The sequence below is a fragment of the Calidris pugnax genome, unplaced genomic scaffold (genome assembly GCF_001431845.1).
Source record: "Calidris pugnax isolate Ruff unplaced genomic scaffold, ASM143184v1 scaffold8, whole genome shotgun sequence".
Classification (NCBI taxonomy): domain Eukaryota; kingdom Metazoa; phylum Chordata; class Aves; order Charadriiformes; family Scolopacidae; genus Calidris; species Calidris pugnax.
The window spans coordinates 2,537,735-2,607,743 of record NW_015090830.1 but is presented as its reverse complement, the minus strand read 5'-3'; the positions used below and the strand labels follow the sequence as shown (position 1 = coordinate 2,607,743).

General features: G+C 43.2%; 4 protein-coding genes across 5 annotated transcripts; all 4 read left to right on the top strand.

Moving 5' to 3' along the window:
• The first annotated feature begins 10,876 nt into the window (after positions 1-10,876).
• Positions 10,877-19,653, top strand: LOC106887363 (carboxymethylenebutenolidase homolog). The gene is made up of 6 exons (XM_014940824.1): positions 10,877-11,047; positions 14,382-14,595; positions 15,220-15,327; positions 16,946-17,088; positions 17,501-17,592; positions 19,255-19,653. Exons 2-6 carry the CDS (start codon positions 14,390-14,392, stop codon positions 19,432-19,434), a joined length of 729 nt encoding a protein of 242 aa, XP_014796310.1. The 5' UTR covers positions 10,877-11,047; positions 14,382-14,389; the 3' UTR covers positions 19,435-19,653.
• Positions 19,654-21,073: 1,420 nt separating this feature from the next.
• LOC106887358 (carboxymethylenebutenolidase homolog) lies at positions 21,074-34,405 on the top strand. 2 transcript variants are annotated; one of them, XM_014940822.1, is made up of 6 exons: positions 21,074-21,171; positions 26,897-27,116; positions 29,801-29,908; positions 32,342-32,484; positions 33,273-33,364; positions 34,127-34,405. In XM_014940822.1, the coding sequence occupies exons 2-6, from the start codon at positions 26,905-26,907 to the stop codon at positions 34,304-34,306; spliced, it is 735 nt and encodes a 244-aa protein (XP_014796308.1). In that variant the 5' UTR covers positions 21,074-21,171; positions 26,897-26,904; the 3' UTR covers positions 34,307-34,405. The 2 variants fall into 2 exon arrangements, with proteins under 2 accessions (XP_014796308.1, XP_014796307.1); XM_014940821.1 differs by lacking the exon at positions 21,074-21,171 and adding an exon at positions 21,252-21,317.
• A 2,885-nt stretch (positions 34,406-37,290) lies between these two features.
• On the top strand, positions 37,291-44,687 carry LOC106887349 (carboxymethylenebutenolidase homolog). The gene is made up of 6 exons (XM_014940808.1): positions 37,291-37,601; positions 40,028-40,250; positions 40,925-41,032; positions 41,979-42,121; positions 43,286-43,377; positions 44,408-44,687. Exons 2-6 carry the CDS (start codon positions 40,036-40,038, stop codon positions 44,585-44,587), a joined length of 738 nt encoding a protein of 245 aa, XP_014796294.1. The 5' UTR covers positions 37,291-37,601; positions 40,028-40,035; the 3' UTR covers positions 44,588-44,687.
• A 21,110-nt stretch (positions 44,688-65,797) lies between these two features.
• LOC106887369 (serine/threonine-protein kinase SBK2-like) lies at positions 65,798-67,999 on the top strand. The gene is made up of 3 exons (XM_014940831.1): positions 65,798-65,978; positions 66,734-66,936; positions 67,196-67,999. The coding sequence occupies exons 1-3, from the start codon at positions 65,798-65,800 to the stop codon at positions 67,763-67,765; spliced, it is 954 nt and encodes a 317-aa protein (XP_014796317.1). The 3' UTR covers positions 67,766-67,999.
• The last annotated feature ends 2,010 nt before the right edge of the window (positions 68,000-70,009 follow it).

Below are 70,009 nucleotides of genomic sequence, written 5' to 3'. Positions count from 1 at the left end.
AGTGCATGGTATTTCTTTCTCATGGCTTTGTCCTCAGAAGGTCTGAAGAGTATCTGAGTGACTCAGCTAGCATCCTGATTTATCTCTGAAGAATTAGCCTGTTTGGAATCTGTTCTTTTCAAAGGATAACATCTGGAAAAGTCCCTAGTGTCTAGTTTATCCCTATTTTAGAAGGATGAGTCTTCTGAGAGCCTGTATGTTCGGATTCATTATCAGCTGAGCCCTGAGAACACCAATTGCTGTCAGAAACCTGTGACAGATGGGGTTCTCTTTAGTTTTTCCCTGGATATTCAAGTTTTCTTGCTTTCCTCTCCTCTCTCAATGATTTTCTACCAGGAAAGAAAGCAGGGGTCTTCAGATGATTTATAGCCTCCTGAGGGGATGCATCATCTCTGCTTTTCTTACACACTCCTGGTCCCCTGAGAGGGTTCCTGATCCTGCTTGTATGGAAAAGAAGGGGAGAATTTACACAGTAAAGGGCAGAGAGTACTCTGAGAGGCCTGAATCTCACAGCCATTTTAAGGAAAGCAAAGGTTTATGGACAACTCTCTCTTTCTCCCTCAATCTCAGTCCCAGTGGGTATAAGCTGAAGCTGGGCAAATAAATGTTCTCCTTCTGTACCAGGGTCCTGCTGTGCAGGAGTGCAGGAAGAGCAGCCAGGAGCTGTACAGATGCAAAGCATGATAGAAAGGATTATGGTGAATCACATGGCCAAAATGAGTGTGACGAGTGGTGAGGGGAGGGGTGTGTTTCTACAGGTGACTAGAAGGAGAAGGACTAGGAGAGAGATTAGAAGTTGTCAAGAATTGGTAATAAGGGGGAGATCCTTGAAAACCTGGAAAAAGGCAAGTGTCACAGCCACCCTCAAGGCGAAGTAGGAGAACCCAGGGAACTACAGGTCAGTCAGCCTAATCTCAGTCCACAGGCAGATTACAGAAGGAAGTGAAAGAGCCTCATAGGCTCATGGCAGTTGAGACCAGGAGTAGCAGTAGGAGCAGGTCCAGAGAGGTGACAGAGCTTCATGGGTGCCACAAGAGGGCACCTCTGCTCCAGCCCCAGAAGATGGCTTGGTGGCTTTGGTGGCAGCTGAGCAAGTGAGTCACCAGGGGCTGCCAATCTGCTGTCCCGCCTCAGGCTGCCCAATCTTCCTGTATCTTCACTGGAATAACCTCCAGATCACATCCCACAACTGCCAAAATGCCTTCATCTGGGTCAGTCATTGCCTGTGCTCCAGCTGGTGGTGGCTGGGGACAAAGACCTGAGGACTTAGTATCATCCCCCAGGACCAACAGTGTGATGTGCCCATGGCTGCCTCTAGGCAGCTGCAAAAGAGCTACTCTCCTTGAGCCCCAGTGAGGACCAGTCCCAGCTCCTGCCCCAGGGACTGGCCCTGGTCGCTCTGTTCAGGGCGATGCAGGAAGAACATGCAGGGAGTTTCTAACCTTGCCTTATTGATGAGAGCCCAGGTAGGCGCCACTGTCACCCTGATGCCATTCAGTGAACTTTTGCTTCAAATCTAGGAAATTCCATGGAAAATGCTATTTGGTAAAACGCCCTGCCAGCAGTATCAAGCAGTCCAAAGTCAGGAGGAAGGAGAGGGGCTTTGGCTACCCACCAGGAAGGAGGTGGGGGGCACGGACAGGGGTGTGGGAGCGCTCCAACATCAGTGCACTGAATGGTCTCATGCAAGAAGCCTGTTGTGTGAGCCTGGCCCTAAAGGATTGGAGCCAGTCTGGCAGCACACCAGCACAGCCCTACTGACCAGCACGTGTGTGAATTGACGCGTTCTCACCAGCAGCCTTTATCTTGCAATGACAGGATGAAGTCCAAGTAAGTCAAGAGAGAAGGGATCCAGAGCCATCGTTTGTCAAAACAATGGGGATCAGTGAATGTAGGTGAATTGGAAAACTGTACAGCAAACAGATCTTGCACTTGGTTTTCTGCTTTAGATTGTCTTACTGCAGTCCAAAATTGGGTTTTGGAAATGTATGCATGCTTACGTTAAATATGTTCATATATTTATATTAAAATATCTTTCATGATTATATCTGAAATAAATGTTCTTGGACCTGCAATGTGCTTTGGATTGGCTTGTAGATTTTGGATGTAGGATCAATTCCAGATCAGCTATCATGACCAAAAAAGGGTTGAATTTAGATTGTCACTGAAAGACACATGAGAATAAAAACATTAAAGACCTGTTTCTGTTTTTGAAAACACGTATTTCTAATATGCAGAGCAACAAACCATTTACTAAACTGTAGTTACAGTTCAGTAACTTTTCCATCTGATTTTCCATCACACTTTCCCTACCTGCTATACTCTGGTTGCTATGTTGATCTCTCTCAACTTGTCAAAGGTATTTACTAGTGTTCTGCACTTAAATATCACATATAATCACAGGCACTCAGTAAGATTCTTTGCCTACTTATTTTCAGTTATTTCATATGACCATACTTTAATAAAAGTTCAAAGCTGAAAGATACAAATTTTCATTCACCTGGATGTCTATCCTAAATCCATTGTACTTACAAAATTGCCGTATGTATTCAGGTTGTGCTCCATGGGCAAATCAAAGTCTCTCTTGGAACCCAGGGAATAAAGTGAATGGGGCCTTGGGAAAGTGGTGTGCATTGTAGGGCTGGCTTGGCTTGAGCTTGGCTTCTTCTTCAGCATCTCAGTCAAGCTGCAAAAAAAACATATTTCTTGTTTTCAGAAAAAACAAACTCAGAAAAAAATACTTTCTTCTTTGTAAAATTTGCACTTAAGATAAATGGAGAGCCATTTAGTACAAGAGAAAAAAAGTTACAAGTGTGACAAGGAGGTTATAATTGTTGGCTTTCAGCTGCTGTTGGGAGATCACAGAAAGAAGAGTTCCTCAAAAAGATACCATATCTAAAGAATACGAAGAATTCCTAACCAACTTTGAAGTCTGCAGATTGTCTGGGAGGTTTCCAGAAGCAAGCAACACAGCTGCCAGCAGTTCAGCTGCCTGAAATATGAACATAAACACATCAAAAACTGCTCTGAACTGTACCCAGGTGAAACGTGCAAAATTTAGTTTGCATTTAGGGAAACCAGTTGTTTCCCAAACTTCATAAAACATTTTTATCCCATCAAAGCAGAAAACATAAAACAGGCCTTTTAACAAACTTATATTACAGAAGCTTCTTGTGTGGTAATGAACAGCCTTAATTACAAATGCCAAGGTATGAGTATAGCGTTTAATTTCTGACTTCCTATTTGCATAATTTGCAAGTTCACTGCAGAATGTGCAGTTTCATTGCTGTTCTTCTGAGTCATACCATGACTGCTGTTTGCTGTCAACTCACATAATACGTGTTTGTCCCTGGGAATTCATTTAGCTCTCAGAGCTTTAAGTTTGAAAATATTGGCATTTATATCTTTTTGCACAGGAAAGAATTTATCATGATTGTTGCACAATAGACAGAAATGGTTGTGTTCAGCTAAGCCATGGGTTTTAGCTCTGAGGAACTGAAATGAGCAGTTTGTGATATTTTTAAGGGTAAATACATATCATCAGAAAAATCCACATGATTGCAATTCAGTTTTGGTGCCACTTTTGAAGAAATTTCAGAGGAAGAAATCAGAAGTAGGCACCGATTTCTGCTTAAAACCAGAGAGAGAGTGTTGGAATAGCTAATAGTATACTAGTATCTAGCTGGAATGAGAGGAATAAGGCTTCTGGTTCCTGCTTACATGAAAACAGAGGTGGCTGTACAAAGGCAGGGTCTCCCAAAGAAGACAGAGGGTAAGAAGTAGCCTTGTGGGCATGGCAGTCTCCGCTCGAATGGGCATGGTAGAGATCATGAACGTGATCTCTGACCAGCATATTTATGTTAAATCTTCAAGGCCACACTGAAGGCATATATCTTGGATAGAAAGTCCTGGGTCCTTCTTTCAGGACCAGCCTATCCAAGACTTCCTCCCACAGTGTTATTTCTATCTGCTTTATATCCAAGGGGTTTTTTTTGTGTATGAACATTCAGACAAATGCTAACCCATTAATGTCAATCTATCACTCTCTCATGAGAAAGAGTATGTGAAGGTAGAGACGCTCTGTGAATTTCTTCTGTGGAAAAGATGGTTAATTTCCCTTTTTGCCCTCCCCCTGTTTTATCCAGATAACAAGCCCGAAGATTATTCACACTCTGGAGAACTTGTTCACTGTTTGTACCTGGGGTTACAAGAAGGTTTGCCCAAGGAGGAAAGGAAATCCACTGGGGTCTGGCTTGGTAGAAGCAAACAGTGATTTCACTCAAACAAATGGATCTTGGCTCCCCCAGAAAACCTAGGAGCAAGCTGGGAGATCTGAGAAAGCTAAAAAATTGTGGTGCAGACTGTTGGTGTCTCTGAAGAGAGGCATGTGACTGGGGATTTGATTCCAGCTTGCTGGGGAAGGGTTTCAGGTTTGGGTTGGTTTTTCCTCCTGAACCAGGAGAACAGGCTGTGATGAACAGCCAAGCTTGGCCTGAGGTCTGAGCTGCACCTCAAGGCAGAGCTCTGGAAGGGGCCTGCCTTATGGTGGCTGTTGTGTCAAGTACAGACAGGCTCTATAGCTTTCTTGGAAAAAAAGAAAATCGAAGCACCTGAAAGGAGCCTTACAAAGGATTGCATAAGGTGGCCTGAAGCTTTTTGCTTCATGTTGCCCCCTCCTTGTAGGTCTATCAGGCACCTCAGGTCAATTTGTTTCAGACCAGAAGGAAGAAGTATGCTGGAAATTGTCTTGACTGGAGGTTGTAATATCAGCCCTATAAGAGCAAATCTGGTAAGCCTTGAAATTTCCTGCCTAATATCATGCATTTATCCTTGCTGAAACCTCAAGTTTGAAACTCGCTAGCTCACAAACGAGCTACGGAAGAACGAGCTTGGGAGTTCACTCTTTGCTGGCAAAGCTGCTTCAGCACAAATAGCCCTTACAAATGCTGTAACTGTCCAGTGGGCAGGGGGAGACAGACGACGTCCAGGTGGGCAGGGGGAGGTAACCTCTTCCACATGTTGCCACCTGCAGCAGACGTTCTCTCTGAACCAGAGAGGGTGGGCAGTGACTGTTTGGCCTCCCCGGCCCAAGCGTTCCCTGTCACACGTAATGCAGGTTGTCCTTGCGGCTGCCTGTGCCTGGCCTGGCTAGTGCAGGGGCAGGAGGTGCCCCTTCTCTGGCCTGGACCCTTCTCCTGAGATCCTCCCTTATGCCTTTGCTCCAGGATGTGCTCAGGGGCTCTCAGAAACTGATTTTGTTAAACTGGCACAGACTGGGGGGTAGGTATGCTCGCTCCCAGCACCGATTCATCCATTTGCAGGATTACACAGAAATGTCATTTTCTTCTGCTAGGCCAAAGTTCATTATCTTGCTTCAGAAAAAGTGTAAGAACAGGTGCTCTCTGCAAACATATTTAATAAAGTACCTTGACTGCTCTGAATTGATTTATGTATGATAATTACCTTGTAATATAATTAGAAGCTCTTATATTTACTTTCCTTAAACTTGCTGCTTTGATGTTGTGCTTGGGCGTCTGTATTGCTTTGTGGGACACAGTCCAGAGCTGCCTGGACCCAGTCCAAGATTACTAATATGTGGACATGTTCGCAAAACAGGACTTTTAAAATAGAGCAAACATAGGAAGAAGAGGTTTGTTTTTTGTTCTGGCACTCTGTTTAAAATTTGGGAATTTAAAACCCTGATTTAGTACAGTCATTTTTGCCAGAATTGTAGCAAACATCTCCCCCTTTTCCAACTAGGAAAACTCCCCTAAATATTCATCTAGAAGATGTTCATCTAGAACATATCAAAATGGAAATGTTGGGCTTCTCTTGGCTTTTAATAGGATCTCTTGGAAAACCTCTCAGACAAATCAGACTGTTCAGCTGCACACTGGGAGTTACAGTGGAGAAGCCAGATTTCTACCCATGAAAATTACCTCTTCTGAAAGTGGGGTAAATTCTACTGGCACATGGTGCAGCTTCTTGTCCAAGGCAACTTAGTTGTACTGACGAATGAAATTGTGTTTATATTTTAGTGCAAACACAGCCTTAATTAAAAGCAAACAAAATGACCCACTTCCAGCTGATTAACCCCAGCAAGTTCCTGAAATATAAAATAATCATTAAATGAGTTTTGTTTAATGAGACAACTCATACCAAGAAAAGTGACAAAAAATATACTTGTGCTCAGGAACAACCCAAATATATGCATTTCTAAATCAACGTTTATGGAGAAAATTCTACTTACAAAATTCAGCTTTCATAAATATGTGGAAGTAATTCATTTTTGAAGGTAATACTCTGAAAGGTAGATAACTGCAAAGAAAAGTACTTTATAGTCATTTCTAGATCCCAATTTTTTGTAGGTTTAGAGAAGATGACAAAATATTTGGTAATAAAAAATAATACACATATTAACTCATGCAAAAATAGATGTTCAGGTTTTTAGATTAGGAAATCAAACCTTAATCCATGCAATTATCCAAGTAATCTTAATTCTAGCATCTTGCTTATGTATCTATTTATAGTGTTCAGTGCAATAATGATGCCGCCTCTGATCTTGGGTACCTATTCTTGAGTCAATCCTCCAAAATTTACTATTTTCCCTATTGCTTGCTATTCATATTTGTTAATATTTGTAATATTTGAAATCATTTGCCTTGTAATAAAATTCCAATAAAAGTGGTTTTTTATAAATTATGAGATACTGAATAACCTAGAAATACCTGGACAGTGTTAGGTAACTTTAACGTGCCTCTTTGCATGTCATCCACAATACTAAAGTAGTTTTCCTGTTATCACTTTGGCATAGTTAAAGTTATACTCCACACTTTTTCTACAAAGTTCACAAAACACACCCTCTGAAATCTCACAAGCTCTTTCAGGAAAACATAGGAAAACTAAGACTAATATTTTAGGTAAAAATTAATCCAAACCAGGCAGGAGAAACCCAGAAACTGTTGAGTCAACCAGTTCTACATGCCAAGAGGCAAATTAGCAACACACCTATTTAAAACAATTTTTTGCAGATCATCCTTTTGTCCCTGGGTCAGAGCCATACTTGCGATTTTAGGAAGAAAAGGAGTTGTGTGCTCTGAGACCCAACCCTGGCTCACCTCAAAGAAAAGCGTGATGCGCAGAGGGACATTAAAAGTGACAACCAGAAAGCAGTTGACACTGGTGGCTTCGAATAACTTACAGAAGTGGAGTAGAGTGGAAAGCCAGGAAAGGGGGCGGATGCAAAGGGGAGAAGGCCAAAAGGCACAGACGACAACAGATGCGGTTTACTATTTTTTAGCAGCAAATAAAAATGCAGGGGAGAGATGGTGGTGAGAGATGCAAAGATAAATAGCAAAGAAGCAGCTATCACCCTGGCCTGGGTCCTGGTGCCCCATGAGGAACGGTGGGTGCTCTGCTGGGAGCAGGGAATGCGGCCGTGTCTGCCAGTGCTGTACCAGATGAAGCAGATAAGGTCACTCCCACAAAGGAGAGACTTCAGAGCCTTTCTTCTTAGACACACGGGAAAGCATGGGAAAGAGCAGGATACAGCTCACTACTAAACAAATCAGAGAATTCCTGGAGAATTTCTTTAATGCTCCAGGCAAAGGCAGCCATGAACTCCAGACTACCACACCAGGTAAAGAACAAAATCATAAGTGTGAGACTAGTTTTCACTGATGACACTGAAAATATCTGTACATGAAAGACTTCTGTCAAGCCTTGATTTGTATTAATAAGAGCTGGCCCAATTTCCAAGGATCTTTATTCAAACACTGACTAGAGACCAAAGCCAGAAACCTGGAAAATGAAATAAAACTGGTTAAACTGTATTTCTTCACTCCCAAGTGATGACTCAGTAGGTAAGTTTATGTGTGCAGCCTTTTACTGGTTTGAGGGAAACGAACCGGAATAACATACAGAAACAAAAGCTACAAACCCAGCTCCAAATTACAAGCCCAGGAATTAGGCTTTACAGTGAAGTTGTGTGAAAGTGACTAGCTATGCTCCCCTCCTGGAGCCACTCAGGTCCCAAATGCCTCTTGCTGTAAGGGCAGGTGCTGGGTACGGAGCCCTCACTGGCATTACAGCTGGCCCTGCAGGGCTGAGCTGTTCTGACCTGATCTCACCACGCCTCTCCACTAACCCTTCCTGAGAGCCTCTCCACCAGTTCCTCACAAGGTGCCTTCAGCGGTGGTAACCCCTCAACAAGGCTGCTATTGCCAGCAGGACCCACACCAGAGGTGAAGGGAGCCTCGCCATCCCTCTTGCCTCATCTGCAGCTTCTGGGCTGCAAGCAGAGCATCACTCATCTCAGGCGCTTTGAACAGGTTTTTCACAACATAAATACATTTGTAATGATTTCAACTTTCTGACAAGTCTGTTGCTAACAGCAGCACTCCACATACTGTACCAGCTGATGGTACACGGGGCGTGTTTAAGCCTGTCCAGTGGTCCCTCTGCTGGGCTCTTTCACTTCTGCACTAGATGCCAGCAGAGTGCTTGGCTTTCTGGGGTTTTATCTATCAATAGTTGTCTGGGAGAAAATACCTTTCTATTTTGCCTCGGGACAGCAGGCTTGCATGTCCTAGGATCTTGCTCCTTATGTTAACATACAGCTGAAAATGCAGCCAAAAGCGGAGGATTTACTTTGGGGTTTTATCCCACGCCCATTTCTGTAAAACCAGGAAGAGCAATTGGAGGAGTATTGGTGCAGACCTTCAGGGAAAAAAAAACAACCAACCAAACGAAAACCAGCTGTGTGTTTCAGGTGAAGCAGAAATTTGACCACTGTGTGTTTGAACAAATGAATCTGTTGTGCTCATTCCAATACTTGTCTGTCTTCTTCCTTTTTTTTTTTTTTTTTTTTTTTTTTTTTTGTTAAACCCCCTAAAAGACAGAGTAGTTCACAGCAGGCTTAAAAAAATAAATGTAAAAAAATAAATGTATAAACTTCTTGAGACTGTAGGAAATGCAGGGGTGCAATGAACTCCATAATCCTGAGTCCACAAGTCCATTACAGATATGATTATATCTTATGAGGAAAGAGACAGTCTCTTCAAGTATGTGAGATCTAAATGATTTGGGGTTTGCAAGTCAAACATAACCACAATGTGGAGGCAAAGGTTGCATTACAGCAGAGCAAGCCCTTTGCTCCCCTTTCACCCTAACCACCCCCAATTAGAGATGCTGAGCATGAAGACAGGATATACAGTGTCAAGATGCGCGTGCATCAGATGTTTGTTCCTGCTGGCCCTGTTCCACAGGGGACCGCAGCTTGGACAGACCCAAGTTCTTGGGGGGACATGGTAGGAAGACAGTACTTTAGTCTTGTGGACCTGAATACAGCATGCCCACCCATCTGAGCTTGGACAAGCTCAACCGAGACATGATTAATATCAAAGCATAAACCAGATCTTTTCAGTGAGGACTCCCCACTCCCTCCCTTGCAACACAAGCAATCTTTTAATGGTTTCTTATACAATCCTGATGTGCAAAGCTACTGACAGGTATGACAGGACAAACGCATTCTGTCTGGTCGTGACAAACCTTAATTTTAAGTTGCGTGTAGCTCCCAGAGCACACAGAGGTGGGACTCATCTTGCCTGAGTGATGATGCACTCAAAGCAGCAATCTACACCTGCACTAGGTGGGTAGGCTGCCATTAAACTCCGTGATCAGCGCAACTGGTGGCATCTAGGGGACTATCCATTTCATTCTAAAGAAGACATTCACACAGCGTGAATCATACCCTAGATCTTGATGACAACTCTGGGAGTGTAGACACCTCGCCGACATGCAGGCATCCTCATCATAAATGTCTGAAGTTTTGTGAACTGAATCCAAGGACCATCTGTTTTACATAATCCTCAGATTGCACACTGGTCACTACCACACATCATACTGCTGAGGATCTACAGAGCAACTGCGGGACTTGTCTGCCATATACACTTAGGATCAACACTTCTTTATTGATCTTTGACTTGAAATGACATTGTCATTTTCTTTGGGCTCTTTTGTCCCTCTTGTTCCTGCCCCCCAACATGCACACACACACACACACACAAACCACATGCACACACAGAGAAAATTAAAGATACAGTAGACATCAGCCTGAGGGCTAAGCTAATGTTCCTTGCATACAAGGTCATTATGGAAATAGGAATGGAAAATTTCAATGAGCCACCATCAATAACAGCCAACTCAGACTCAAACGTTTCTAACTTGTTGAAAGCAAGTCTAATCAAAAATAACCTGGAACGCTTTTGGACTTGTTGGGAATACTTGTGGGTGTGGCTGTAATACATTTGATCTGTGTGCTAGGAAGACTTCTGTAATTTTTTTATGCTGCAAGTTTTCCAGGACAGAGTCATCTTAATTCAGCACAAATCCCACTAAAGACATTTATTATGGACAATAAAAGTGCATGAATATACTATAAGAAAATCCCCCTCTGAATTTGACAATGCAGCAGCAAACGCACCACTGATGCTGAACGTCTCAGCTATAAATGCTGAGGTGTAAAGATTCTGCATTGTCTTAAATGGCTACATCACACACATCATTTTGTGGTGTACAGGTCTGGAAGGGACATCTGCCCAGGAAGTGGAAGTGTGCTGATAATAAGACTCAGCAGCCTTGTTTCACCTTCTCTATACTATTTCATTAGAAATTACGCATATTTAGAGAGATTAAAAAAAATAAAAAGTGCAGTATAGTGTTTGGGTGCTTCTTGCTTTCTAAATCCTGAAATAATAAATAAAAAAAAGTAGAGTAAAAGGCAACTGATGCGGAGCCTGCTGCACCCTGCCTCTCCGCATGATCTGTCCCCACCCCTTCCGTTTGGGATGACTCCCGTGCTAAGCCTCTCCTCCTCACCTCCAAAGGCTGCAGAAGAGTTGAAGAGCACCTGGAAACTGGATGGGCAGCAGCAGAAGCAAAACTGTCAGCAGAACTGGTTTTCTTCTTTTTGTGTTTAGAGAAATCTAGCTGGTATCTCACTGAGCAGAAGAAGCGAACTGGGCTAAAACAGGATCCTATACTCCAGGTATGTGATGGCAAACTGGTCCACAAAGACTGAGTTGGCAGCAGAGAAAGGCTAACTACTTTTAACTATGCTGAAAGGGAGAAATCTGAAATGGCTAAGCAATTAGATACAGCTCTTTGAAAAAGCATGAAACATTCATCAAAAACCAGTCTTTTAAAGAGTGACTTTTATTTTGGTTTCAGTAAAAAAAAATGCACAAAGAAAGTATTAGGGAGCAGATAAGGTGAAGATAAAGGATGTCAACTTTGTGAAAAACTGGATTTCATTTTGAGTCTTTGCTGTGGCACAGCAACAGTTCTGAGGACACTGGTAACCATTGTATGTCCATCAGTAGCAAGATCGCATTATAGGACCATAATAATTCCTTTTGCTCTTACGGTAATGAATTCCCATTCTGTTCCTTGTTTGGTCCATTGGAGCACTTACCAGTGAAATTAATTATTGCTGGAGTTTAAAATGTTATCACTGGAACCAGGAAAAGAGCAGAGATGTCACACCTTGGCATCATTAGTCTCCAAGGTGCTGCCAAAGAGCACAGCGGTTTGAGATCACGTGCTCATACTCACTTTCTGAGAAGTGGGGATTATCCATAGGACTATCTTTGCCCCTGTTTCACCTAATTGTTTTTAAAAGTTTTTAGCCTCACCTTCCAACAAGGCATTTGGTTTTTGCTATTGAAAACTAAGACTCAGCAAGTTTTAACCATGTAATTTGTTGCACCCTAAAAATATAGTAGTTCAGGTCTGTCCTACCACACAAGGGAGCCCACCTTTGCCTTGTGATAATAGTAAATAACTCAGTTTCTGCATTATTTGTACGAAAGCTGAATAGTATCAAGACATCCAAGGAGAAGTAGTATAACTGGTGAGAAGGCCTTCTCTTCACGAGCAGAAGGGTGACAGCAGACTCACAGATATCAGTCTTTTTTCCCTGCTGGCAGCAGTCAGTTTTCCCCCCCACCAGGCCCCGTGTCTTCTCAGTGCTGGAGCTCAGCGATGAGGAGCGGGGCACAAAGGCAAGATGCTGCTTGCTTGGAACCGTGCCACGGGGAAAGCGGGAAAAGGAAAAGTGTAATGGCTGAAGTTGGTGGGAAGAGGGAATGAGGTGAGACAGGACAGGTAGGAAATATCCTATCTTGTTCCTGCGCCACACCATGTTGCGTGGGACAAAGCAGGCGGGAACAAATAAAGCTTCTGACTGAACAGGATCTCATCAAAGACTTCTAAGCAGTTCAGGTGTGGCTGACTATTTACTAGGTCTCCTCTCTGCAGCCTGGTGCCTGGAGGAGAGCCAGCTGGCTAGGCATCAATCAAGATAGGCCAAAGAAATGATTTATGGGAAGCAACCAACAGTTAGGGAGTAGGCTGTTTCACAACTATTGCAAAGCTTAATGCCTCCTAAACACTACTTCCTTGAAGGGGACACCACAGGTTGTGCCGGGCTGAAAAAGAAGACCTTAGTGGAGTAAGATAGTGGCTACCATCTCAGAAGCCAATGGTGTTAGCTATCTTTGGGAGTGCCTGTGAATTCTCCAGGCAGTCTCCTGTACTTCAACAAGCTCACTCATCCTTTGCATGAATAGACACCTCTCAAGCATTTTCAGGCCTATTATGGGGGGCTTAAACAAGGAGATACTCTCCCATGCATGTTACAACTTCCACTTTCATATGATGCCAAACCAATAGAGAATTTAGTCGTGAAGATCAGGCTACTTTATGCTTCCTAGCACTAACCCTGTCATTCAGATGTTGAGAAAGGTGGGAGAGCAATTAACAAATGTTATCAGCTCTCAGATCACTCACAATGTGAGATCATCCACCTCATGACTATTTCTGAAGCAGCTTGAATCTAGCCGTAAAGCCACATTTGCCCAGTTTCTATATCTCTACACCGCACTCTATCAGCCAGGGGTTACGGCTGTAATCAAGCATATTTACTCGAACTCAGTGCTGCCAGATCTGGTGACAGCAGCCTCAGGGTTGGGAGAGGACGAGGAAGAACAGTGTCTCTGTGCTGTATGTTGGGAAGGCTGATTATCTTGAGTATAAGGCAGTCTAAGTGCATATAAAGTCTGAATGCTGTTATTGAGCCTGTGTAAATCATGCAAGCTGAGAAGTGTGTAAAGCATTAGCAAGCAGTGAGTCTCTGTGGCACCAACTCTCTGTTCTCCAGTCTGCCTGCACCCTGGTTGCAAGTGTGTCTGCATTGCCCAGGCAAAATTTCCCATTACTCAGTGAAACCTAGCTCTCCGCTGCTGTGGTTAATGGGGAGCTGAGGAAGGTATACATTTTCACCAGAACTTGATGCACTTCCACGAAGAGTAGATAGTTTTCTGAAGTACGTGTTACAACGTGAACAGAAACAATAGGGTCATGCAGAAATGATGAAACAGAGACAGTCATAATGTATATGCGTCCCCAAGGACAGTTTCAAAGTCAGTACATGGAAATGCTACTACTAGCACTGCCCTTGCAGAGTTAATTGGATTGCTTGTATAGATGCATTATAACACTACTTTTAATTACAGGATCACATTTTACTTTTTGCACGGAGTCCATTCCAAGCTCCTGAGACATAGAATCAGAACAACTTTTGACTTTAATCTCTCTAGTACAGCTACTGGCTCATTGTCTGTAATTGATGTTTTTGAAGAAAGGACAAGAGGACAAAGGACACTCTCACATATTTTGAATGAGATTTTGCATATCTGTTTGTTTTCTTGCAATCCCTTTCAAGGGCATATGGGCCTAGGGCATTGGAATCTAATTTACAAATCCATACTGCAGTCCTTCACCAACTGCGCCCAGCGCATCGGCTCCCAGAACAGCTGTGATGCTGCTACCGAAAGCACGGGTTACCCAGCAGGTGCCAGCACTGACAGAAGCACTGAACTATAGCAGTTGAGTGCTGTGGTCCTCACCAGTCACATAATTCAGAGAAACCAGCATGGGATTCCCCATGAAGACACATGTGATGGCCCCATTCCTGGGGACAGAGTGACATCTAAAGCCATACTTCTCCACACCAGTGCTGACAAAGTGGTATGGGAACAAAACAAATGTCATGTGAGAGTCAGAAGCTACATAAGCAGGTTTTTTTTTTTTATAATTTTATAACTTTGCTTTTGGTACTTCTCTTTATTTTCAACTTAATAACATATAATGGGTAAAGAGCCATTCTGCACTGGAACTTTGCTTGTGCTTTTTTCTACTTTCTAGTTTCAGGCAAGGATGTCAATATTATTTACAGAAGTTATGAACTACTTTCTGCAGGTCATATATACCTTTATTTGCCCTTAATAATCTGTGTTTATTTTCTTGCTCTCTATTTTTAGGTTTCCAAATGGCTGATCCTTTTCTATATGATACTGGAGAAAGATCTCGATATGGGTGCCTTGGCCATGAAGTACAAATTGAGCACATCAAGGCATATGTTTGCAGACCATCTTTTTTCACAGACAAAGCTGTGATTGTGATTCATGATATATTTGGATGGCTGTTCCCAGACATTAGATACATAGTCGATTTGATTGCAGGTCATGGATACATGTAAGCAATTCTCTTTCCTGTCTTCCTCTTAAATGCAGAGAGATCACCAAGCCCAAAGCTATGTATATGGTTTCCCATACACATAGGGCAAAAATACCATTTCAGTCTGAGCAAATAAAACTGCAAAAGGACAAATTGTTCCCATGAGGCCACCAAAGCTACTAAAATGGACCCATCAAAAATGGCTACCTGAGCACAAAGCCACAAGGAGAGTCATGAAGTGCCAGTGTTTGTGTTTATGTGGCAGGCTGGGTGATTAAAAGATAACCACTGTTATCTATAAGTTGTACAAACTTTTCAGAACCAATCTTCTGAAGAGTTGCTTTAGCTCTTACTAGCAAAGAGATGTGTGTTTATAGAGCATCAGGAAGGTTGCTTAATCCCTTTGCTTTTATATTAAGTATGTCTAAGGAAACATTAAGTTTATTTGTGGGGTCTTTTTCCATAGAAAGACATGTATTTTTAGCTCTGCTGATTGCCAGAACAGGATGAGTAGAATATGACTCAGATAGTAACCATATAGATGTGTACTCTGGAGCAGAAAAGACATTAGGAGACATTTTGACATCTTTAGATTCTCCCTATCTGGACATGAAAGTTGACTTGATTCCTTGTCTCACACAGAACCATCTGCCCAGATTTCTTCAAGGGGACAGACCCCTGGAAAACTACTGATCACTGGGCTGACTTTGCTGACTGGATGAAAGCTCATGATCCTATGAAAGTGGACAAGTAAGTTACATATTTGTACTTTAATTTTAAAGAGCATCCAGCAAACACAGGAAATTTGTGTGAAATGTTAGAAGTGGCACCTCAAGCTGGCTGCATCTTTCTCCTGGGCCCTTTTCTAACTATGTTATATTGGCCACACAGGCCCATAGCCAGAGTTTCACAGGCTATGAAATACCCAGCACTCTCACCCACAAGTGCTGATTCTGCCTCTGGTCCCTCAAGGTAAGGAGGCAAACTCTTCCACGGCTGCTCACGCCACCTACTAGTTGTCACTTGCTCATCTTGCTTTCTGCATGTAGATAATGATAGGAGCAGATGACATTCTCCTGAGCAGCACTAGATCCAAATTTGCCAGAAGGCCCAAAACCTAAGATACATCTGATCAACTATACTGTTTTTCTCAATGTGAAAGAGAGGGCCTGCTACCTGTAGAGCCTACAATTGACTGTAACAGGGCTTCCCTGAATTATGGAAAGCATCATTGTGTCTTCAGCATCTATCACCACATCTCTCAGCAAAGCTTTTGACCATATCGTTGCAGAAGCTGTGACCAAATTTTTTGAAAAGACAAATAACTAGCACATGTAAAAAAATCCTACTTCAAAGAGTAAGCAGACATGTGGGCACTGTGTTAAACAATTAAGACCTCAAGGACAGGGCTGTGCTGTCTTTTGAGGGTTCCCCTGTAGCTGACCTCAAGGTCGGATCCATTGCTCTTTCAGCACACAAGGAATCCAACGTACCCATGACTGACTTAGTCTCCTTCCAAACAAACTGAATCTGAGAAAGCCCATCCATTCACAGTGCATCCCCTGGCTACAGGCCAAGGACGCAATTACCTCCTCATGTCACTCTTGTACTAGTTTTTTGTCAGCCTAACCAAACCTGCGAGGACCGCACTAATACAACAAATACTTGAAAATATAGCTATTAGTGTATGCAGTCTGTATTTAAAATTCATTTGAAATTCTGTCGATAATGAAAAAAATAAAACTATTAAGACCTAAAAAGTTAGCAATTAAAACCAATTTTCATATTTTTTGCATTATACCTCATGCAATACCTGTTTTTTTAAACATTATAGTTACTGACAACTTAATTTTGAATAATTGCTACTTTAGTGTAGTATTATTACATGTGGGCTTGGTAGGGTATTTTAATATTAACTCATGCAACAGGAATGACACAGTCAAGATAAATCTTTATCTAACTAGGTGGACTCTATAGAGATAGCACACTGAAGCTTATCTATTCTTGCAATCCATAATGCAAGATGTTGTTCTACTTGCAGATATGTCTTGTCTTTAGTTGTCCTGTCCTAGACAAAGTGATTCAATTAAAAATTTGCTTATTTTGAAAACAAAGGAGCAGGTCACAATTCAGGTAAGTATTTAAGTACCTACACCTGTACTTTCCTAAACTAGGATCAGAGATGTTAACTTCCATTTAAGAAGAGAAGTCACTGCTCTGGGCTGAAATGTGTTTTTAAAGTATTCTGTTTTAAACAATTGGGGGTGCAGATGCAGAAAAATACATGTATCCTTTAATTTATTTCTTAAATTGTTAAGTACTGATTCTGCAATAGATTCCTTAGTTTACTTTTGTTTATATGTCTTAGGGAAGCTGATGTTGTCTTGAAGTATCTAAAGGAACAATGCGGTGCAAAGAAGATTGGTATCGTTGGGTTTTCCTGGGGTGGAATGGCAGTACATCACTTGATGCTGAAAAATCCTGAATTAACCGCTGGGGTGTCCCTCTATGGTAGTGTAGAACACATGCAAACTTATATGGGCTCACACAACTATGCATAGTTTGTAAGTCTAGTTATTGCTTTGTAACAATTTCTGTAAATACTCAACTCAAAGGTGAGTTGTAGATTTTACTTATGATTATTTCAGCAATATGCTGTCTCGGTATCAAAATTTAAGAATGGTGTAAACCAGAAAAAAAAATCGTTTCCTTCTGCACAGAAATTTTCTAATCTTTTTTTAGCACTTGGAGAGTGGGGAAACATATTTTCTAACTGCTTTTTTCTCCATCAGAATAGAAACTGTCCTGATCTAAAAGAAGTATTTATTAAGTAATCTTAAATAGAAATTTTGTCTTTTAATTTGTCATTTGTTTTGCAAGATTGTTAACCTCACTAACAGATTGTTTCTCAAATACATTACAGGAATAATTAGGGACTCCGAAGAAAGATACAATTTACTAAATCCCACATTTTTCATTTTTGGTGAGAAAGACCACACTATTTCTTATGATCAGGTAAGTTGCACTGGAAATAATTTTCTTTTTCCCATAGTTCTTTTATCCTACACAGAAATCCTAGTTTGTTAGAAACCATTTTCAGATACGAAAAATCAGACAGGCTGGACGGTTTTGCTTATATTTCAACTTCCCCTGTATCTTGCTTAGGTTATTCAAAGCTTTTTTTTTGAGGTGAGAAATGCAGTAAAGACCAGTCATCAGTCTCTGAGTGGCTGGACAAGCAGAGTGTGAAACTGGGCAGGAAGATCCAACTGGTAGGAGCCAAACAACTCAAAAACTTGGATATTGCTGCTATGGTTGAGACAACAGGTAGTTAAACCACTGAATTGTTTCAATTTGAATGGAAAAAAAAAATCAGCCTAGTAACTGAACTTTTTGATGATGTGGAACAATGACTAACTGCTTTCGGTACAGGAAGACAAAACGAACTGTGTCAGAAGAGTGGGCGTGAATTTTAAGTATGACAATGACAACTTGTGGCCTCTGTTTTGACTCCTGGCTGCCTTCTATATTCTGATATAACCTCTATTGTAAGCGTTATATGAGAGGGTGGAAAAATATATGGGTAGGAAACTGGTGCCCTCTTCTGAGTGTAAATTCTTTCTCTTTGGTGACAAGGGTAGCTTACCGCCTCTAGAGTAGTTTGCTGTGTAGGAGTAGGGTTTAACTGGGGAACTGGCAGTACACTCTGGGAATGCAGAAGCCAATTGATATTTACCTCTGTGTTATTCAGCACGTTGATCTCTACCTCAAAATATGTGTCTACTCTGCACAGGAAAACAACTCCTGCGCTCCCTGTCCCCTTCTTATGGTGAAGGTGTCCTTTTCCCAGGGGCACAATTTTCATAAATAATTTTTTTCCATGATGCATTACACATTAAAACCATATCTTTCCTCCTGAAGCTTTCTCTCTGTGCAGATTGTGTAAGAAAAATTCCTGCGCTAAAAAAAAAAAATAAATCTTCAAATACACTGTTTTCTGCACTGAGCAATCCAGGGCTCTGGAAAAAAAAAAGTGAACATGAAATAACTTACAGTACTGTCTCTAACCTGCACAGTGGGTAGAAATAAGCTTGCAGGGGCAAAATAAGTGCTCATTCTCCTATGTTCTTAATTTTTAATGGAAATGAGCATAAAAATGTGTCTACACATGTATACAGGTACATAATCATATTATTAGTACTGTGTGTGTAAGCATGTGTGTACTTCCGAAAAGATGGTGCAGGAGTGGTGTCTTTTTTGTCATACAGTAAACTAAAAAAAAACCAACCCTTTGGTTTCTTAAACTCTGTTACTAAGCCTATAAAAATATTTTGGATTGAGAGTCACTGAGGGAATATGTTCTCTCAAGATCAGAGCTTAAAATTAGGTTACCAAACTAAGTGTCTGAATAGAAATGCACCCGCTCCTTTATGGCAATGAGATTTACCAAACCATCTTTGCAGTAAATCTTGAGGTTCTTAGACTGACCCATACTTTTAAAAAATGTTTCAGTCTTGTATTCCAAAAAGAAGTTTTCTCATCTGTTGAGCCACAGAACCTGCTTCAAGTGTGACAGTTGAGAAAAGACCAAGATGTAGCAGTATGAGAAAAGGTGTTTGGCAAACTTAAGAAAAAACACAAATCCGCAACATAATGAAAAAAATCTCTCTTTTACAGATTACCTTATTGGAGGAGAAGTTGAAACAGTACTGTAAAGTGGCATATAAAATTAAAGTTTATCCTGGACAAGTTCATGGGTTTGCACAATTGAAGCCAGAAGATATGAAACCTGAGGATAAACCTTATATTGAAGAAGCTAGAAAAGATATGATTGACTGGATCAAAATGTTTATTTGACAAAGCATGAAGTAACAGTAGGCTTCAAGATCAGTGTTTGATTTCATTTGAAAGAAGAAAACAGCCAAGGGAAAACTATCTGGTTTTGAAAATTGTCACAAAGAAAAATAGGGACATTTTAATTTATAGTTCTTAATTATTTTTTACAAGGTTTACACAAGATTGTGAAATCAAAGTTGACTAAAGGACAATTAGGCATTAAAAAGTTATTTAAATTTATCTTGATTTGTATTTGCTTCATTATTCTGCATTATGACATCAATAGTAATGATATTGTTTACCCATTTGTCTATGCTAGTGAGTATGACTTCATCTTGACTTTACCCGAGTAGTTTCAGGCTTTATTTTGGAATGATGATTGGTGGTCATAGCTGTTAACACGGAAATACTGAGCAGAATTTCCCGTATGTGAAATGAACATTTGGCTATGTTAAGCAGTTAGGAAGGAGCGATGTTGTTAGGTGGCAACCTCCAGGTATTCCCTTGGCAACGTTAAGAAAGGCACTTCTAGTATTACTTCATCAACATCCAGGAAAGGTATAACCAGTCCCTCCTAGCTGTGGAAGTAACCCAGGCACGAACACTGCAGAAACACTGCCTTTATTGTCCTGGTCCAAACTGTGGTGATCAGGCACAGGGCTCACAAACAGGTACCCCTACTCCGTCCTGATTATATTGTTTCCTTTACATTATATTCCTTGTTCCTCTCTCAAGCTTTTCCCCTTTAACGCCCTTATCTCCTCCCAAGTATACAATGTACAAACAATAGTAAACATTCCTCTTTCCTCTTACCAAACTGGCTCCAGTTTTGCTGAGCTGCTAATCTGTTTTGTTGTTGGGTTTTTTTTTTTCATTTCATTGCATTGGTAATGACTTGGCAACTTGTGTTTACTCAGAGATCCTCTAAGGGACCCACGTCTCTTTTCATTTTCTACAACATCTGTCAGTTTCTCATGCTTGTTGCCTTGTTAATGTAGCCATAAATCAAGGCTCGCTATCTGCACGGACATTACTTTCCCTTTGGTATCAGGAATACCTGACAGTTTCACACATTGCTATCCTATTAGTGTAACTATACTGGTTGTCTGCATACCTCAATAGACTGAGTATGTTAAACAACATTGCTGTGAGAAGTCCTGACGTTAGAGGCACTATGAGCTGCATGTTGCTCGGCTTCTGGTCTGCCAGCCAGAACCTGTGTGGCCTCTCAGCATGTCTGTCTGCGCCTTTGGAGCACCTGTGTAAGCATGGGTATGGCTATCGGTGTGGTGATGGAGGACGTTCAATAGTCAGAATGAAACTTTAAATGGAAAACATAAGCACTGTACTACAGGCAAGACAGATGCCCTGCTGTAAGCACATGGCTTATGTCTGGCGGCTCACCTTCTCCCTGGGGTGCCCTGCTTCTGCAAAGCTGGCAACAGCAGCTCTGTGCTCTGCAGCCCAGCAGCCTGCTCTGCCAAGTCAAATTCCCTCAGAAGAAAAATACATACATGTGCGAGGGGTTTTTTGAGTACCTCTCTGGAGGGGACATGCTTTGCAACACCAGGCTGGGTTTCGGGCACTACTGGGGGCCCTGGAGAAGTGCTACCCATCCCCACACTCGCCACTTTCCCCCGCAGGCCTCGGCCTGTCTCCTCAGCGCCCGCCGGCAGGCCGGCGGCGGTGAGCAGGCCCCCCACCGCCGCCAGGAACCCTCCGTCCCAGGAGCCCGAGGCCGCTTTGGGCCCGGCGGAGGTGAGGCGCCCGCGGTGGGGCACTGAGTGTTGCCCGGAGCCCTCCCCGCCCCGGATCCCCGCAGCCGGCGCCGCCCTTCGCAGGCCGGGCGCCGAGCGGGCGATAGGCCGCGGTCCCCACACGGCGACGGGCATCGGGCGCGACTGGTAACGGCTGCGCCCCCGAGGGCGGGGGAGCCGCCGGTGGAGGCGGCATCGGCCCGGGCTGCCCGCGGAGGGGCGCGGCGTGGGCCCCTGCGGGCGAGAGAGACGCTGGGCAGCGGGAGCGGGGCGGGCGGTGGCCGGTGGCTGAGGGCTGGGGGGACGAGGCCGGGCGAGGCCGAGGAGTCGGGGCGGACGGGGCGAGGGGCTGAGGAGAGTCCGGGCGGCTGCAGCCGCCTTCGCAGGGGCGATGGAGGGGGCCCTGTCAGAAGGACGAGGGGGAAGGCGAGGAGGCAGCAGGCTTTGGGGGAAGCGCTGGGCTCTGAGGCGGGGAGGGGGTTTCTCAACCCAGCTCTGGAGCAACCTGCCCAGAGAAGAGATGGCGTCTCCTTCTTCGGAGAGTTTCAAAACCCCTCAGGGTGAAGCCTTGAGCGGTGCAGTCTGGCTTAGAAACTGCCCTGGCCCGCGGTGGGAGACTGGACAAGGGAACTTCCATGGGCACCTTCAACCCCAAACCCCCTCTGACCCCTGAAATCCCTGTGCTGACCTGGTGCTTTCTGCATCATAAGCCGATTCTGTGTTAACCCATGTCCCCAGGTGGCCATGCCAGGTCGCTAGCTGTATCTGGCGTAGCCAAATGCCCAGGTCCTGGTCCTGCAGCATTCCCAAGGACTCCAAGGAGAGCTCCAGGTCCTTGTCCCTGTGTGCCTTCATGACCTTAGAAAAATCTTCCGAGAACTGTGGGTTTGTGAAGGCAGCGCCATACATAACATCATTTTTGTAGGAGATGAGTGCTGAGCATAACAAAGCTTTTGCCGATCAGGAAAATGTAAATTTGAGGGAGCTGGGAAAGCAGCGGCTGCTGTAGCTTGTCCTGAACTGAAAAATGCCAGTTGGGTTGTTGGTGTTAAAAACCTGTTTGAAACACGTGTTGCACGCACAGCAGCTTTCTCCTGTTTGTTTTCCCAAATACTGCACAGCTTCTTAGAAACAAGCATTCAGTAGGGAGCCTCCTTAGATGAGGCTACCGAGCCGGGTGTTGTAGCTGTGGGATAGTACGTGTAGGATGCAGCTGCAGGTTGTGTAAACAGCTTTTACAGAAGAGGTGTGAGAGCCTGCCTGTACTTTCCTCCAAATGTGCTGAGCCGTGGGTTGTCAATGCTGGCATAGGGTGTCTCCAGCCATGCTGGGTGGGGATCCAGGCTCTCCTGCCGTTCACAGGACTTAGCCACAGGTGCCGTAGCTTCTGAAGCCCCTGAGAAATTGTCCCCAGGCTTAGTTAGTTGATCTTGGTGGTGGTGGATGCCCTGACTTTGTCACTTGTTTGTTCCCCTCTGCCCTCATCCCCCTTCCTCAATTCACGTAAACTTTCCTCCAGGTCTTCAAAAGCTGTATGGAGGCAGGATTCCTCACACCTGCAGAAAGGGGAGGATGGTTTGGCTCTGGAGGAAGAAAGGAGGCGTTTTCTGAGCATAACCCTTAGCAGCTCAGCCCAGATATAACTCTACTTAGGCGAGATCTGATGCAGCTATCATAGCTAGCTTTTCAGCACTGCATTAAAAACACTGTGTTTAACAGCTTCGCAATCATCCTCGCTCCGGGAAGTGTCCACAAGATGGGGCCCCTCTCCTGGATTGTCATGAAGAAGGCTTTTAGGGGACTTGGCTCTAATTACAATAATCAACACTCTGAATGGTCCCTGTCAAATCCTGTGGTAATGGTACACCACTGTCAGGGGAAAAACTGGCTTCCTAGGAAGTGGGAAGTTGTAGTGAGCAAATCTGCTGAACGTTGTCTCTGTGTGCAGCGAGGCACTGTAGCCTGCTGGGTTATGGTAACAGGTGGAATGTCACCTTCTCCCTAGGACTTTTGAGCTCTTCAGAGGGAGCCCTTGTGATACAACACTGTCACACCCTGCATTTTATTTTGCACTACTGATTGTTTATCGGTTTATCGCCTGTGCATGGCAAAGTTGGATTGCCTTGGGATATGAGTAAAACTTGATAAGCCAATGAGTTGGAAGAAGCATGATTTGAATTGTACCCTGAGGGTGTTCTGTTTATGCTTGCTCATCATGAGGAAGATCTTTTTTCTCATACAAACAAATATAAATAGAGGTATGCTGAGCTGCTTAAGGGAATTTTAACCATGACAAACAGTATTAGTTCCCAAACGCCGAGTTAATCTCCTTACAATTCTCAGTTATTTAAACTTGATTGGCCAAATAGTGCAAAATCACATTGAAATGACTCAACCCGCTAAAACTCAATTGAGAGGGGATGTACATTAAGCAACTCAAGTATTTATCACGGAAGAAGTAGCATTCAAAGAATAGACTAGTAAATCTGAACTTCTACCATCCAAGCATCACCAGCTCTCATTAAAGGTAGGAGAAGCCTCTGTTACAGTACAGGCTCTCATAGAGCCCATTTTTTCCAGTTTTGTGTCTGGCACACCTAACACTTGAGGATCAGAGCTTGCTGGAAGAGAAGGAAGGGAGTTGCTACCTTGATGACATGCCATAGAGGAAGCAGGAAAAGGGCTGATGAGATGTTTCTGAGCAATGGGAAGAATAAATAAAGGAATGTACGATAAGTGTTTCAAACTAGGGCTGTTCTGAGTCTTGTTACCTATTTCTGTGTTGATGCTGTAGCCCCAGGCTCACCACTGTGGTTGGGAGAACAGGACGGGTGCTGTTGTGCTGTGGCCTCAATATTAGGAGTTCACAGATTGGACTCTCTGCCTAAACTGGGTCTTACCAAAATTGTTTTACTATTTGGTTTTATTTTATAGAGGGGGCTTATGTGATAGTCTAAATCTTGAAACTGGGAAGGGTAAATCAGGGCGATGGAAATGCCAGATCTGGGCTGTAAATATCCTGTGTGTGGGCTTGATAAAATATGACAAAGTGTCTAAAACTGTGAGACTGTGAAGTATAACGAGTAGTTTTTTGAAAAAAAAAAAAAAGGACAAGATGTGCAGTATTTTAAAGTCATAATGAAGTTCACACTTCATAAAGCTTTGAAAGAAAAGTCGAAAGAGATGGCAATGCAGCTGATTTCTTACGTGGAGATCAAACCCGAATAGCTGATATGATAAAAAGTCTTCATGTGTGTCAGCTGTAGACAAATCTGAACTGTATTTCATTTGAAGTTTCACAAATGCAAAGAGCTGATCTCACCTACAAGTGCAAAGAGCTGATCTAAACTGCAGATAGAATCAGATTCCTAAACTAACAACCTTCTGCTCATCAAATTTGTGGGGATTGAATAACATATAGGTGAAAATTAGAATTAAATTGATAAGCAACTTTAAATATTCTGCGTTCCTGCAGTTTTTATTTAAATGTATTTTAGCCGTACCAGCTAAATTCTATGGGGTGTGGGGAGAAAAAAGTGTTTTGTTCGTGGTCTGCTCAACATTCTGTTAAACCCTTCTGTGAACTATTCTCTTGTACTTTTAAAAATCTGTATCCATGTCGGTTTAATTAGTGTTTTTAACAGGTATTCACTCTGTTCAAAGAGAGGTTATGCTGTGAATTTTGGCATGTTTGTAGGGACAGCCTCAGCAGTACAACATGTTTTATGCCTTTCTGTGAATAACTCGTTAACACTCTTCAAGTTATTATGCTTTTAAAAAATACTTACTGATGCAGCGTGTTGTTTTTGTTTATTAAGCCTTGGCAATACTGTTATTTTTTGTTTAAACACAGCTTGTGTTTTAACATGTATTTTTAAACATTTATTTTAAAATAAACAAGTCTTTCACTTAAATAGAAATCAATTTTTGTCAACTTACTGCTCAGATGAACTGCTCATGAAGGAAAACATTCGGCAAGCACAATGGTTGGAGAGTTGTTGGAAGTCTGGTCAGTTGTACAGGGTGTGTTTGAAGTCACATGCCTTTGCTTTCTTTGCCTGAGATTTGGAAAAGGCACTTCTGCCTCATTGTAATGCTGGCAAAGCTGCACTCTGTATAACTGGCAAGTTAAACTCCAGCTGCATCTGTTGGAGATTTAGGTGGTGATTGACTGCAGAAGGTCAGGAGACGAGCTTTGTTCAAAAAAGGCACTGTTGGGAGACATCCTTAAAAGGGACCAGTTCTCAGTGCTGGGAGCTTCTCCATGGATTACCCCAAAGTGTGTTGTCCTGTGGAAAGAACATAACTGGTGTAAAGAGGCAGGATTTGGAGTAATTAATTTTGTTGTTCACTATGTTTTCTTGTTTTGTTTCTAATACCATTTACCATGTTCCACACATTAATAGAAGAGAAATTGAAGAGGGAAGGGAGTATTGGAAGTATATTAAAAGTCTTATTTGACATCTGCTTGAATTAGTTAGAAAATCCAGAAGTAGATAAATGGTTAAGGTATGTTCCTAACAAAAAATAGTTAGTCATTGAAGAGTGCATTTGATTTTTATTGCCAGCATGCTGCATTTCATTTTAGTAAGGGGACCAGCCAGACCAAGGTATATTGTTCCAGTGCGTGCACTGACACAGGAGGAGAGACTAGCTCTTGTTAATAAGCAAGCAGTGCCATTTGGATCAGTTAAGAGTGATGGCAGAGCTAGGCTAAGCAGCTTCAGACTAGGATAGAAAAAAGGCTCTATGTTTGACCACCTACTGCTTGGTGGATGACATCAAAAGTTAGTCATATGTTAAAAAGATGCTACAGTGGCCTATCTCCAGTTGAAAGGAACAAGAAATTAAACTGACCTTGAGGGATTCTTCTGAGAAGACCTCTTAAGTCATAAACTCTTAGGAAACCTTTCTTCACTTGAGGAGAAATGGAGTATTTTCCAGTTTGTCCTTTAAAATGTACACCTCTGGAGAAGTTGCGTATCAGTGATACATGAGGATAAGTTATTTGCACAACACTGGTGTGTGTCTGTATTCCTCTGACCACTCTTAGTTTGGATTACATAGTGTGTAACTCTCCGAGAAAACTCTCTGGTGTTTACCTTCTTCCAGTTGATTTATTAGAACTTTTAGAGGTGCCAGTTAATGATGTGTTCCTTGGGAAAGGGCTGCACACCACAGAGAATACAAGGGACCAGCAAAGTGCATGTAGGCAGCAGCAGCCTTGGATTCCCCGGGGAGGAAGGAAAAGGAGACGTGCACAATGAAAACCTGAAGGGAAAGAGTAGTCAGAAAAGCAGCATGCTGCCAGTGAAGTCTCACAGGAGTTACCAGCAAGAGGTTCCCAGGTGCCAGCCTGTGAGGAGGAGCTGTAAGACCACATGAGAGGAATGGTTATGAAGCACAGTGTGTGAGAATTCATCACATGCTGGATTGCTCCAGGCACAAAGCTGGGAATAGTGGAGTGATGTAAGACCTTCTTCTGCCTTACTGCACTCCTGGGTTATGCGACTGACCCGGAATCATGAATATTTATGTTAACCAGAGAGGGCTGGTGTCAAGAGCCTGATTACAATAAACACCTGGAGCTTTCACTTCTAACTTTGCAATGTCACATGGGTATTACTAGGTGTCTGGATGGGACTGTATAAAGATAATGACCCATAATAACAGCTGTTACTGCAAATAAATTATATTAACTGTTTCTCCTTTTTGATTTCCTGTAGATTCCTAGATGGCTAACGAATCGAGGCCCTGCCCGTGTGGTATTGGAGACAGATTTGACTACAGAGGCCGTGGGCAGGAAGTACAAGTTGAGCACATCAAGGCGTATGTTTGCAAACCTGCCAGCACAGACAGAGCTGTGATTGTGATTCATGATATATTTGGATGGCAACTCCCAAACACCAGATACATGGCTGATATGCTTGCAGCTAATGGATACATGTAAGAAATCTTTTTTCCTCCAAGAAATCCCACTCAATGATTTCTAGCCTTATGTTGGAACTGTTATTGCCATACATGAGAGGAAACTATTATGAGGGCAGTTTAAGTGATATAATTCCGTAACACAAAACCACAAAGGATCATTGCTGTGAAGTGTTGCAGAGTACAGCATGCTTCCTTTATACTTCGCTGTTTACAGAAGCGACTGCATAGATAGAATGTGTAGAATTATTGAAAATATGATAGTGATCCTGACAATTTTCCCAGCAATATTAAATGGCTTTAAAAAGTAGTGTGTTCTGAAACAGAAGTATAGGTTCTGTTTTCAGAAGTCTTTTTAAAATAAGCAGTCATTCAGGCTAAATTATGTGATGGGATTTAAAAAAAAATCATCATCAGAAGTAGGAATGAGTGTTGTATTTTGAATATGATATTGAATATGTACATATGAATAATTCATATGCACACATGGGGTATTAAATACAGTCCGCTTCTCCCCCTAAATCTTTTACACTTATTTTCACTGCCCTACAGCAGTTAAATTCCAAAATGCAGCAACATCTTGCAATAACTAGATAGGCTGCAACGTAGTCCATTTGTACTGTACATTACAAATATTTGTATAGGGTTGGGACTGGCCTGCAGTTCCAAGAAGGAAACCTCCAACTAGTTCTGTAGTGGTCTAGTTTTGAGAGAGGGTGCCTTTAATGCTCTCAGCCTGTGGAGCTGAGGGAAGTCAGATGTCAGCAGACAGTTGCCATGTGGATGAGATCCGTCTGTGGAGCTGAAAGGAGCTCTTATGTCTCTGTGAGAGAAAGATACTTTGTTGAGGATTAGGGTTTTCTGATACACTGGAAGAGTGAATTGGTTTATAGTCTGCTCTCGGCTGTTCTCTTTCCTGGGGACTTGACATCCCCTGTTCTGCTCCGTGACTGGAAGTATGTTTGTCTTGTGACCACATGCAGTTGTTCTCAGTGTGAAACTGCATGTACACCTTTTGTGCTGTGCAGGATACTGGCAAATTGCTAGTGTGACAGCGTGCTTCCTTATTGCAGTAAGAGTCCACTCTGTCAAAAGTACCCAGTGTCTGATGAATTGGTATTTCTCCACACTACCTTCCTTACTGTAATTTTTCCCTGTGATTCATGCCGTGTCATACTTCTTTTTGTAATACCTACTTTCCCTCCACCTGTACTGCTAATATTGCAATGGTCATGAGAAGAAGGCTGGTGTTTCTGTTGTTCTAAGCAGGAGGAGAGCTGAGAGTTTTCAGGCAGCAGTGTCTGAATGAAGAGAGCCCATGTGTATCTTCCCCGATTGCTTTAGGATGCTGAACTGGTGCACCAATGTTTATTGAGAGCAAAATAGCTGGATTTTTTCCAAGCGCATTATGGAATGAGGAGCTATGAGAGCTGTATTTCAGAGACCATGTTAAGACTGATGGCTTGTAGTGTCCTGAGTTTGAGTGGGGAAGAACCTGTTCTTCTATGTGGGCTTGGGAAGGTTCACTTTCAAAGCAATACATAGCCTTTTTGACGGGTTCTTATCCAAAGGCTGTGCAATTTTGCCTGTACCGTTCCAAACACAAGTATGCTGTGGATATCGCTGCTTTTTTAACAGAAATGGTCAAACACAGAAAAGAAAAAAAAATGCTTGCAACGTACTTTGGTCTGCTTTAGGCCAAAGTGATCCATTCGTTTCACTGCGATCATTGTGGTACATGCTGTGTGTCTGAGGAGGGAGAGAGACAAAGGCATTTAATAAGTGAAGGATGTTAGCAGTTTCCCAGAGATCCTATTACTTCCCTGTGAGCTGGGCTTGGGAGAACACACAGCAGCATCTGGGGGTGACCTAGTGATGGCAGCCTCCAGACTGCCTGCATGTTTCCTTCTGCATGTGGAGAATCCACTGTATTATCCACTGCACCATCACAGCTCTGCTGCTGGTCACACAACACATTTCAGCCGAGGTCATCCCAAGCCAAGCTTTGGGCACCCTCGTGATGCAGGAACTCTTTAGTACTGAGTGGACTCTTACTGTACTTCCCTTTTTCCTGTCACCAAATGACATCTGTGGTAAAACATTCTTCCTTTTTTCCCCACGTTTTCCCTTCACTTGTTCTTTCCTGACCTCAGTCCATCACGCATGTGTTTGGATTTTTTTTTCTAGTTCATAAGTAAGCCTCATGATGTGCTCTGTTGTAAATAACTGTTTTATATAATTGTCTTTGTCTAAATGGAACCCATTAACAATGGGTTTATGTTAAATGGTATTATGTTGTATGCAAAATCTAAAATTGTAAGCAGGACCTAGTTTGATCATCCTTTACAAGATAATCTATTGGTTTACTGTGTGTAGTTTCAAATTATGTACTCAAAACAGGTAAAATACTAGGGATAAAATATTTATAATTTCCAGATTTGTATCACAAATTGTATTATGTGGTTTAGTAATTTAAAAAATCTGTATAGATGCCTATAAATGTTTTATAAATCTTACAGCATTTCTGTAGAACAGTTAACAATGATCTTTAAATCAGTACTTTCTCAGGAAAAAAGAAATCAAACCAAAATTATGGCTGGGTAGAAACTTTGCATGCTACGAAGGGCATGGAAAAAATTTCAGTGTTTGATTAATTAATTCAATTTGGATTTTGTTTTTTGTGTGTGTATCTGTGTGTGCAGAGCCATCTGCCCAGATTTTTTTGCAGGAAAAGAACCTTGGAAGCCTTCTGATGACTTCAGCAAGTTTGATGATTGGCTGAAAACTCGAGATGCCAGGAAAATAAACAAGTAAGATGTCAGGGAGCCGGATACCACATTGCCTGCTGCTGTCAGATATTGCTTTCCCCCCTGCCCTTTTTTTACCTTTGAGATTGGATTCAGCTAATCTACCAGTGAAGGTGGACTTATTTAATCACTCCTTAAAAGTGAATGGAACCAGTGACCTTTTATTTTGCCTTGAGCAGAGTTCAAGGACAACTCTCTCAGTAGTGGCTGGGTGAAGAGTTTTGTCATCTGATGTTGATACAGACTGCTAATTGCTTCCCCTGCCTCAAAAAGCATGCTTTAAAAAATGACCAGTGACACAAACAGTGGAAAGGCATAATTCTTGTCTTGAGTCTCTCCGAGTGTAACAGACTGATACTTTGAGATGCGTGGAAAGAACAAAAGAGTTTTTGATTGCACTGTTGTACTTGCCCAACATGGTGTAACTGTCCCCAGGTAACTGGTGGCTGGATCATCTGTTGTCAGGGCCCAGTGAGGGCTGGCAGCTCCCTAGGGGACGGGGTACTGGGAGCCAAGACATGCAGACTATATGCTCCTGTAGTTAGTGGGATAAAGGGCATCTTCATTAGCTCCTAAAATGTTGTCCTGGCACCACTGCTGAAGAAACTCTGTTGGTTCCAGTTCTGTCTGGCTGTTGGTGTAACTCTAACTGTAACTGTAACCTTTTCCAGCATTTTAGGATAGCTGGCTGATAGCTGAGTTGTATTCAGCAGTGTTGGCATTTTCTTCATTGCTCAGATTTCCTGGATGCACATCAGCCCAATTATATTAGAACATCCTTTGGTTTCCTTAGCTCATAATTTCCTTCTAGTGATGGAGTCTATGATACCTGTTTTAGATTTCTGTTGCAGATTTTGAAACAGATTTCACTGGCGTCTTCCTGAACTATAGCAGTGTTTGCAGCACCTCTTGTTTTGCTCTTTTCTGAGAAAACCTAACAGTTAGCTTAGGGCTTCTTCCTCCATCTCAAAGGCAGACCATGTGGTCCAAATTATCATGTCTCCTCACAGCACAAATACAACATGTCTGGAGAGAAATGTGACTGCTTTCTTTAGCATGCTGAAGATGGGATCCCAAAGGAACTTTGGGATCCTTTTGTTATAGCCTGTGTGCCAGGCAGAGTGTTAGAAAACTCTGTGACTAGAAGAGCCGTTAGCAGACAGTTTCCCAAATTTGACGCAAAACCAGCCAGGATGAAAATTTTTAATTTAAGCTGTTGGTTAATTTTAACTTGTTAGCAAGTAAAGTCGCCTGTTGTTTTGGTCTTGCTCCTGAAGAGATCATGTCTTCCTCTCCCATGTGCAAGACTGCCTGAGCATTTATCAGGAAAGACCAGTCACTAGCAGAGTTGCTGTGCTGCCTTAGTAACACAGAAGGAAGCTGTTGGCAAGAAAATTTGGAGAAGGGCTCAATTAGAAATTAAACTAATTAACTTCCTGGGAAAGCAAAGATGTTTCTTGGACTGTTGGCAGTAGCTAGGTTGAAGGTTGCTAGGCTTAGGTATTTGGTGAGAAGGTTATGGGAGTCATAACTGAATCATTTCCAGAGAGCTTCTGTCTCGGAGAGTTCAGTTGTTGTGGAAACTTTTTAGCCTGGAATCTGTGCCCTCTCTGCTGCACTGGGAAGGACAGGTTGGGCTCTGCCTGACATTTCTTACAGGAGATTCATGTTTCAAGTGCCAGCTCCAGTGAAAAAATAATTTTTTCACACTTAATTTGTTTCTGTGTTTGTGTGTTGGAGAATAACATGGCATTTGTGAGGCTGATGTATCGATGGGATATATAGCTCGTGTGCCCCAGGCGGCAAGGAACTGGGCCTGAAAATATGATCTTGAGGTGACATAAAAGACTTAACTGCTACCTTTATCCCATCAATACTTTACTGCCTCTGCATGATGACACCTGCCGCAGGGGTAAGTGGGTGTTCTCAGAATACAGCATCTGGGCAAGGTGTATTTCAAGCTGCATTGCAAATTATGAAAATATCTACCACGTTTGTTACATTGAATTTCCGGCAGCAATTATTTCAGATGCTAACTTGCAGTTATTGTCAGCATTTTTCTGTCTAATGAATCATATTCTCTAGAGAGGTTTTTATTACCTTTTCTATCTACATTTACAAAGCAGAAATTCATGCAGCTTTTAAACTCTTAGGTAGGTGTTTAATCAATCCTCTACTTTCCATCCCTTTAGGTCTCCTTCAATGTACATTCATGTTGCGTTTTCATTTTATTCCATTCAGTTCTCTTTTTTACTCTTTCTGATGATTTCAGATTAGCAACTCCTAATACTTGTCTGAAATAATGATTTATTTAAAGTGTGTCAAAGTATCAGCATGATATGGGGACACTTATATGCATCTCTACATTTTCTTTTCATATTTTCAAATACTGGCTTTAGTATGGGTGCTTAATTTGCATTTGCTTGTGTGTTCCAGAGAAGCTGATGCTGTCCTGAAATATCTAAAGGAACAGTGTGGTGCAAAGAAATTAGGAGTCGTTGGTTTTTGCTGGGGTGGTGTTGCTGTGCATCACCTGATGATGACATACCCGGAATTGAAGGCTGGTGTATCTCTCTATGGTAGGTAAATATGAAGATGTAACATAAGCAGGTAATATAAGCTTAGGTACTTGATCTATTCCATTCTATTCTATTCTATTCTATTCTATTCTATTCTATTCTATTCTATTCTATTCTATTCTATTCTAATTTTCAGCAGAGTAGGAAGGCTTTTATGCAAAGAAGATGGTGGTGTGGATATTTGTCCCTAGATTCAGAATGGGTCATAGCAGTCATGTGTTTATTTCAGGTCTGGACAGACAGACATGTCCTTCAGTCATCTTCCGAATTTAGCTCACTTTTCCTGTTTACTACTGCTCTGCATGCTGCAGAGGTAGAACTTCACCCAGGAGCAGAGAGTGTTATTTTTGATCTGGCTACTCTGTAAATTTAGATTGTGGTTATTTTAGCAGCAGCTTTCCTTTTATGCTGTGCTGAAGAAGCTGGGATAGGTAAACTGCCCTTTGCTAATGTTCTCAGAATGTAAATTCCGGTTGACTTACAGAAGTGTTGGCTTTCCGAGTCAGTTCAAATGAACTCAAGCTTGTATACCAAGAAGGCATCTTTCAAGTCTTACTAGTTCAGATTTTCAGTCTTTATCTTCAGAAACTGCCTTAAATCAAGTTTTAATCTAGGAGGGTATTCTTCTAGGAGCCATGGTTACAGTAGCTTGAAAGTAAAAATGGTATTTATAGTTACAAATATCTTGAGACGTGAAAACTTTTCACTGCAGAAGCAGAGTGCTGTATTTAAATTTGGATTTCATATTAAAAGTCAATTGAAAAGGGTTTGTTTTTGTTTCTTTTTAGGACTAATCAAGGATTCTGATGATATAGCCAATCTCCTGAACCCCACTTTTTTCATTTTTGCTGAAAAAGATGATTTCATTCCCCTTCATCAAGTATGCTAATAACCTTTCATTTCTGCGTGTTTAAATTTCCATAGTGAATTGTGGTGAAAGATCAGTCTCATAATAGTGCTTGAAGGTCAAACAATAAGCCAAAAAATGGACCTAAACATAGAAGAGCTAATGTAACCTAGGGAAAGAATGAAAGCTAGATATATATTTCTTTCTAAAGTTTCTCTCTTTTGTAAAAGCACGGCTACTAGCCCAATTAACAGAGTTTTATCAAAATCACAGTGCTGTTTTGGAGTGCTGTACTCTGGGACCTATCGTTTACTCTGTTTTCTATCAGTCTGAGGAACCCACAAACCATGTAGGATACAGCAAATTCTATCTAGAGGTTAGAACCTTTTTGTTCAGTTGTAGTGTATTTGGCATTGTTATATATTTCACATGTAGGAAATACTTTTATTATATCCATGTCTTTGTGCATGTTGAGCTTGCCTTTATATTTACAAATTTTCTAGGCCCTGCAAAGGTGTTTTTTCTTTATATATATATAAAACAAGAAATATATATTTATATTTTTATAAATATATATTTATATGTATAAATAAATATAGTAAGTATATATATAAATATTTTGTATTTATATATATTTCTTTATATAATTTTACTTTTTGGTTTGCCCATATGGAGCTTGGTTATTAATGTCTACCCTGAATGCTAAATTAGGGAGTTGAATTCTGAATAAGATGGGGAGTGGCAGCATGGAATATGGCTACATTAATGTAGCTACTACTATGCTCTATTTTACAGGTCACCCTGCTGGAGGAGAAGCTAAAGAGGGATTGTAAAGTCGATTATAAAGTTAAAATTTATCCTGGACAAACTCATGGTTTTGTACATCGCAAAAGAGAAGATATCAATCCTCAGGATAAGCCTTACATTGAGGAGGGAAGAAAGGATATGATCAACTGGCTGAATAAATACATTTAATAGAAGAGCAAGCAACTTAATTTGTAACACAATTATGTAATACACTGGAGGTTTTTGATAACACATTTTAGAAGATTAAAGCAAAAAGCAAACAGAATATCTCAGATGTTTTTGTCAGTAGATTCTAATTGATACCTTCATATTATGTTCTTTTGAAGTATTCTCAGATTTCGCTTAGCAGGGTCATGTTTTAGTATACAGTGAAACTTCTCCAGTTCCTCAAGGTTTATCTTAATGCTTGAAATAAGTTAGACTAATGGTAAATTAATCTATTTGTGCATTATGGCCATTGTTCATCTTAGCTCGCATAAATCACAAGCCTAAAATTTAGAGATACAAATACATTTTTGGTGAAGCTCATTTGGAGAGATTAGGCTGTTTTTGACCCGTACCTGTGTGGCAGATGTGGCGTTAAGTGGGCACATCTTGTTTCAAAATATGTGGCTAAGGTTACTCAGATGGAGTACTACTTTCTCAAATTACCTGTGAAATTCTGTAGATGATTTTCTGGTCAGTTTAGGAATTCAAAACTACAGTGCAGTCTGCAGACGGGGCATTTTAATGCGTGGCTTCCAAACCCTGGTTGCTGCTTAAGGAAGAAATGTTACATGTTTTTGCATAATGTATCTTGTTGCGTAATTGATAATACAACACAAATCTTGGTGTTGCATCAGCTCAGGATTGCATCCACCTCGGCGCTGAACCTCCAGCAGTGGCTGCGTGGGGAATTTCCCCTCTCACTCCCCAACCTGGCAGCCAGCAGTTGAGGGGATTCCTGGGCTGCATGTTGCCACTGGAGAGTGTGTTGAATGGCCACTGGTGGACCTAGTCCCTGTGGATTTGCCAGTACCTTTTTGACCCTGCTTGTAAATGCCGACCTCTAGTGCACCCTGTGACAGTGACTTCCACAGTTTAATTATGCCTCATGGGGAGAAAGGCTTGTTGTGTTCGTTAGTCTGCTGCCTCGTATCTTCACTGGGTGCTGGTGCACCAGTTAGAAGGAAAAGTGCACCAGTTATAAGGAAAAGAAAAAAATATATGTCCCTTTTCACCTTCTCAGTGCTACTGGTAATGACTGCTATGTCATTTAATGGGAAGAAAATGTAATTTTGGAAAGCCTTAATTTTACTAATGGCAATCTATCAAATTAAACTGATAGACTGTCAGAGAAATATAAGTTGTGGTGTGTCATTTAAAAATAGTCAACAATATGTGTTAATTGTCTCTCTCTCAATGGGATTTTAATTTCTTTTGCTTTTTCCCATCCATGTTTTCCTCCTTTACATACTGCTAATGGCCCTTTGGCTTTCCCATCGGGAGGTCTTCAGAGAATTCTGGCCTGCGACTGCTGATTAATTGTTGCTTTTCATATGATGCCATCTATGTGTAATGCATTAATCCAGCTGTTACCTGGGTGAGTAAGCTCTCATAACACATTTTTCCAGGAGAAGAAGGTGGAGGTCTGGAAGTTTATTGTATCTTAATTACCCCAATGTAAAACCTGGATAACTCCAGGTTAATGGAGTTCCATTAGCATGAGAAGGTCGGCGAACGTGCAAGAGGACAATCAGGTCATGTATTTAGAGACCAGCAGTCAGTCACAAGTACTGCAATGGTATGTGCTGTAACACTAACACCGTGACTAAGCAAAAAGGAAAAAAAGCCAAACAAATGGAGATGCATCATTTGTTTGAAGCTGACAGGGTAGCGACGAGTTACTGCAAGTACAGCCAAATCTTCACCCTAAATCTGCAGGTCACGGAGTGAGAGCTGGAAACGCGAGATGCAAAAGAGGTGTGTGCTCACCGTACAAAGTGCTGCCAGCTGCACATACAGACATCACAGGTGTGTTGAATTAAGTTTTGACTTCCAAGTAAAAAAAACTGCATGGATTGCCTAGCAAGGAACATGGAAACAAGAGGAAATCAATTAAAAACCCATTTAAATTCTAAAGTTTAGTGTTATTATTAAGGTGAAGGGGAATAGTCTTATGTATAAAGAAGAATTTCTGGAACCACATTACTGTGACTAAGGGAGTGGAAATGTGGTTAAGCAACTCCAGTGCGGAGAAGGTTCTGCAAGCATTGCTGTCACTTCTCTGTTCTAGGAATGATTTAAGATGCCAATTTTTCTCGCATTTATTTTACTGCTGTTCTTTGAAATTGCTGTGGAGTATCTAAGCTCCCTGTTGTTTGTTGTTTGTGAGAAAAAACGAAAAACTGAACCAAAACAAAATGATATGGTTTCGAACCTTATGACTTCACTTTGGAAGTCATTGGTGGGATTTTTTTTTTCATTTGTTTGACTTTATTTTAGGAAAAGTAAAGAAATAGCATTGACAAAGTTATTCAGAATATGGGAAAACAGCCTGTATGTGAGGAGTAAGTTGTAAGGGCAGTCACTTTCGCAAGGCAAAAGTGTGGTAGACTGGCATGTACATTTAGTGTGACTTTTTAGATGTGCCTTGGGGGAAACAGTGGATTTTGGATTGCTAATATTCTTAGATAAAGCTCCTTAAAGAATAATCCTAATAATCTAATAAAATCAGGAGACTAGGGGGGGATACACGGATTAGGCAATCACTTTAATTTTAAAGGGAAAAAAAAAGTATAAAATGTCCTGGGATAGCATAAAAATGTATCAACACTTATTGCAATGGTATGTATGGCAATCTAGAAATTGTTGCCTTTTTACATGTTAATTATTTTCATTCTGAAAGAGAAAATATTTTTCCTATACTCTATAAGCTTTGCTATGTATATAGCTTTGAAATTATGTCTATTTCACTACCTCACCCACTACTGACTTTAGATATGTGTTTTACCTACGGGTGAATAATATAAGGAAGTAATAATGCCAACGTAATGTTTAAAAGTGATACTACCCCTTTAAAAACAAGGAAACAGGCTTTAAAAAAAAAAAAAAAAAGTTTTGTCTAAATGAATTGCTCAGCAAAGCAGAAAAGAGAAGAGCTCCAGTGCTTACTGGTGTTTTGTGTGAGTGGAAGGGCAGGGTTGGAGCTGGGCTGCAGCAGCACCCACTCCCTGCAGCAGCACCCTGCCTGCCCGGGCAATACAAATAACGGCTTGGAAAGAGGCTTTTAAAACTCTGTGAGTCTGCGCTACCCAAAGATAAAGGCAGTAACTGACGGAGCTCTTATTTGAAGAAACCTGATCCCTGCTCTCGCCCCTTTCACTTTGAGTTGGCACTTTTCTTTGGGAGTACACTGGGGGTGACCCTCACCCTGAGCTCCCCTCACCTGCCTCCGCGCCCTCCCACACCTGCTCTGCTACAGGTATGTCTGTGGATTGTTCTCTTTGGGTTTTTTTAAAACTTCTATGGCTTTTCCTGCTGAGAAATGTGAAACAAATGCACGCTGAGGTCTGACTCAGCATATTTGGGGCACTTTCATTTCATCTGTGTACTCTTTTAAAGTGCGCTTTCTCATTTAAATGCCATCAAGGTGCTGCTTTCTTCCCTAATTGTTGGAGATGATGGTTCAGAAGCCTCTTAGTTTCCCTCCTGAGGTGAGGAAGACCACTCAGGAGAGTCTGTTGAAAGTGAGAGAGCCACACAGCAATATCTTTATGTTTTCCTGGTTGTACGTTCAAGTTTCTGAAACCCAAAGTTACTGTTTGGTCTTCAAATGCTCAAGTGCTTGCAGGTGGAGGTGGTGGAACAGCAAGGCTGTGAGTTTACAGATCCTCCTAAAACAGTATCTTCATTGGATATAAGAGCGGGGGAGTGTTTCTTAAGGAATGTTTCAGTAGCATTTCAGAAATGGAAGAAGATGCTATTTGCATACAATGCATACTAAGGTAAATGTTTAGATTATGCTACAAAGGCTGCAGTTCTATAAGGGTTATAAACGGTACGAGCCAACACTACCCCTCACAGGCTTGTGTCTGGAGCTGTCTTCCTCAGCTTCTAGAGCTGCATCTTTAAATATTTCATGTTTTACATTTTACTGTATCAGATAATGTGAAATCTTTGCAATTAAAGCCTTTAAGAATATACTCACTGGCAATGGCATTGCCTTTGCATTTCTGAAGTTCTGAAATACATGTTTCTATAATATTCAGCTGCTGGTTTTGTTATATTTTAGTCTAATCCAAAGGAAGTATTTTGTGGATGGAAAATTAGTTATCAGCTCTTTCCTATTATATATTTAAACTGCATTTTTCTTACGTGCTCATCTATTAATTCTTTTTTTTTTTCCTGGTAGACATTTTAAATTAGGAGTCCTATATGTGAGACTACATGGGGGGGAAAAAACACCTATGGGTGGGTGTGGCTTATTAACAGATAAAAAGGTGACGATAGTACAAATGTGTGCCCAGAGTTAATACAGCTTTCAAATAAGGTACAGCTTGTCTTGAATTGATCTGTGAAAATGAAATCTCCCACGATCTGCAACCCTAGCCCTGCTAATACTGCTTGGGATATTCTCAATTTTAAAATCTGCAAATCCAGAACATCTTGGTCCCTGGTAATCTGTGCAAATCTCCTGGCTGTAGGGCTGTTTCCTTGTTTGTTTTCCTGAAGCTGTCCCTGTGGTGCCTCAGATACGGAAGTCACACGAGTTCAGGCACTGTTCAGTAACCTGCTTTTCCCCATTTCTCCCTGGGATTATATTTGGCGTAATCAAGTTTGAACATCTTTGTTTCTGTACTAGCAAAATTTTCTGAGTACACACAATTGATCTGTAGAGAGTTTACCGTTATCTAAATTCTCCCCATATTCTTTGGACGTATTTTGTGCATATTCAAATACATTATTTGAGTCATTTTGCAGCAATATGCAGCCAGTTCACCCAGCTGGTTAACCTACAGTGAGTGGCATAAAACCATTAACTTGAGACCAAGGAATTACATAAATCTGCGTTGGATTCAGCCGGCGTTTTTTGACCTTTGTGCATTGCTTGTTTATTTTTGTTTAAGCAATAATTTGTAAAAAATTAACCATGCCCTACTGTCACCTAGTTCATAAAACATTTGGCTCAACCTAAGGATTTTTTCCTTCTGTTCAGTTTTCTTCTTTCCTGTCTTGGGGTTTTAATGCATTCCTTATTTAATATTTGATAAATGTGATTTTCTACTCTGGGTTTCACTGGTGTATTTTTATTGGCCCCTTCCTTAAGTATCTTCCTTCAAAAGTCTGCAATAGCTGATGCTAAAGCTGGTTTAGAAAAATAATTTCTTGACAGTGAAAAAGCCGTCTATGGAATATTTTAAGTCTTTGGAGGAAAATACCACATTTAATATAAGTGTAATTGTAACTTTCTACACAGTGGCTGTGGGGGATTTACTGTTTTTTTTCTCCTTCAAATGCTAATGTATTAAGCCTTTACAGTCTACAGTAAAGAAAGTTCTGCATTCCTGACAAGGACATACACATGAAGAAGAGTGAAAGAACTGGCTTTACCACTATTTAAATAATTTGTGACGGTTGCCTGGCTGGTTGGAGGGAATGGAAGCCCTAGTTAAGTACTGGGTCCCCACTGAAGAGTTCGTAACATAAACAGAAAGATTATTATGTATAAAAAAACCAACCCAATGGGCTTTTTGACCAATTTTGCATTTTAGATGTAACAGTAATCACAATGTTCACAATACTGCTGTAATGACTCAAAGATTCGATAGCCTATGATGCCGCTGTATTTTGATCTTTTTCAGTATGGTTTGCCGGGGTATTCACAACGGAGTATTTTTTGTTCTTTAGTGTTACACATGGCTAACGAATCGAGGCCCTGCCCCTGTGATATCGGAGACAGGTTTGACTACGGAGGCCGTGGGCAGGAGGTACAAGTTGAGCACATCAAGGCGTATGTTTGCAAACCACCTGCCAGCACAGACAGAGCTGTGATTGTCATTCATGATATATTTGGATGGCAACTCCCAAACACCAGATACATAGCTGATATGCTAACGACTAATGGATACATGTAAGAAATACTACTGTTTTCAAAGTGTCTTTTTAATAAGAAAGTTTGTATTTCCTTTTTGTATATAAACTGTGTGAACACAAATAATTCCATAGACTTCACTTACATGTTTCTCTAAGGAGTTTCCTGTTTGTTAAAACAGTGTAAGAAGTCTAACATAGTTGAGTAGTCGTACCGTAACGAGGTAGTAGATAAGGACAGAAGGAGAGAGGGGAAATAGCATAAAAATTTTATTCTTCATAAGGAGGGAGGAGCCTGCTTCCTCCCTCCCAACAGAGTGTCTGTGAAACTTTGCTGTTACAGTAAAAATTCCAGAGAAGCTGCAAGTCATTGTGTGAAGGTACAGTGTACCAGCTTACGCCAAAGAAAGAAACCAGTTCTCAAATATATGAAAAACATATTGGGTATCCTCTTCTCTGTGTTACAGGGTTAGCATTACTTCTAGCCCAAATGTATGCACCATGTAAATTGTAGTTTGGTGGGGTTTTTTATTCAATAGGAAACCAGTAAGGATTTCCAATTGCAGTTAACAATTTGTCAAATTAATCAATGAACTTTAACAGCGCAACAGTGTATTCAACTAAATGAATTTGTTGTGTAGTTTACACAGACTTGCCTTCAACCCTTTCTCAGTATTATTTCACTGGCATAAAATGTTTTCATTTTTCTTGCAGAGCCATCTGCCCCGATTTTTTTGTGGGACAAGAAGCTTGGAAACCTTCTAACGACTGGGCGACTTTCGATGACTGGCTGAAAACCCGAAATGCCGGCAAAATAGACAAGTACAACCGTTGTTCCTTGTCCAGCAAGTGGACATCCTGCTTTCATAGGAATTTTTGCCTCAGTGAAGATGCAGGATTAGATCCTAAATTATTAACGGGGCAAATACAGCTGGATGTTCACAAACAGAAATTTCATGCAGCTCGTGCGTCAAATTCATAGTTTTGTGAGGGGTGCTTTTTGGAGAAAAGTAGAACTTTGAACAAGAATAAAAGTGCCCACCATTTCCCTGTGCAGAGAGTAGAAGTGAGATGAAAAGAAAGGAACCAGCAAAGGCCAGAAAGTGCAGCTTAGTCCTTCCACTTCAGTTTGATTGAGTTCCCGCAGGCAGGCACAACTTCTGTGATTTCAGAGAGGGTGGAAATGTAGTCACTAGACACTATTTAACTAAATAACATTGGTCCTGCTCCCCATCAGATCCCAGCTAAATCAAAGCATACTACTTTCCCATTCTTCCACCTATATTTTTCCCCAGTTTTATTTGACACGTAGCTTGATTGCATGTTACTGCTGATTTTGAAGCAAATATTTCAAATGTACTGTTTATAAAATCACCTTAGGTTCCAGTAACAGCGATCTAGGAAGACTGATTTTCCCCTGTGTCTTCTCCTCTGGAGTTTCTCTTGTATTTCAGAAATGAATAATAGTAAAGTAGTGTTGTGGGTTATGCCCAAGCAGCAGCCAAGCACCTGTACCGCTGCTCACTCACTCCCCCCAAGATGGACAGGGGAGAGAATGGAAGGACCAAAAGCAAGGAAACTCATGGGTTGACATAAAGATAGTTTGATAAGTGAAGGAAAGAGAACAAAAAGGGGTGATGCAAAGACATTCGCTCAACGCTTCCTACAAGCAGACCAATGCTCAGGCAGTCTCTGAGCAGCAACCACCTTGGAGGCCAGGGGAATAGAGCCAGCAGAGCCTTAATTCACTTTCATTTACATGTCTCAGAGAAGTTGATGTCATCCTGAAGTATCTAAGTGAACAATGTGGTGCAAAGAAGATCGGTGTCATTGGGTTTTGCTGGGGTGGAGCAGCAGTACAACACCTGATGCTGAAAAATCCTCACTTAAAGACGGGGGTGTCCCTCTATGGTAGGTCTCAAATGCCTATTATGTAGACATGACTGGTGCAGGAGCTTACTCTGTAACAAAATTCAGCGTGACATCTTATGGAAGAGGGTGATTTTATTATACAAAATCTTTAAGCAATTTGATTTTGCATACTCACATTTTTGCACTTAATGATAACCAGCAAGATCTATGTGTTCAAGTGGCATGACCAGGATCGCTTCTGTGGCGCACAGTGTACAAGGGACACGAAATGCTGAGGCCTCACTATGGCTCAGGTTCCTCTTGGCTGGCCATGACAGAATGGTTTCTGGGCATATCTTTTATATCTTTTAGGAGTCAGCAGTTACTACGGAGTGAATCTTGGCCACGGTATCTTGCTTACCTCAGTCTGCAGAAGTCCTAGGACAGGCTGCTGCCTGCTGCCTGGCTTTCATTGTTTGGAAAACCTGTCTGACACACATGACACACTCCATTCTCCTGTTGGGCTGACAGGGAAAGACAGGGCAGCGGTGTTACACTGCAACCTCTTTCCTGTCCTTCTGTTAGACTGCAAGGTCTTCTGCCAATGAGTCGTGTGGGCTGGGGACTGCACAGGCTACAGACCTTCAAGTCAGGAGGTGAACCATATTATTCCTGGCAGTGGTCCCTTGTTACTAATATGAACCATTTTTTAACTCTCAGCGTGGCCAGGGTGGTAACCAGTTAGTTTTACTGTTACTTAAATTCAAATGTATTTGAACAGTCAAAATTGCAATATCAATTTATATCAACATAAATATATGTACACTGAAGTCCTAAGGCCGTATCTGGAATGATGAATATTTACAATGATCTTAAAAACCAGGCTAGAGGCAAGCAGCTCTGAAGTGTCAGTCTTCTACAGGAGCCTGTCTCTGACAGCGGCCAGAAGCAGGTGCCCAAAGAAAATCACAAGAATGGGGCAAATCTAACAATTCTTCCCTGACTTTTTCAGGCAGAGCTGGTCTTTCTATCTTAAATGACATACCAAAACATAGGAAATTCTTACAACAAAAGGGAATTTTAAGGAAAGTGGGTTTAATTCCATTAAAAGCTGATCAGCTCTAACTGATCAGAATGTCTTTTATTTTGATGGTATAGCTTTGGTAGTGATTTAGCCACTTTAAGTAGCATGACTCCTTATACAGGCCTCTCCTTCTTCCCTAGGAGTGATCAAGTTCTTTGAGAACAAATCTAGTTTGCTTCATCCCACCTTCTTCATTTTTGGTGAAAAGGATGACCACATCCCATTGGAGCAGGTGAGTTTCCTATCAGAAATATTTGTCTTTTTAATGCCTTTCATGCTTGTTTTCTAATTTGATATTTAATTAAGAGAAAGTAGAAGACTAATTTGCCCTTTTCTCCCTCTTTCACTACCTCTTACGGTAGTCTTACAAAAATTTATGTTGTTTATCCCCAAATCAAAAAGTTTTACAGTGACCCTAAAAAATGTTTTCTGTTTCTGTTGCAAAATATGGATGATTTATATATGAGAGTTCCTAAGATGAAAAGGGTAAGAATCCAAAGCAAGACTTCTGTCAAGATAGGAGACCCTCTTTAATCATACTGATGGTGCATAAAATCAGCAGAAAGTTCCCACCTGTACCAGTGGAATCACTAGTTGCAGGAGAACAAAAAAATCCTGTAGGGATTTTTTAGTATAGCCTTTTTCCTTCTCCTACTGTCCTGCAGAGCTTCTCCTTTCTGGTACTCTGTCAACAGCCTTCCTGGGGAGCATGGGTGGAGAATGACCGGAGAAAGATAATTATCCACCAAGGGGATCAAAGAAGAAGATACACTTTCATTGAGTGCTGTTGGCTTTAATTTCCCTTCCAAAAGTGTCGGTAGCTTTGAACAGCTGACTTTGTGCCTCTCCTCCTTCAATTTCAAATTAATTCAAAATCTTGCCTCCCCCTCCCTCCTCCTTTTTTTTTTTTTCAATGAGGTCTATCAGCAGTAACTTGTAAAGTGATCACTACATGTTAACCTTCTCATGACACTGAGCAATAGGTGTTTTTACCTTTACAGGTGTTATTACAGTAAGCCATATACTTTTTTTGCAGTTTTATACAGTCACATGCTGTTATTCTACTGGAGAAAAAAGCCTAGTTAAATACAGAAGTTTAGTACCAGAAGTATATTTGGGTATAAAATTAGTAAAGAGAAAACAGTGACAAGCACACACTGTGTCTGTCTCCCAGAAAAGTAAAAAACAGGACAATTTGATGACTGTGAATACATAACTTGTTAACTCCGTACGCAGCCAACATGGAACATTCTGTGTTACAGGTCACTCTACTGGAGCAGAAGCTTAAACAAAACTGTAAAGTTGATTATAAAGTTAAAATTTACCCTGGACAGACACACGGGTTTGTACATCGCAAAAGAGAAGATATCAATCCTCAAGATAAACCTTTTATTGAGGAAGGAAGAAAGGATATGATCAACTGGCTGAATAAATATCTTTAGCATAAGTAAATGCCCATAAAACAAATCAATTCTTGCAGGAAATAAAATACAGACTATATTGATTAAAATGTTTTTTAAACCATCAAAATATTTTGTAAAACTCTTGTAATAATGCTACTTATTTGCACTTAATTTCTAAGTAGATGCTTATAAATGGCTTTTCAAATGCTGAAAGCTATAAATGTAAAAAAGATTTATAAATTTGATCTTGTAGATCTTAAAATTATTAGAATCTCATGTCAGATATTTTCTAGAATCTGAAAGTTTCACTTTTTTATATTAATGTCAGTATAATAAAAATTCATTGAAACTGCCCACACATGAGAAATGCTCTATGAAATGCTGTGTTTAGAGTTGTTGAGCTGTGAGATTTCAGTCTCCAAGATTTTCTTCTTTGAAGTAAGTATAGTTCTGATTTGGAAGGCTGGGATATTTTCTTGAAAACAGAATATCCTATTCAGAGTTCATAAACCCCCCCACAAATTGTGCCTTCAGGTATCTTCAGTATCTTCAGGTTACTCTCTACTTGATTTAATTAGGTATGAGGTTTGGTAAGGCACAGCCCATCCCTGGTGAGTAGGGGGACATCACTCTATTTCAGCTCTTTGTGTCCCCCCCCAGTGTAATTCACAGTAATCATGTGGTGAGGTCTTGCCTGCAACTGTGGTGCTGGGAGAATAGATGTGGCCGAGATGTTTTAGTGAACACAGCCAGGTCTGCCCAGTGAAATACTTGTGACCCGAGGGAATCCCTTCAGCTGTCACAGAATACTACCCTTCAAGATGCAGCCCCTTAGTTGTATCCATTGCCCCACAATATTATTCTTTTCACAGTCACCTCTACCAGCCATGCGTGCCAGCTCCCTCACGCAGTTACCTTCCCTCTGGCTCCCCACCAGCCAGTGGCACATGCCAGGTGGTCTGTGATGGAGCTGCAGTCACACACATGTCTTTGAACTCCATAGTGCTTCTGCTTCAGAGTCTCCTGCCAGGTGGGTCCCACCTCAGGTCTCACATATCAGCAATTCTTCAGCTATCCCTCCATCTCAAACTCCTTCTTCATGTCACTCCTTCCTGTCCTCCTGCAATGCACCATGTAGCTCCCACGAGAAGATAGTTCTTGTGCCACACTGAGTTGATATTAAAGAAACACCCCTGTCTTCCAAAAAGATTACATGCTAAAAGTCCAGAAGCTTCCCTTGCTCCTCTGCTTATGCCATTGGTCAGTGATTAGTGCTGTTCTCTGGTTTGGACACTGCACATCGTGTTCCCGTCTCCTTGCTGTCAGGAGAGATGAGCCTGTTCCTAGTGGGTCTAGCTAGTGCAGGGAAAGCCTCTTCAGGTCTGCAGGGCATTGTTACCCTGAGTCATGCTGTCCCTCCATGTCAGAGGTGAGAAGTTCTATGATGTCCTCCCTGATGTACCCTTGGGCTGGATCTGTACGGCTTCTCAGTGACCTACAGATGGAGGGAAGGGCTGGACAGTGTCCTTCCTGCTAGACCTGACGTGGTTCTGGACTCAGCATCCAGAGGAGTAATGGTTTCATGTGGGAAAATTCACATGGGACAAAAGAGGGACACCTCCATTCACTGGCACAGGCACGTCTGGTACATGTGCCCGTGCAGCTCTGGGGTGACGGGAGGGAAAGCAATGCACAAATCTTCCCAGAAGAAAGCAACGTGGGCATGTGCTTCAGATGGATAGTCTGTAAAGTGTGAATTCAATTCCCGGCTATGAACTCATGCCCAATTTATCAGGGTTGCTATGAGAACAAACAGAGATGGTGAAACTGAACTCCCTACAACTATTGTCTCACATGGATTTTAAATAAAAGAGTCTTGGTTTCTCAGAAGGTAATATCTTGGCTGGCAAACCATTCCAGCTTGTTTTTTTATGTAACTGAACAGATGTCTCGGGGAATTGGGCTAAGCTTTGCCAAATTGCTCCTGAGACAAGGGAAGACTGTGAAACTGAGGAGTATTTTGTCAAAACTAATTGTCCTTGGAGAATTGAGTGTGGCTTGCTGTAGGACAGGTATTGCATTTCATTGTGTATTTGTTTTTTTAGAAGTATGGCACCTAAGATGGAAAACTCAGAATTTTGCCACTGTTAACATCTACTTTACTGAAAACCACACACACACATTCTCAAAACTCGCATCTGAGAATATCCATTGTGTCTGGAGAGCACTGATCTGTAGGTGTATAGGTTAGACATTACACACTCAGGTTTGTAATGTTCAGTTCTATCAAACTTAGCAACTTTCACGTAAGGTAAATTAGCTGCACAAAAACCCACCAGGGTAGACATAGTAGAAATGCATGAGGCCTGGGCAGGGGACCTCATGCAGATGCTTTTGATCCTCTGGGCATTGTGCTGTCTTGTCAGTTCATTCCCAGTAACTTTAGAGCCCTCTGGTCTGTTTCAAACAAATTTGACAAAACAGTGAAGTCGTTGGTGCTATTTAGTTCTTCTACATCTCTAGAAAATCTGGATGGCACAGGGGAGACAGACTCACTGCACTGAGCAAAATAGTGTGGTGTGAATTCATCATTTCTTTGTATTATTGAGGCTGCTGGCTGGCTGGTCAGCACCCAGGCAGCCCGGACCCCTTGTGTAGGGGTTGTCGGAGGGTACAGGAGGGAAGCGGACTAAGGAAATGTTGGAGACAACCAAGATGCAGGAGAGCAGGAGGGCAGAGGGAATGGGCTGAGGGTAACCCTGGGGATATGGGGAACTGAGACCCTACTGGGGACAATCATATGATGGCAAAATGGAAGGGAGAATCTCACCTTTTGTAGACTGAGTGGGATTTTGGTCACTTGAGAGAGTGTTATACTGAGGAAGGCTCATGGACTGCATGCAAAGAAACCTTGATGCCAGAGTGAAGAAAGTTATCTGGATTAAAGTGAAAAAGGTCTCCAAAGGAAAACCTCAGAGACTGGAGATACCTACAACAAAACAGAACATGGTGGAAATCAGAGCTCTGAAGGACAAGAGCACGTATCCTGTCCATAGCTGATAACCTCCTCTTCACAAGATGAGTGAGGTCCCATATACAAAAGAAAATACTAAACCAGAGTTGGAATATGAATCACCAGATTCTCTGTCTTCTTGGAAGCTGAATTCCAGGTTCTGATTTCTGCTTTCTGGCAGAAGTATTTTGGTAACATTTGATATCTTTAATCGGGTTAATAATACACAGACTTAGCTTCTAGTTCTACTTCATTTGCTCATTTTTTTTAAACACTGAGTGGGAGTTCTTTTATGGGTTTCTTTAATAAAGTTTAATCTTTATGGCAAAAGGTTTTATTCAACAAGACTCTTCAACTCTGCTCCATTTTCTGCCTTCCTCTCTGTCAAGTTAGCATTTACTGTTGGTTTTTTGTTTTGGATTTGGATTTTTTTTTCTATTACTGTGGTGTCTAAAATGGATAGTCACTATTTAATTATTTTTCTCAGCTTTTTTTGACTCCTAAACTCCAATTAGGAATCGGCTTTCAATGTACAGGCCATAGTTAGCGAGGACAAAGAGAAGCACTGTCCCCACCCACCCACATGCACATGCATACATATCAGTGCCAATTATTCCCATACAATAACCTGCACTCAGTCAGTATGAAAAATATCTAATATCTTCTGGCCTGCAGGCAGGATGGCATCTATGCTTTATGATAGATTATAAAAAACTTTGCACTTGCTTTAAAAATATGCCCCTCTGCACACCGCCAGCTGTACTAGCGTGAGAGCAGTTCTTCCTCAGCTGCAACCTCTGGCTCTGAGGAATTCTGCTGCTAGGTCTTGGAGGGTTTTTTTGTCTTTGTCTTCTTCAGAGCAGACCCTAGGGAGGAAGCTGAACAATTGCTGTGCTGGATTAGTGAGGCTTCAGGGCTAGAGGACTGACCAGAAGTTGAACTCAATGGAACTTGGGGAATTGATGGAAGACATGGTAGAGGTGGCTACATCCATAGATTCACCTCCAGCCTGTCTGAGGGCCTTGTAATTAATTTTGGCCACATCCACAGGCACACCGATCTTGTTATTTAGGACTGTAGTTGCCTACCTAGCATAGGCTTTAATCAAACTGGACTTTGTTCCTTTAACTAATGACACTTCAATGTGTTTTACTGCAGGCAATGAGTGGTAGCTTAGCCTCTAGAAAGGTGTAGTGAGGGGGCCATTTTTCAGACAGGTAGTCTTGTCACATGGACACCAAACAATCTGGCTTCTTTTCATTTAAGATAAGAAAAAATAAAGGTAAACCCACAAAGAGTAGTTTGTTGCAGAGCTCCCATAGGAAGAGTGATAGGAGTTTAGTGCCTGCCTCCTTTTTATGCCTTCAGAAATCTCCCTCAGCACATTTTACTTATTTGCCCATTTCTCGTCTTTGGCACTGAAGTATATCAAAGTCCAGCAAATAACAGAATGCTGAATTTCAGAAAGTGGGAAGTGGAATGGGCTAATAAAGCTCCAAAACAAAGTTCTCCTTTCAGACGTTGGAGCAGATGGTGGCACCTGTGGCAATACATTTCCTTCCCTTCCCGCCACTGTTATATTAAGACCTGGTGAGGAAATTTTGCATCTGGGCTGGTAGTTTGCCATGAACTTCAGCAAAGCTATGATAATGTTATTTGTTAAGGGGATTGCAAATTATTCCAACTGAACTATTAAGCTGTTCTTTAGTTTTGATTCCAGGTGTTGAGCTTACAGATTGTTGACTATTTCTTTAAGGTTCTTTATTTTTTGCCAGACTCCTTAGACAATTAAGGAAGTTGCCAAGATGCCTCAAGTGGGTGACTTACCACAAGTAAAAACCCCATGTCCTTCAGTAAAGGTGAAATATTATTGCTTCCTCTGACCCCTTTGAACAAAAAGCTGAAGGTAATTTTTAGGTGTTGGTGTTTGCAAGGGGAAAGAGGTGCAGGGGGAAGGAGCAGTTCACATGTTGTTGTGTCTGTTTGCAAACACTGTACTTTGTAGTGCTCTGTGATGCTGCTTTAGAGGGCAGGGAGCTGTGGAAACTCTCCCTGCCAGTGGGACTGTCGCTGGGAGTAGCTGTGTGCAGGGGGGTAGGTTAGCAGGATGAGGTAAAGTGATCCTATCAAATGGTTTGAATAGAATGAGCACTTGTTATTGTCCCAGGTGTTCCCTGTTCTGCTCACCCAGCTGGTTTAACTCTGACCTCCCTCAGATTTTTTCTTTCCAAGAGACACAGAGATAACCTCGGGCAGGGTCACTTGTGTTTGTTATCCACTACAGGGGAAATCAGCTTCTGGCTCTGTGGATCAAGGTAAAGTAGAGCTCACCTTCTGCTCAGGTGTATTCCTGATGTATACAGGGTGTATATCACATATGTATTTTCATAAATGTTCTCTCTTTATAGTGGGATATGACAAAGAGTGGAAGAAAACTTCAAAATAAAACAGTAGAGCCTATTTTACTAATGCAACTATGAAATCACATCATTGGAATCGCCTGAAGCCAGAAAACCAGAAGTAACACTGCCCTGCAGCGATGGTGTTTCTTGCTGCTCAGTTCCAGCACATGCTTTGCAGATGTCGCTTTGCTGGGTTAACAGCAAGGCAGGGAGAAACACTGTTGTCTTTGGCTCTGTCAAGGCTGTTGCAAGCAGCCATCAACTTGTTATCGCAGCCTGAGCCAGGCTGTCGCTGCGTAGCCCTGTCAGCAGGGCTCTTTGCTTAAACAATCTCAGCAGGTTATGTCAGTTTGAAATCATTATTCGTAGCCAAAGGGCTTCCAAGTGGGACTGGGCTTTTACTGCAGTGGCTGGCAACATGGCTGGAGTGCATATAATCCTGTCTTTTTTGCCTCTGCAAAATACTGTTGAGGTGCAGCCCTAATTATCTGTGTAATATCTCAGTCTTGCACTTCTCTCTCTATTTTTGCAGACTAAATGTCTGCAAGCAGCTACCTACGGCAGGCAGCTACAGGAAGAGCAGCAGAGACCAGAAGAGGAAGAGATGGCCCAGCTTTAGGGTCTTTCTGGTAGGGCAGGGAAGGAGGATTCAGAAGTGCTGAAACTGGAGCAGGCAGAGTGCAGTTACCAGGTGGGAGAGAGAGGGAGCACACAGTTGCCTGTGAAAGGGAAAGGTGTGGGCGTCAGGCACTGACGGGGGCAGAGAGTGGTGCTGGTTGCTGAAAATCAGAGCGTTGTGGGAAAATTAGAGGATTCAAGGACCTCAGAGAGAAGGGAAAAACCCACTGTGAATAAGAGGAAAAGAGACCTGGGGCTGACCCTTACAGGTCACCTTCACCAGTCCGCATACATCTTACCTGTGCGGGTTGGTTTTGCTTGCCAAGGATCAGTTGAATAAGTCTTGTCTGTAGGAGGACAGGAGGGTGAAAAAACAAACAGGCAAGTGAAAGGTGTAGGAGGCAGATGGTAAGGCAGGACAGGCAGAAGTAGGGTGTCCAGGTGAGGAAAGACACTGGCAGTGGTGGTACTTCCTGAAAGTCACGGGTACCCCAGGCATCCCCTCCATTTCCCTGACCTAATGGGCCAAGAATCAGCTCTGGCTGAACATTAGACATCATTAGCAGAGGTACATTGGTTGAAAGGGAGCAAAAAGCCAGGGTTGCTAAATGGAGGCAGAGCCCCTCTGTGGAGATAGGGCTAAAGGGAGATCTGCTTCAAAGGAGAGGCAGTGGGTGAGCACTGGAGAGGCAAGGCAGGGGACATTTCTATTTCCAGGTGCTCCAGAGATTTGAGGAGATAAGCCCTCCTTGCTGTCACTAAGCCTTTCTCCATCACCCAGTGAGCAGTGGCACTGTAAGAGACAGGTGGTCCTGTGTTGCTTCATGGCTGTTGCTGGGTCATTTGTAGATCTTAAGCCAAAGTGCAAAGTTAAATTCCTAGGAATTGCTGAACCCAGCAATAAAGGCAGGAGGTAGACAGCAAAGTTGGTGGAATGACGGAAGTTAATCCTCAGCAAGACAAAAGCAACTTGGGGAAAAATGAGCATCTGGGATTTTTCTTGGATCTCACCCACCCCCTTCCCTTGCTGAGCCCCAATTTCACTGCCTCCTCAAATGTACTTGTTCTCCTGGGCTGATGCCAAGTGGTACATGCAGAGGGAGTTGAAGAAGAACCTGTCAGGGTGTTTCAGCAGAAAGAAAAGGAGCTGGAAAGCAATTCCAAGGAGAAGGAAATAAAACAGGAATTAACAAAGTGGAACAAGTTTTAAGTATTAATTCCTTCTTCCCCCGGGAAAATTGGGAAATGGTGGGTCTGAAAGAAGGAAAAGAGCTGGAAGAGAAAGGAAAAGAAAGATGTCTGCACTGTAACATGCTAAAGCAGTAGGAGGGAGGCTGGAAGGTCTCAGCAAAGACCTCTGCAGTCTGATGAGGTGGGGAGGGGACCATCCCAAGTCTTGTTTTCCAGCTGGCTCACTGTGAGTTGCTGGTGTTTGCTATTCCCATGGTACCTTTAATAGCATCTGTCTGATGTACTAATGACAAGATGCTCCATTCACCACTCAAGAGAAGGATTAGGAATCAAATTGCCATTCCAGCTTGTCACTCACCAAGGAATTAAAATCTTCTTTGAATGTGGAATTTACTGACCCCACGGGAAAGCCTCATACTAAGGAAATGATGCTTTAAACATGAGATCACTGAAATAAAATAATGCATTAGCTGGAGAGCTTTCAGCTTTCCAAGCTGTGGCTGAGAGCCACTGTGCAGCGTTACACAGAGGCACCTAATTCATGCTCCAGCCAGAGCATCACAAATACTTTAGCCATTTCCTCCTCTGAAGGAATAGCGGAGTATAGTGCAGGGACCCCAAGAGATGTATAGTTTTTAAAGAGTTTATATGGCCAATATGGAAGAGGCTTTGACCTGTGTCTTTACTAACAGAGAAAAATATCTACATAATGTCATGGTTTTATCACTGACAGCTGGCCATGTTCACAAGTCTGGGTCAGTGGCTGCAGAGAAAAGCACTTCAAATTCCATCTGAGCAAGACTGATGCTTATAGTGATGACTTACATAGATGTGCCCCCACGGGAAGACCAGCTTCCTGCAGTGCAAGCCCATCATCTCAGCTCGCTCAGCTGCGCTGCGAGGTTTCTCAGCAGAAGTGAGCTGGTAAACGTGCACAATGGTAAAGAGCAGCCATGTCACTTATCTCAGGAAACTAGATAGTTGGACAACAATACACAGTCACTTTGGGTGTTCCTCCAGAAATTACTGGCAGTTGTGTTTTTAGAAAGTCTGTGGACAACCCACACCCCAGTTTAAAAAAAAGGTCTTTAGAAGTGTCCAGGAAATAAAATCTTTTAAAAATTGAACTGTGGATTCAAGTTCTTACTATTTTGTGTTGGTTGTTGGTTTGTGTTGGTTTTTTTGTTTATTTGGTTGTACTTTTTAAAAAAATAATTATTCTAGGTCTAGTTCCTGGTCATACTACACATAATTTTGTTGGAATAATCCTGAGCTTATCTCCTTTGGAATCTAAGTGCAATTTGAGCCAAAATGTGCTCCAAATTGAAGCAATTCAATTGTAGTTGGTGGAGTTACTCTGGATTGATGGAAGTACAAGATGTGACTCGAAGCCAAAACCTCCTTTTCTGTTCCCTGCTTTGCATGGATTGGATAATACACCAAATTTAGCATCTTAGTGTGCCCACTCCTACTGGCTCAGCCTACTCAGCAGTTTTTCTGCCTCTTTTGATTCTGTTTCCATATTCACATCTCTTCCCTATTCACTTTTGTCCCAGGTCCTCAGCCATCCATGTATCTAGGTATTAGTGTCATCTTATACCAAAGCTGGATCATTGGACCACAATGACAAGGAAAGCTGAAGCTCGGACTCTGTGAGTCCCCAGCTGAGAAGGGCCTAGATTTAACAGATCACTTCTATGGAACTGAATTTCAAAGCAGCTAGATGAATCTAAATGATTAAAGAACTTTTCCTTAGTTTAATATCACCCCCTAGCGTCACTTGGGTCCAGTTTCCACGTATTATGTATTTCCAGACCAGTCTTGATTTCTTGCCTCTGGCCCTCAATAGTATCACCTTGAAGGTGCGGCCACAGCCACACCAGCAGCCATGCTTCTGGGGAAGAGTCAAGCTTTTGAGAGCTGGATTTGCCAAGACATCAAACTTCAGATGCTTTTCCCAGGAAGTTTAGGAAGCTTTAAAGCTCCGTTCTTTTATGTCTTTCTGGGAGAGAAGCCTTTGGGATACAGTTGATTCTTCCACCTTCCAGCAGAGGAGCGCCTTGGTGGGGAGATTTCTGCTGCTGATGCCATATTTGCAGTAGATTGGTCAGAGGAGACAGATTAGTCTGAAGTAAGACCAGATAGATACTTTAAATATTAATAAGTCACTAAGACTGCATGACATTTGCCTGAAAGTCTTGAAGGAATTAAAATGTGGAACGGCAAACTTCTGGCCTGGCTGTATAACCTGTCATTAATGTCTCCATGCCAGAGCACTGGTGGATTGCCAGCGTAACACCACCCTCTCCCCGGTGCTGCAAGATGAGCTGCCACCCAGACAGTTCTGAGCTATACCTGTGGTGACAAATAAGTCATCGAGCTTCAGGGAGAAGGCTGATGTTCATCCTGGATACTGGCAATTGTATAGTGTTTTAAGCCCTGAAGGACAGATTGGGAGACATCAAAACAGAAAATGTTAAAAATACAGCTATTGTGAGTCCCTGTCCCTGTGCTGGGGTGGAAGGGCACCATCCCAGCATTGCTGCAAAGCACTGGGATCAGTGCTTATGGATATCATTGTATTGGCTCTGCCTCTTGCAACTGCTCTGCACCCAACAGCAACATGAAGGGAGGAGACCGAAATGAGACTGGGTGATTTGAAGCAGGTATGGTGATCAGCGGGTGACCAGAGGCATCAGGTGTGAGGGGCTCTGCCAAAGCTGGTGAGCACGCTTGAGAAGCACCCTTGGGGAGCAGGGCCTGGGCTCAGCATGAGAGTGTTGTGTTAGCTGGCAGGCGAGGTGGGACATTGTACAGCACTGTCAGGAAGACGGCCAGCAGATTCCTCAGCGATGGGGTAGCGCTGAATGACCTCAGAGCACAAATGGTCTGCGCAGCTGGTGAACTCCTCTGAGCACCCTGCCTCTGCTGAGGAGAGCTCAGGGCCCCAGCTTTTCTTCCAGGAGGCAGCCCCTACCCTGTAGCACCCTGCAGATTGGCTCACTTGCCTGCCTGCTGAAGCTGGAGAGGAGGAAAATGTTGGCAGCTCACAGAATAATTAATAGAAGAAGAAGAAGAAGAAGTAGGAAAGCAATGGGGAAAGTCAATGAGCTATTCCCACTCCAGAAAAGCGCCCATCAGGCACAAAGCTGGTTCTGACAAGGGCCAAACAAAATTCAATGCTAGAAATGAAGGGATCATGACTGCTCTGAAAAGCTGCTTATGGTCAGTTTGAATATATATAGACAATCTGAGTGTTGCTATAAACTACAGCATTAAAAGAGCAGTGCCATTTTAGGTCCTGGAAAAGGAGCTTGGCATTCCTGTTTCAGCAGCTTTCTCTCACATATGTCCCTGCTGATAAACCTCCACACCAGTGCGGTGTCAAAGAGTGCTGTCTTGAGTCCAAAAGTGCTTATGGCACTTTTGATAGTACAGAACGGAAACTGAAGAGCCATGTGGAGTTGGGTAACTTTGAAACAGGAGTACAGACCTCTCCACCCAACTCATCTTCTATGGAAATCACCAGTGTCATTAGCCAGGAATACTGCAGAGTAATCACAGTTCGGTTCACACCAAGGCCAACCCTTGAGAAACCGAGTGTCCTGTTAGTGGTGTGTCGGAGCAGCCAGTTCCCTCAGTGGCTCTTCAGGAGCTTGTTGGAGCTTGGTGGATTTCTCTTTGCAGGGGCAATATTCCAGTTGCAACCACACATCTGACATTGTCTGATTTTGAGCACTCACTAAGAGGAATTCAAACCTGATCCTTTAGAGTGTATACTCAAAGAACTGCTGCTATTCTGATGGGAGTGAAATGGGCTGTGATGTGTATGCCAAGGAAGAGGGATAAGGGAAGAGAAGGAAGGACCAAAGAGGTATATGAGAATCCTTCTTGATGAGGTCCCTTCACTGCATCTGCTTTAGTCCATCTGTTCCTCATGCAGTTGTCACTGCTATGCCTTTGTGACTCTGGCTGCCGCGTCTGGCTCTTGGGCATGTTCATGTTCCATTATTTTTCTGTGTGCTGCCTATTCTGAGCCAGGCACGCAAGGGACAGGATATTTATCATGCTAAACTCAACAATAATTCAGAGGAGGAAAAGGATGCATTTCCATAAAGTGTTTGTTGCTAGATATCATAGGCCATCCCCAATGCTTGTGTGTGTCACAAAGCATAAATATACATCTGAAGGAGTCTTTGAAGTGGACAATATTAAGCAATCTGAACACAAGTGCCATTAATATCTACTTGAAATTCATCCACTTTTCTACTTTTCCCCTTCCATTCATCTCCAATGGTTTCTTACGGAGTTTGCCTGAAGGATGTATAAAAATCCACAACTGACTTTGACTTATTGCTTTTTGCAATCTTTGTGGATCTGCTTATAGCACCAAAGGCAAATTGTTCTGCCTGGCTGGAGACAGTGTAATCTTGAGTCCACAGCCTGGCACCAACTTTCTGAAAGACAAAGGTAGTCTTGGTTACATCATATTTCCAGCTCTGCATTGTCTTATATCTGTGACTTCAAGCAAGTCCCTGGAGATACTTCTTAGTTCAACTTCTGACTTTTGTCTCCAGTAGAGACAAGTGTCTCACTCATTCTGTCCACCAGAAGCCCAGTTAATACAGGGGCCATTTTCCTGGGGAGCAGTGGTTACACTACACCATTTATCCCAGGGCTGAATCCTTGGATATTGGATAGGTTTCTTCTGTGCACTCGAACCACCCCCAGCTGTAATGTTCCTGCCTGTAGGGACTTCGCACATTGAAGGGCTTTCCCAGTCACTGGAGCATCCTTCAAGAATGAGTGTGAATGGCACAAGACCTTTAGGTCATCAGCACCACAACCTCACTTCCCACCTCTTACCCAGAAGCACAGGGATAGCTGGGAGCCTAGCTGTGTTACTGGTCATGCCCTCTGATACGGACCATCTTTGTGCAGCAGTAGACTCGCTCTTCACAGGTCTGTGATGGCAGTCCAGTGCTTCTCACCTTACTACCTCTACATGGGGCAGAGCACTGGGTGACAAGCCTTCGGTGTAATTCCCCTCCCTTCAGAGAGAGGCAAGAAGGTTCAGTCCTGTGCTGGAGACCCAAAGTATGGTTATGGGGGCTGCTCTGCTCTCCTCTGTCAGAGTGTCTTTCACCTCTGTCTTCTCTCAGTTCTCCTCACCATTCTGGCCCCCATACTGAGGGAGCACAGAGGGTTATCTGGTGCTTAAGCCTTGCAAGTCCCGTGGGTGGCTCTGGCTCTAGGGAACAGGGAGGCCAGTGACACAGGGGTGTCACAGCTGCATGCATCACTGCTTCCTATATACAAGTTGATCCATCTACTTGTGAGCAAACTCCTGTGCTTCAGAGCCAAGGTCTAGGACCTGCATGGTGTCAGTGTCCCCAGGAGTTGCTTTCTTCCCCAAGCTCAAGCGGAAGAGAAGATGATGGTGCAGGAATATAGTCTAGGTGGAGGTATTGAGAATAGGTGAAACTCCTGCAAGTCATTCTAGTTACCATTAATAATTTCACCTGCTCTGTAATGCTCTTCAGTACTGGTGTGCATGAGGAGCCTGACCCAGTGGGCCCTGTGAAGGAACCTTGAAGCAGTAATGGTTTGTGCCTGGTCTCTGATGATTGCTGACACAGACAATTGTGACTGACGTGTCTTTGGCCCCTTTGGTGTCCAAGAGCAAGCGCTGGCAGCCCACGGTTGTTCTGAGACCTGCCATCATGGCTGTACTCTTACTTGGCACAGCCCCAGATCAAGGACCATGCACCAGCCCAGGGAGCGGCTTTGCTCCCTTGGCTGTAATGAGAGCCCAAGCTGGAGGGAAGGGCTGGAAAGGGGGGGTCTGCCAAAGAGTCCCTGGGGCTTGTGATGGTATGGCGAGAGCAGAAACTACAACCCCACCCCGATCCCTGCAACACCTCCCCCTCTATAAACAAGGCAGATGGATAGCCCTCTTCCTCCCCTCATTCCCCCTCTTTTCTTCCCTCCCAGAGGTCACCTTCAGCAGGGAGGCAGTGTGCCCCCAAGGACCAGGGAGATGGGGAAGGGGCGGAGCGTCACGCTTCACCCCGTAATGCCTGGCAGCCCCTCCGGCTGCTCGGCGCAGGCTGAACCCAGCCCAGAGGCTGCAGCGGGGGAAGAGAGGCAGTCCACGGCCGGCCGGCAGTGCTGCGCTGCTGGAGAAGGTGAGGGGCTTGGTAGGGAAGGGGAGGGAGCCTGGGAAGAGAAGTTACAGCCATGGCTGTTTGGATACCCGACTGGACAGGCTTGTACAAGGGCGCTTACCCCACACAAACCAGTTTTGGAGAGTCCGGCGTAGTGTGCCGGCACAATGTGGAGTGCATCCATTTCCCACACCTGGTTGATGGTGGGCTCGTTGGTGGCTCTTCCCCAGAAGTTTGCTTTGTGTCCGGTAGCGTCCAAGTGGGATGGAGTGGCGGTACTGGCTGGCTGGTTGGGAGGAGGGTGTGATGTCCCTGCGAGATTGCTGCTGATTTCTGCCCGAGGAGGCTGCTGCGTGGAGATTGTGGAACAGTCCTTGCTGGGGAGAGGCTTACGGGGCTGTCTCTGGGGAGGCTGCTGGGTGTTTCTGCCCAAGAAGAGCAATCCGCAGTTCTGCTAAGGGGACAGTCATGCGGTTCTCCGCAGTGAGATTAAGCACTAGCCTGCTGACCACTTTTAGAAAGAACCTCATAAATCTATCAGCGATAAGGCCAGAAACAACCACTGTGATAATCTGCTCTGATCCATTTCCCTGTATTAAACGTGGCTTCCGCTAGATTGGACCTTTTAGGGTAAAAAGTGCTGTTCTTGAGTTAAAAATTCCAGAGATGGAAGGATATTCTTCCATAGTACTTAATAAGATTTTTAGGGGCAAACGTCCTTCTTCACAAAATGTGTGCCGCAGTTGAAGTCTGAAATTGCCTCATTTCAGCTTCAGCTATTACTTTTAGTTAATTGGGAGAGCCCTCTTTAGTGAAATTCTAGTACCCACAAATGTACATACAGATGATAGACTCACTTCTTTGCTCTGTTTGACAAGTGAAAAAGAGACTGCTCCCCTGGAAGTTTCCCCTGCAATCAGCCCTGTTGTCATTGTAACGGTTCTTCTCTGGTCCTTTTTCTATCAAACTGGCCAGCAGTGCTATCTTGTGGTACTGTGGTCTCACCAATACCATTAAAAAGATGCAAAACATCCAGTAACTAGTTCTGCTGACCCATCAGCTGGCCTTCAGAAGAGTTCAGGAAATTTACCCTAGAGAAACCAGGCTTTCACATCAATGTATTTTTGACATTGAAAAAAACATCACAAAAAGCAGATAAAGAAGAATGCAAAGCAGAGCAAATGGAAGCAAAGCATTTTTTAAAAAAACACAAAACTCGCTGGTGCACGATACTCTCAATCCTAGCACAGAAGTCATTAGCAGGTGGCCAGCTCTTCAGAAATACAGCTTTCCTAACTCAGCTGATTTTCAGAGATTAAATTTCAGACTGTCTCAGGGCATCTGTGTAGGAACCTCTGCAGAAACCAGAGTTCACTGTAAGAGGCACATCACCTCAGAACACATCTGTTCTTTTGTTATGATCTGTCTTAATCTATGTAAAGCTGAATGGCTATATCTATTTAATTTTTGTTGTTACAGTGAAGCTTATTTTCTTAATTTAGCATCTGGAAAATGCTAGTTTGCCTCTCACTGCTGATGTTCACTGCATCTGATGCTTTTTGGGCATTCTGTTCAGCAGAGCCAATGCAAAAGTGGAATCTGCAACATTAGTAACCCTTGTCCAATTATTCTCTTAGACTTGTATCTGTATCATTAAGATGTCTATCTATATCACTGTAGATTATTTTTAGTGCAATTCTGTATCTTCCTTCACGTTTAGGCCTGCAAAGGAAGTGGGGCTGTACAAGATCTACATTTCTGGGTTTACACAGCACCCATTTTATCTATAAAGCAGCATCAAGATTGGATTTGTCTGATTAATATGACATTTCTTTTTTGCTTTTTTTTTCTGTCACTCAATGCCAGACTAAACTCCTGACTTCTTTGCTCATTTGAAACACTTTTGTATGTACGTACACGCACTAGTTTTATCAAGCAATGTGTTATCTACCCAAACATATTTTGTGTCATTTGCAAACATCTTCTGGATGATTTCAGTGCTTTTTTTCTAGGTCATTGACAAAGGTAAAAGTCATAAAATAACAGAGCCAGGCTTAACCAAAATTAAGTCTGTAGGGTGAAGACACCAGTAGAATACAATAATTTCCACTACACTGGGATTATTTTTAAATCCATTAAAAATGTGTGGATTATTGATTTTTACCAATGTCAGGATGAATTTGTTCAGATAGCTTTCAGGGAAGGATCAGTGAATGGGACATTTCTAGCAGGTGCTGTACGAACCCATACTGGGCTGAGAACTGCTCTGAACTCCCATCAGCGATTTAGACGTTGATGGGAAGCCCCTGCAGGTAAGGTCCGTACACAGCCCCTAGAGAGAAATGAATGCGGTGGTTTGATAACAGCAGAGACACCAAGCAATCTGAGTTACTTGATACGCTAAGTCCATTTGAGAAAAATGTGCTTTATTAAAGGTGATGCAAAAGTATTCAGGTAGAAACAAAGCAGGAAACACCCAGAAAGGGAGGTGAAGAGGAAGTGAATTCCCCTCCCCCGCAAATCCCAGTAATTTTGAAAAACTCTGGAGTCATAATGGATGTATCAGATAGTGCAGCTTCTCAGCATGGCATTCCCACAAAAGAGACCTTGGGGCCACAACATGAGGCAGAGGGTAATTCTACCTGAATGTGTCACGAGAGGCATTCCCCCAGGAACAGTTGGTGTTTTAACACGGGGGGCAGAAAAAATGGTGAGGCTTCAGAAAGGAGCCATAAAAAGAGCCATGAAAGAGCTGGACAAAAGGCCTTGGTTTGAGAGTTGGACAGACGGTTGTTTAAATGAAGGCATTTAACTGATGAGGTGTCTTGGTCAGAGAGCTTGGAAATGTTTATTCAAAAATCAAAATCTGACAGTAATTTCTGGAAACTTCCTATCTGTTTTTAAGCTAAATGGTCTGGCCACTACGGAAGCACAGTGCTAATCAAAGCATTGGTTAAATACACAGCCTGAGTTTCAGGCTGTACCCTGGTAGTTTTATTCAATCTCAGTAGTTTGAAATATATTCTCATAGGCTGTGGTTGTACCCCTGACCACAGTGTGTACAAAGCCTGCAAGAGTCGGGAGAAATACAACAGGCACTAAAAAACTCTATTTTCTAGCTGAGAAACTTCAGCAGCACTTTAGGTAGATTTGGATCAGAATATAATAAAAATACATATCAGCAAGAATGTTAACACTGGCTTTTATAGTTGACGACAGTTTGTCTTTGGATCAAGCTTGTATGACTTTTTGTAAGAGGTGCCCCAAATGTCGTTGGTTATTTAGTTTGGGTTAAAGCTCTGTAGAGGGTCAGACAAGAAAATGGACCCTACATGTCATATGCTCAAGGCCATTTTTAATGGAGCATCTTTGATGTGAGGAGAGGCTGAGACAGCTGAAACTGTTGAGCTTGGGAAAGGGAAGGCTCAGATGGCATCTTATCAGTGTATATAAATACCTGATGAGAGGGAATGAAGAAAAGGGAGCCAGGTGCTTCTCAGTAGTGCCCATTGACAGGACAAGAGGCAATGTGAAAAAATCAAATCACAACAAATTCCATCTAAACACACAAAGACCATTTTTAAATTATTATGTATTTTTATATTTTTTACCGTTAGGGTGGTCATACAGCATGATAGGTTGCCAGGAGAGGTTATGGAGTCTCCATCTGTGGAGATATTTAAAACCTGACTGGATACCTTCCTAGATAATCTGCTTCAGCTGCCTCTGCTTGAGCAGGGAAATTAGATTAGATGAACTCAAGAGGTCCCTTCCGATCTAAACACCTCTGTGATTCTGTCGTCATAGCACTGTCTTTACTATACAGACATTACACTGTCTTTAGCTCTTGTCATGTATGAGGTGATTTTCTGGGCCAAATATATTAAGCATTTTGGTTAAAGAACTGGGATAACATTACCTAGAGTAAGACACTATATCTCCATAGGGTAGCACCTCCTCAGGAAGTTCAGAAGTGTCTTCCAGTGGTGAAAAGGATGTAAATTTCTTACTGCTTTAATTAGAGACTCTTTTGGGGGATTAGGGTTTCTCACATGTTGACAGCCTGGAAAGAGGACCTCTAGCAGGGAAGGACAGGAAGGATAGCGGAGGAAAAAACAGTTTTGAAAAGGACCATGCCTGCTGCTTTCAATACGGCACAGCCAAAAATGTTGAGTCCGTCCTCGCCCTGGTGGCCTCACCCCCAGTACCTGTCACTCTGCAATGGGCAAATGGCCCTCTAGAAGGTAACAGAGGTAGGTAAGTAACAGAGAACCCAGGCACACTCTACTCAATGGTGCCCCAAATTTGGCCCTCACTTAGCTTCCTACATAAAGGCAGTGGTATCTCAGAGAAAGACCTGACAATTTTGACTGTTTCCTGAAGGATGAACCATGTCCTGTAATCAATTTCCTCAAGAACAGCAAAGGCCAAAGCTCTGGAGTGACTGAAGCTAGGGGTTTCCTTCATATAAAGCCCTGATCAGACCCACAGGATTGCCATGGTTCCTCAAGACACTCTACCCATATCCAATGGCTGATCTGTTTTTCCAAGCTGGGTCTTTCACTTTGGTGCTCTACTCTGTACCCAGACAATCTGCCCTCCCATGCCAGTGGGGTCACGCATAGAAGTAAGAATCCTTGCCATCTGTATTGCAGTTCATTTGAAATGTGGAGTGGAAAGACAGAAGAGGTTTCTTGGATTTTTTTTTAATTGCAAAAGCTTATTGACTGAATTATTTTGATTCCCAAACTGCAGTGAGAATCAAGAATGAAGAGAGAATATCCTCTCATGCACAAAAGCAAGTTTTCACACAGTAAATAGGAGAGAAGTAATGAATGATATAAAAAATAGAATACCTGAATCATTATTGTGGTTTGGGCCAATACATATAATACCAGATTAATGAACAGAATGAAAAAAATATCATTATTGATTAATACATTAAGTGGATGCAGCGAGAAGATTCTAACCTTTGGGACAGATAACACTAACAGGTGGCCAACCCACAAGGGAAGAAATTTTATCTAACTCAACTCTGAGAAATTAAGTTATCTGAGAAGATCATGAAGCATTTGCTGACAGGAATTTGTATATGACCATGAGTTTGATATAGGAGAAACACCATCTTACAGAAAAGATCTTTTGTTATTTTTTTCACAAATATAAATCTAGTGCATTCTGTACAAGACAAGCAGACATCTCTCCACTTGCTCCCCTCCCTATTTAATGTGGCTTTAGCCTATCTATATGGAGGGGAGGGCTATGTCTTTCAAAGGTCAATTACATTTTAAGTTTTTTCTCTATATTCCTAGCTAGGACTCTTTAAAAGGCTTTTTCAGCTATTCATTTTAACACCTGGACATGGTCAATATCAGTTTGGAAATGGCAGTGGCAGAGTGGGTCCGTTTGTGGGTTCTGTGGTGCCCTTGCTGTGTGGAATTTCATAAGCTGTGTCGGCTGGGCAGCAATCAGGAGGACATCAAAGCAAAATCTCTAAAATACTTTCCAGGCCATCTTTCCCTGTGAGTTTCTCCCCAGCCTTCCATTCCCTCCCATGCACGCACTTGTTCATTGTTGAACTCCCTGTGGACTGTACTAGCTTTGACTGCTGTTGGCTCTCACACCAAGCCAAAGCCTTTGCAGAAAAGTAGAACCAATTACTTGATACTTCTGAATTGGATAAGACTTAGCAAAGCAGTGTAGGAGAGAAGAGAAGGGAAAAGAAGGGGATCTCTTCCACAAGTAGTCCCAGATCCCAGTACAAATCCAGCCTTTTTGTAGTTTTCCTAGGTTTAAATAATTATGTTGTTAAATAACTGGATTCTTAAGAATGACCAGATTTAGGAGCAACGGGGGCTGGAAGTTGAAGGAATTGTAATAAGCTCTGGTCACAGACAGACCAATGTAAAAGCTAAGGGAAAAGGCTTTGTTCTTACCACTCATCTTCTTGGGATGCCATCTTCCTTTTAAGCAATGTGAGGTCCTATTTCCTCCCAAAAAAGGCATCATGTGAGTCAGAATGTTTCATGGGAAGACATCCTGAGTTTGTAGGTGCAGAGGTGAGCCACTGGTTTTATACCGGAGCTCTGTTTTCCCGCACATTGTTTAAGACACATCCAAGAATGCTGCAACCCTCAGGCTCTTGGCCTACATTAGGCAAAGTTTTACTAGCAGGTTGAGGGAGGTGATGCTTCCTCTCTCCTCAGCACTAGTGAGACCACATCTGGAGTAGTGAGTCCAGTTCTGGGCTCCTCAGCAGAAGAGAGATGTGGACATACTGGAATGAATCCAGACCATGAAGGTGATTAAGATATTGGAACATCTCTCATACAAGGAGAGGCTAAGAGAGCTGGGACTTGTTTAGACTCAAGAGGAAAAGGCTCAAGGGGATCATCTTATTGACCTGTAAAAAAGACATAGCCATAATCGTCTTAGTGATATTGAGTGAGAGGACAAGAGGCAGTGGGCCTGAAACAGAATTTCTATTTAAGCATAAGAAAAAAGTTTTACCATAAAGGTGATCAAACACTCAAACAAGTTGCCCAGAGCAGTTGTGGAGTCTCCATCCTTGGCGATATTCAAAACTGAACTGGACACAGATCTGAGAAGCCCACTGTAATTAACCTTCCGCTGAGCAGGAGATTGCACTAGGTGATTTCCAGAGGTACCTTCTGACCTTGACCATCTCATGACTCATTCTGTGAGCTTGCTCCAAAGCCAGGAGAGGCTCCCAAGCCTAGGGTGCCTGTGTTCCATGCACAGGGAGGTAGTCATCAGGGAGAGTGCTGCCACAGGTGCCTTAAATGGAGTCTCCATCCTTGGCGATATTCAAAACTGAACTGGACACAGATCTGAGAAGCCCACTGTAATTAACCTTCCGCTGAGCAGGAGATTGCACTAGGTGATCTCCAGAGGTACCTTCTGACCTTGACCATCTCATGACTCATTCTGTGAGCTTGCTCCAAAGCCAGGAGAGGCTCCCAAGCCTAGGGTGCCTGTGTTCCATGCACAGGGAGGTAGTCATCAGGGAGAGTGCTGCCACAGGTGCCTTAAAGTGCTGCCCTATAGCTGGCTGGAGGGAGTGAAAAAGTATGTCTCTGAAATGGGTCTGAAGCAGCTGGCTGTAGCTCAAAATGCCATCAATGTCCAAGCTTCCTTCCTGCCTAATTTTCTTGGCTGCACAGATTAGTGACTTTGGGTCAGAAATGTCAGCAGGCACGTGAGGTACTGAGGTCCTTTTGGCTTGCTTGGAGCATGCTGCCTCTGACTAGTAATCCCTTTTTTTGTTATGGGCTAGCTGTGCCTCTGCCTTAGGACCAAGTCTGTCTCTGCTGCTACCTCAAGGACTTCCTTTAACAAGCAGTAGAGATGGGTTTCTGAGAGACATGGTCTCACTGCATTAGGCTAAGGAGATCAAGAGGATAAGGTCATGCGTGTTAACCTGGCACTCTGTTAACATTTTACTTTTTGCCTAAAACCTTGGAGACTAGAATAGCAGGAGGCCTGGAAGGCCATGCTTTAGTACAGCTGACACAAAATGTGATCCAGGTCTTTGAAGTGAGAGGCACCAAGGACTACAATTAGAGAGAGTCAAGCATCTGTCTGGAGGCCAGAAAGGATTAGAAGGCTGAAGGAGGTTCCCTTCTAAAAAGGATCTTTTATATGATGAGGGGCTTTGCCCAGAGGTGTAGTGTATAAAGGCCTAAGCTCAACTCAAGCACAGCTGTGAGAGTGCTCAGGCTCCAGTGGCAGAAATATCCCCTGCCATGGCATGGTTTGCATGGCATGTCTGATCTGGTTTTCTTTGTGCATGTTGTGATGTTTCTGACGGGCTGTGGTGTTTCTGCAGCACTCAGCAATGGCCGAGAGCTCAGCTGTGGCAGCAGCAGGGACAGCGGCACCAACCGTGCTAGATGAACTCCTGGAGATCACAGCTCAGAGTCTGGTGCGCACTGAGGTGGCCGAGCACTATGAGGTTATTCGTGAGCTGGGCAGGGGCAAGTATGGCCACGTGATGCTAGTGACACACAGGCAGAGAGGTAAGGAACCAACTGCACCGTGTGAGCTACTGTGCCTTGCCTCCTCTCCACTCACCAGGGTGCTGGGTGGGCTGGTGGCTCCTTGGGGCCAGGCACCAGGAATGGTGGGGGGGTCCCCTGGGACACCAGCAGGACAGGGACTTCCCCAGCCAGGGAGCATGCCACTACTCAGCCAGGGAGCAGGTGATACCAGGGGGCAGGCCAGAACATCAGGCATGATTATAATCATGAGACAGGTCCAAGGTCAAGCCAGAAAGTCAATCCACAATCAGAATCAATAGGGTTCATGGCTAGGCACTGGCATGGATGTGATACAGCTGGAAAGCAGCACTCCCAGCACACTGCTCAGGCAGGGAGTGAAGCCCCAAGCCTGAGCTTATATGATGTCCTAAAGCCCACAGAGAGAGAGAGTGGAGGTCTTAGGTGGGTTTGGCCAAGGCCATTAAGGCCTATGAGTTCCCATAGGGTCCTGACACTACCCCTCCTGAGTAGTCCCAGCTTGAACTGATGGGCCCACGTAGCCTGAATTTCCCTTGCTCTGCCCAGTGCTCCTCTGCATGCACTGATTGGCTCAAAACTCACACCAGCAGCAGAACCTGCTCCCAGATCTGGTGTTCTGGGTATGTCCACACAAAACTTTGGGCCAGAGACTCCCTGTGGCTATGAATGTCCAAATCCGTGACTGCTCAGTGCCCTCTGTCTGGCCTTGGTGTGAGTCACTCTCAGGAGAGCCTAACCCACTCTCCCATCCCCAGGGACTCCTATGGCTCTCAAGCTTCTACCCAAAGCCAGTACCAAGCTGCACACCTTCCTGTATGAGTATTGCGTGGCCCTCTCCCTTGCCACCCACCCTGCCATCATCGGCATGTTTGGAATTGCCATTGAGTCCAGCCAGTACTACGGCTTCCTCTATGAACCAGCACTGCACAAAGACCTCATCTCTATCATCAAACCCCGGGTGAGTGCTCCTACAAGGCCAGGGGGACTACTACTGTAGCGTTTGGCCCTTATGCAGGCTGGTTGGGTCAGAGGGAGGGAGATAAAGGCAGTGGGCTGTGGGTCTCTCTGGGGTCTACAGCCCTGAAGCAGCCTCAGGCTTGCAAGACCAAACATGCAAAGGTCTTCTCCAGTACGGAGCGTGTAGGTGAGAGCCCAGCTGGCAGGGCTGCCCAGGAGCCCTGCGTGTGCTGTAACCGCCTGCCTCTCTCCCTCTGCAGGACGGGATCCCCGAGCCAGCCGCTAAGCAGTGTGCCAAGCAGCTCGTCAGTGCCCTGGAGTTCATCCACAGCCGAGGGCTCGTGTACCGCGATGTCAAGCCTGAGAACGTCCTGCTTTTTGATCCCGAGTGTCGGCGCATCAAGCTGACTGACTTCGGGCTTACGCGGCCCAAGGGTACCAAGCTCAAGCTGGTGGCCGGGGTAATCCCCTACACCGCCCCGGAGCTGAGCAACACCGCTAATACCCAGGGGGTGCCCATCGACACCAGCTTGGATGCCTGGGCCTTTGGCGTGCTGCTTTTCTGCCTGCTAACTGGCTACTTCCCCTGGGAGCAGAGCCTGCCAGATGACCCTTTCTTTGAGGACTTCATGCTGTGGCAGGAGACGGGCTTGGAGGAGAACCTGCCCCGCCATTGGAAACGCCTGACGGCCGAGGCTGCCCTGATGCTGCGGAGCCTGCTGGCCCTAGATCCTGCCAAGCGTGGCCCCGTCAGCGGGGCGCTGAGCTATGTCGATTGCCCTTGGCGGATGGAGGACAGGCACAGTGAGGAGGCTGCGGTGAAGCCCTAGACCCTACTCCCCATGGTAAGGAGGGAAGGCAGGTCTCATCCTGCAAGGGGCTTCGAGGTTTGGGGCACCACGGTGGTCCGGGTGTGAGAGGCCATGGTGACCCGGAGAGCAGATTCTCTGCAGCACTGTCTCTGCCACCACAGAGCCAGGCTCCTTCTCCAGCTCACGGTCCTCACCCCGTGGCTCAGTGCTTCCCAGTGCCACCTCCTTGTGCTTCTTTGGGGCTTGAAAACATCTCCTTTCTCTTGGAAATGACTATCTGCGTGTGAAGCATCCACTCGCTTCCTGGCCACAGCGACTCCAGGGTGTTTTCTAGGGGCTGCAGCACCTGCTTGGTCTCAAATAGAGCAAAATGCTCACTTTTGTGTTTCTGTTTGTGGCTCTTTTTCCCTCATAATAAAATGCCTGTGAGGGCCTGCTTGCTGTGGGAGAGCAGGGGCATGACAGAGCCTGCGGCCATCTCAGGAAAACCTGCTCAAGGCAAGGACCACCACTGCATGTTGCCTGGGCCTCCACCAGGACCCTTGAAGGGTGGCTTCAGGACAGTGGGGTGGAGGTGCTGGGGAGCCCTGCAGAGGGTAGCTGGGGTCTGATGATGACACTGAGAAGGTCGTGGGAGCCATGGAGGTGGGGTGTTGGAGAAAGCCACAGAGAACCACATGCTGTAATCCGCCCACTGTCATGCATTTGTTCCCATTGCCTTGTGTTCAGGACCAAGTGACAGATGGGGTCTTCTGAGCCGAGAGTTGCTAGCAGTGTCAGTTTGCACAAGTGTCTCCCTCTAGTTCCCATCACTCAGGAAAATGGCATTCTGCAAACACGGACAGCCCTGCTGAAGTACAATTCACCCCTCTCCCTCCTCGAGTGGCTTAGGTGCAAGTGGAAAGGTCAGCTCACTGCCACGAACATCCACATGTAAGATTCAGCTGAGAAGACAGTAGCAGTGTGAAGGTGGTCAGCCTGGGCATCACTGGGAAAGGCTAACAGAGAAGCTGTAACCACAGGTTGCATAAATTTATCCATACAAATAACTCCAGCAAAATTCCTGTGGTGATACCTTCCAGCAGTCCTACACCATTACCTTGCTCTCACTCATCCTCCTCCAGGCTGACTGTGCCCTCCTCATAGAGCCTTCCCCTCTCTGTTTGAACCCCCACTACCACTTCTTCCATGCTCTGGTTCGCCTGAATCCTTCAGTCCCAAGGAACCATTTCCAAGACTGTCCAACACCAGCCCAAGCACAGCTCCTCCCTTGTATTGCCTTCAGGTCCTGTGACAATGTCTTTCATGCTTTTTACATACCTGGTTACCCCACTAGAAGACCTTCCTTCTCCCATTTCCTATGACCACTTTAACCCTTCCCCAGCAACACACCTCTCCTAATCCCCCAATGTCCTTCCAGGTGCATGTTTTAATCCTGGGAAGAGGGAGCAAGGAGAGATCAGGGGTTAGAAGTTCTTCTTACTTTGCTACCTCTTTCCAGTCCCCATGATTATGCTGTTGATAATCCTTTCCAGCTCCTAGCCTGATCCTATTGCTAGAAACATGCCCAGCTCAGTTTCCATTCTTGTGGTTTCGTAACTTCTACAAATGCACAGTTCCATCACCACACTTTCTAGCATCCCAGCTTTTCTTTCACCTCAGATCCTTTCCTTCACACACTCTTCTGTAGTTCCTCAACCTCCAGCTCTCTTTTTCCAGCTTCTCACCCATTAGCATTTTACCATTACTTATCTTCCCCACTAACATTTCCTTTCTACTAGCCATCACCTGGTAAACATCTTTTGCTCATTCCTCTCTCAGCAACATCACCTCTATACTAGTCTTTTGTAATTTTCCTGCTCCTTACACCACTTATCTTCTGTCTTCCTTCCAACTCCCCAACCTACCTTATCAATCAGCATCGTTCTCACCATGTTCAAGATACAGTTTTATTCTGTCCACTTCCATCTCTTAGAATCTTTGATTACCCAAAAAATGTAATAAATGATTCTCAACTCTGGCCCTCTGAGATTTGACTTTAATTGCTGTGATTACTGTGGGAATAGCAGAGGAATTTTAAGGTACCAACACAGTTCCTGTATTTAAAGTGGAGAAGCTCAGAGACCAATGGATCTAGGCCAGGTAACAAACAACTATCCAGTGAAATCTGATAGAGGTGTTTACCAATAGAGAATTATAGAACAGGAATGTGGTTATTTGCAATGTGGCACCCAGCATTTTATTCATAATAAAGTTGTGTTT

Excerpts from the sequence above, each read along its gene's own strand:
- LOC106887349 (XM_014940808.1), top strand. The coding sequence starts at position 40,036 with ATGGCTAACGAATCGAGGCCCTGCCCCTGTGATATCGGAGACAGGTTT. Across the intron at positions 41,033-41,978 it reads AATGCCGGCAAAATAGACAA|AGAAGTTGATGTCATCCTGA; the intron begins GTACAACCGTTG and ends TACATGTCTCAG. Across the intron at positions 43,378-44,407 it reads ACCACATCCCATTGGAGCAG|GTCACTCTACTGGAGCAGAA; the intron begins GTGAGTTTCCTA and ends TCTGTGTTACAG.
- LOC106887358 (XM_014940822.1), top strand. The coding sequence starts at position 26,905 with ATGGCTAACGAATCGAGGCCCTGCCCGTGTGGTATTGGAGACAGATTT. Across the intron at positions 29,909-32,341 it reads GATGCCAGGAAAATAAACAA|AGAAGCTGATGCTGTCCTGA; the intron begins GTAAGATGTCAG and ends TGTGTGTTCCAG. Across the intron at positions 32,485-33,272 it reads GGCTGGTGTATCTCTCTATG|GACTAATCAAGGATTCTGAT; the intron begins GTAGGTAAATAT and ends GTTTCTTTTTAG.
- LOC106887369 (XM_014940831.1), top strand. The coding sequence starts at position 65,798 with ATGGCCGAGAGCTCAGCTGTGGCAGCAGCAGGGACAGCGGCACCAACC. Across the intron at positions 65,979-66,733 it reads AGTGACACACAGGCAGAGAG|GGACTCCTATGGCTCTCAAG; the intron begins GTAAGGAACCAA and ends TCCCATCCCCAG. Across the intron at positions 66,937-67,195 it reads TCTCTATCATCAAACCCCGG|GACGGGATCCCCGAGCCAGC; the intron begins GTGAGTGCTCCT and ends CTCCCTCTGCAG.
- LOC106887363 (XM_014940824.1), top strand. The coding sequence starts at position 14,390 with ATGGCTGATCCTTTTCTATATGATACTGGAGAAAGATCTCGATATGGG. Across the intron at positions 17,089-17,500 it reads CGCTGGGGTGTCCCTCTATG|GAATAATTAGGGACTCCGAA; the intron begins GTAGTGTAGAAC and ends AATACATTACAG. Across the intron at positions 17,593-19,254 it reads ACACTATTTCTTATGATCAG|ATTACCTTATTGGAGGAGAA; the intron begins GTAAGTTGCACT and ends TCTCTTTTACAG.